At 40.5% G+C, this 72,089-nt stretch overlaps 1 protein-coding gene across 1 annotated transcript; it reads right to left on the bottom strand.

Moving 5' to 3' along the window:
* Nucleotides 1–11,691: 11,691 nt before the first annotated feature.
* LANCL2 (LanC like 2) lies at nt 11,692–71,124 on the bottom strand. The gene is made up of 9 exons (XM_007094799.2): nt 70,831–71,124; nt 46,345–46,462; nt 32,443–32,650; nt 31,238–31,385; nt 30,079–30,225; nt 26,086–26,268; nt 18,106–18,282; nt 17,756–17,828; nt 11,692–14,317 (listed from the first exon to the last, which is right to left on the bottom strand). The coding sequence occupies exons 1-9, from the start codon at nt 71,032–71,034 to the stop codon at nt 14,211–14,213; spliced, it is 1,365 nt and encodes a 454-aa protein (XP_007094861.2). The 5' UTR covers nt 71,035–71,124; the 3' UTR covers nt 11,692–14,210.
* Between the last annotated feature and the right edge of the window lie 965 nt (nt 71,125–72,089).

Genomic DNA, 72,089 nt, shown 5'->3' with positions numbered 1-72,089 from the left:
TTAATCCCCCGCTAACAACCCCATAAGGAAGTACTGAATGTGGTAGAGCCCAGACTGGAACCCAGAGAGTCTGATGTCAGAGACCATTCTTGTCTCAGTGTCTATAAATGTTGATGAGCTACTGTATAAAATGTACCTTCATCTCCCCAAAGCACTTTAATTTTACAACTCTCTGGATGTGGAATGCAGGGATTTCAGGTGTCAGCATATGCTGAATGCTTTTCGAGGCAGGGGAGGTTAAGTGGGACAGGAGAGTGGCTTGCTTTGCAGCTGCCCTGCAGGCCCACTGTGGCTCCCAATTCCCTTCCCTTTCCCCCTGCTCCAGCCAACAACAGAGAAACTATGGTGTTTTGCAAACTCTTGACATATTTCATTTACAAATTTTCCCATTTGACAAAAATAGCAGGGTTTCCATATGGGATAAAATCAGAAAATTAAGATGTTAGCAAGACAATTCAATGTAGGAAAACTTCAGAAAACCGGAGTGTTTTGGGGTGTTCAGTGTGGCAAACAGCGCCCACCCTTCACTAGTCCCTGTTTGAACACACACCAGTGATGATGACAATTGAGTAAAGGGATGTCTGAACTCTTTTCAGTCTGTGGTGATTATGGCGGCTGGTGGCTTAGTACAGTTTAGGAAGAGTCCCGGGAATATTGTGGAGATAAAAACCTTCATGGGCTCTAAAATATTGGGAGCCTCAGGAGAGTGAAACTGCAGGGTTGGGGAGCACACTCTCAAGGTCTGCTGGAGTGCAGCCTTGCCACCCCCCTCCCAGGTATATTCCCACAAAGAGCATGACCTCCAAAGGGTAGGAAATACCCACACTTCTGGGGAAGCCAAAACACAGGTGGATAGGTGATTAAGGACTGAACAGAAGAAGGCAGCACCCCAGCAGGAGGAACGCAGAGCAAAGTGAGCCCAGAGTCCCCAGCAAGGAGAGCAAGAGACACCCGGCCAGTTACTCAGACCCCACCCAAAGTTGTGGGACTGACAGCTCCAGAGCCTCTGGGTGGCAGAAAGGAGCTTGAGTCTGTTTGATTTATATACCAGTCAGTTCTCCCGATGTCCCCTTACCTATCTAATAGCATCATGACCATCTCCCCAACCCCAGCAAAACACTGGAAGCTTCTTTTCTGAAAAGAGTTCTAGTCTTTGGCCCAGAAGACACTAGATCTAATTGAAGGTTGAAGTGCCATCTGGTGAAGGTAGCCACCCAGCTCACTGCCCCCACTTCCTTCTGCCACCTGCAGGCAGAAGGCTGGGGGTCAGCCTAGTAGGGACTGAGGGGCCCCAGAAACTGACTCCACCAGTGCGCCAACTGAGGGATCAAATGAGATCATACCACATGGACCAGAATTTCTATCAGCTTCAGTCCCTCAACATAATTCTGGGCAGTTCTTGAGTAGTAGTAGGGAGACCCTCTGCCTGCCTTGTCCCTTGAACACAGCTAGATAAGTTTCAAATCATTATGAACACCCAAGAAGTCAATCTGAATGCTGAGAGGACAAATTGCACAACTAGAGGGAGAAAAAAAAAGGCCACATTGTGGAAGGTAGGAGGTGCAGAGAAAAGATTTGGGGAGAAAAGAATCACGGATGCTGTGGAGGGGAGGGAGACCTCATTAGAGACAGAGGAGAGAGAGGAGAGACAGAGAGAGAGAGGGAAGGAGAGAGGGAGGGAGAGTGAGAGAGCAATGTGCAGGGGATTGTACAAGAAAAACCATTGGCTAGGAAGGAGAGGGGCTGATTATCATGAGTTTTTAATAACCAGTGGAGCTCGAAGACTAAAGTTTTAGAAGCGGAGCCAGAATGGAGCCCAGTGTGTGTAGCAGGGCTCCTATGGAGAAGGAGGGCAGAGGCCCGGGAGTAGAGAGGGTGGGCTGAGGAGCCCTTGGGTCATACTGGGAAAGACAGTTTCCGTTCTTGGAGTGCATTGGGGAGAGGTAACGCTGCCTCTCCAGGGACAAAAGAGCTGGTGGACACAATTACATTCATTAACATAGGAACTGAGACACCTGCTGAGGGCAGTTAACCTGGACACTGGCTTTTTGCTGCACCTTAAATTCCAAGCCCCTGCACGTCGGTGCAACTGCCCTTCTGAGACAAACTGGCACCAGCACCAGCATGGTGAGATCCTACCCAGAGGATCAGTGTGGGTTGTACCATTCCAGGTCCCTAAAATTTGGAGTTTTGAAACTCAGCTGGTGTACCTGAGATAAAACACAGGTGAACTGTGCTGCCAGGCAGGTAGACACAGACACGGTGAAGGCAAGGCTCTGAGGGATGCCTGGGATACATGACGGGAGATTGTTTGCTCTTCTGTGAGGGCTTCCTGGAAAGTGGTGGACGTGAACTCCCCTCTCCAGGGATGAGGGAGCTGAATGATGCCATAGTTACCTCTACCCACCAGCACAGACCAACTTTAGTGAGCAGCACAGCACCCACAGTGGAGGCTTGAGCCTCTTATAACAAGCCCTCCTCCCCTGCCCCGCACTCTGCAGGTGCTTCTTTACTAGGGAAAGTATGCCTGAAAACCAGAGCAGTGGGCCCCTTCCCAAGAAGACCAGCACAACTCCCCCAACCCCCACACAAGTCTACTGATCATAGAGTGCACTATGTTCTCATATGTGCTCATGGTTCTGCTCTAGTGGAAGTAGGATCTAGCCTCTTTTAATAAGCAGATCAAAGCACGACTAGTGAAAAATTCACCACACATGGGATAAAGCCCAAAAAATCCCCATTGCAGGCAAGAAGAAATTCTACAGAGGACTGACCTGTGGGAAAGAGCAGCCAAAATGCAACACCAGAGTGCACACAGTATATACCAGAACACTTCCTGAAGCAACAGGCCTTGGACAGTATATGACCTCTTCTTCATAAAGCCATTACTCTGAGAAGTAAGAAACACAACAGGCTTTCCTAACACATGGAAGAATACAGAAACCTAGACAAAATGCCAAGATGGAGGAATTCATCCCAAAAGAACAAGTAAAGGTCATGGCCAGGGATCTAATCAAAACAGATATAAGTAATATGCCTGATCCAGAATTTAAAACAACAATCATAAGGATACTATCTGGGCTTGAGAAAAGCACAGAAGATGCCAGAGAGTCCCTTACCACAGGGATAAAAGGACTAAAAACTAGTCGGGCCAAAATAAAAATAAATGGTACAACTGAGGCACAAACCTGATGGATGTAATGACCACAAGGAGGGAAGAAGCAGAGGAGTGAATAAGTGATATAGAAGATAAAATTATGGAAAACAGTGAACTTGAAAAGAAGAGGGAAAGAAAAATCTTGGGTCGTGAATTCAGACTTGGGGAACTCAATGACTTCATAAAGTGTAATAACATTCATATCATAAGAGTGCCAGAAGAAGAAGAGAGGGGAAAAGGGGCAGAAGGCTTATTTGAGCAAATTATAGCTGAAAACTTCCCTAATCTGGGGAAGGAAATAGACATCCAAATCCAGGAGGTACAGAGAACTTCCATCAAAATAAAGAAAAACAGGCCAACACCAAGACATGTTGTAGTAAAATTTGCAAAATACAGAGATAAGAGAAAAATCCTAAAAGCAGCAAGGGAAAAGAAATCCCTAATTTACAAGAAAAGACAACTAAGGTTAGCAGTAGAAATCTCCACAAAAACTTGGCAGGCCAGAAAGGAGTGGCATGATATATTCAATGTGCTGAATGAGAAAAATACGCAGCCAAGATTACTCTATCCAGCAAGGCTGTCATTCAGAATAGAAGGAGAGATAGAGTTTCCCAGGCAAACAAAAACTAAAGGAGTTTGTGAACACTAAACCAGCCCTATAAAAAATATTAAAGGGGACTCTTTGAGTAGGAAAGATAGACCAAAAGTGACAAAGACTAGAAAGAAACAGAGAAAATCTCCAGCAACATGCCTTTACAGGTAATACAATGACACTAAATTCATATCTATCAATAATCATTCTGAACATAAATGGACTAAATGCTAATCAAGAGATATAGAGTATCATAATGAATAAAAAAAACAATACTCGGGGTATCTGGGTGGCTTAGTCAGTTAAGCTTCAGACTTCAGCTCAGGTCATGATCTCACGGTTCATGATTTTGAGCCCCACAGTGGGCTCTGTGCTGACAGCTTGGAGCCTGGAGCTTGCTTTGGATACTGTGTCTCCCTCTCTCTCTGCCCCTCACCCACTCTCTCTCTCTTTCTCTCACTCTCTCTCTTTCTCTCTCTCTCTCAAAAATAAACATTATAAATTTTTTTAATGTTAGAAAAAACAATACCCATCTATATACTGCCTTCATGAGACTCATTTCAGACCTAAAGACACCTGAACCATTTATCATGCTAATGGACATCAAAAGACAGCTGGAGTAGCCACACTTAATATTAGACAAACTAGCCTTTAAAACAGAGGCTGTAACAAGAGTTGAAGAAGGGCACTATGCCATAATAAGGGGTCTACTCAACAAGATCTAATAATTGTAAATATTTATGCCTCAACTTGGGAATAGCCAAATATATAAATTAATAACAAGCTTAAAGAAACTCATTGATAATAATACAATAATAATAGGGGACTTTAACACTCCACATACATGAATGGACAGATCACCTAAGCAGAAAATCAACAAGTAAACAATGGCTTTGAATGACACACTGGACTAGAATGGACTTAACAGATATATTCAGAACATTTCATCCTAAAGCAGCAGAATACACATTCTTGAGTGCACATTGAACATTCTCCAGAATAGATCACATACTGGGTCACAAATCAGGCCTCAGCAAAAAGACTGGGATCATACTATGCATATTTTAAGACCACAATGCTATGATACAGGAAGTCAACCACAAGAAAAAATTTGGAAAGACCACAAATACATGGGGGTTAAAGAACATCCTACTAAATAATGAATGGGTTAACCAGGAAAGTAAGGAAAAAAAAAATACAAGGAAGGAAAGAAAAACAAAAACGTGACAGTCCAAAACCTTTGGGATGCAGAAAATGCAGTCATGAGAGAGAAGTATATTGCAATATAGGTCTACTCCAAGGGGAAAGAAAAATCTCAAAAATGGGACCTAACCTTACACCTAAAGGAGCTAGAAAAAGAACAACAAATGAAGCCTAAAGCCAGAAGAAGGGAAATGATAAAAATTAAGGCAGAAGTAAATGATACAGAAACAAATAAACAAAACCCCAGTAGAACAAGTCAATGAAACTAGGAGTTGGTTCTTTGAAAGAATTAATAAAATTGATAAACACTTGGTCAGACTTATCAAAAATAGAAAGGGCCCAAATAAATAAAATCATAATGAGAATGAATCAATCAATCATTCAACCAACACCAAAGAAATACAAACAGAATATTATAAAAAAATTCTATGGCAAAACATTGGGCAATCTGGAAGAAATGGATAAATTCCTTGAAACATATAAACCACCAAAACTGAAACAGGAAGAAATAGAAAATTTCAACAGACCGGTAACCAGCAAAGAAACTGAATCAGTAATCAAAAATCTCCCGACAACTCTGGGCAGTTTTTTGCAGCACACACCAGGGAACCCTAAAATAGGAAAGGTAAAAACTAAAGCCAACAAATAGGAAAAAGCAATTCAGATAGACTAAACTAAAAAGCCAGCTGAACAGGGCTAGAGAAAAATTCCCAGCCCACTGACCGGACTCACCTATGTTCATGAGCCTGTGGACTGGTGATGCCATCAGGGCATATTTGCACACGGTGAGTCAGGACCTGAGGAACCAGCAGAAGGAGCCAGAGGATGTGTCTTGAAGTGTGGGGTCCCCAGAGCAGTAGCATCGGTGTCGCCCTGGGACTTGTCAGAAAACAAACTCTCAGGCCCCTCCCCAGACCTAGTGAATCAGACACTAGCCCAGCAGTCTGTGTCTGAACCGGTCCTCCAAGCGTTTTCTGAGCATGTCGAAGTTTGGGAACCACTCATTCCTTCTGCCACCCTCCGGGGAAATAATTCCTTTTCTTTTCTCTCCTCAAATCCCAACACTGCCGCCTCCTCCATATTCACTAAGCAGATGTTGCCTGGCTTCCTACTTCACCGAGAAAACTGAAGAAATCAGAAGAGAATTTGCACAGCTGCCACCACCCCCCATTCGCCCACCAGCGTCTGTGCTGTCTGTTGACCACAGCGCGGGGTCTGAGCCACTGTCCACAGCTGACCCACACTCAGGCACTGCCTCCCACCTCCTCTGCCTCTTAAAGACATCACTCTAGTGCTGCCTCTTGTCTGTTGTAGGTCTCTTTTTATTGTGTGTGTGTGTGTTTTTTTAACCTGTCCACAGGTTCACACCCATCAATTTACAAACATGCTATTATTTTTTTGAACTTAAAAAAAAAAGTTTTAGGGACACCTCGGTGGCTCAGTTGGTTGAGCGTCTGACTCCTATTTTTGGCTCAGGTCATGATCTCAGGATCATGGGAGTGAGCCCCGCATCAGGTTCCGTGCTGAGCGTGGAGCCTGCTTAAGATTCTCTTTCTCTCCTTCTGCCCCACTCCCCTGCTTGTGTGGACTTTCTCTCAAAAACATAAAAAAATAAATAAAAAGTTTTTTCTTGATCTTCTCTCTCTCATCAACTATGGCTCCATTTCTTTCCTCTCTTTTGCAACAAAACTGCTTTAAAGGATTGCCTATATTCTTGACATATTCACCAATGACCTCTCAGCTACTGAATCTAATGGTCAATTCTTGGTCTTTTACTTATCAGAAGTATCTGGGTCAGCTATTCACATCCTTCTGCATACATATCCGTTCTCCTCCCCAGCTTCCCGGAAAACATGCTCCCTACCCCAGTGACTGCTTCTCTCCCTCTTTGGCTGGTTCTTTCTCTTCTCCCAACTTCTTAGTGCTGGTGTGGCTCAAAGCTCTGTCTTTGGCTGCTTCTCTCTTCTCTTTATCCTCACTTCTTGGGTGAGCTCATCCAGCCCCATGACTTTCAGTAATATTGATATGTCTCAAAGTGACAGTTCCACCCTAGATTTCTCTCTCAACTCCAGATGTTCCATGTTTGTCATCTCAAACTCAATAGGACTGAGCCCTCATCTTCCTGCCTGACATCCTCCACATTTCAGCTTCTAGCAACTCCCCCCTTCCGGTTGCTTGGGACAAACACTTTGGAGCTATCTTTGTCTAGTCTTTTCTACTCTTCACCTGATTATAGGAATTTTTTTTAATGTTTATTTTTGAAAGAGGGGGAGAGAGCGTGAGTAGGAAAGGAGCACAGAAAGAGGGAGACAGAGGACCCAAAGTGGGCTCTGCACTGACAGCAGGGAGCCCAATGAGGGGCCCAAACTCATGAACCGTGAGATCATGACCTGAGCTGAAGTCAGACGCTCAACAGACTGAGCCACCCAGGCGCTCCTGACGATAGGGAATTCTATTGACCCTTCAAGGTACATTTAGATTCTGACCATTTCTCACCAACCCCACTGCTCTTAACTGTACCAGGGTGAGCTACCACCATCATTTCTTTCCTGGGCTAGTCTTCTGGTTTCCGTGCTATGCTGCATTCTCCCAGAATGATCCCTTTAAAACATAAACCAGATAATGTCCTTCCTTTGCTCAAAACTCTCCAATGGCTCTCTACATCAACCAGAATGAGAGCTGAACTCCTAAGAATGCCTTTCCAGGCCTAGCCTTCCTCTGTCCTCTCATTCACTCCATTCCAACCAGGCTTTTCTGCCTCTCCATGAATGTGAGTGGCATGCACCCATGTGAGGGCCTTTGCACCAGTAGGACTTCTGTCTGGGTGCTCTGCCACAGTCATCTGGCCAACTTCCTTACTTTCTTCATGTCTTGGCTTAAATGTCACTGTCTCCAGTCTTACTCTGATCATCCTGTTTAAAACAGTAATGTCTTCTCTCAGCCACCATCAGTCCCTCTTATTCTGTTTTCTTTTTTCTGTATTATTACCTTCATATGTGAGATGATTTGCCTATTTATGTTCATTGCTTATCTCTCTCTGCTGAACTGCAAACCCTAGAAGGTAAGCATCTTTGTTCACTGTTGGATTCCAGGTGCCTAGAATAGTGTGTGTGGTGTTGAAGAAGCTCTTAATGACTATTTGTGGAATAAATTAACATCCTCAGAGAGATAAGATATTGTGGCCAAGAAATAGGAAGACAATATATATAAAATATACCGTAAGAATGAGACAAACTCATGGACATAAAGAAATGAAAGACTCAATAGAAGAATTGGAAAACAGAGTTGAAATCTCTTGGGAAGTAAGACAACAATACAAAGGGGTATGAAATAGAAAAACAGTTAGGGATCATCATCGGAGGTTTAATACCCAAATAACAGGTATTCAAGAAAAAGACAAGTACATGAGAGGGGGAAAAACATTAAGAAATAACGCAAGAAAAGTTCCTAGAATTGAAAGACATGAGTTTCCAGACCGGAAGGGCCCATCAAGAACCCAGGACTGGCTCATCATGCCAGAGAGGAAAAAAAAAAAAAAACACAAAAAACAAAAAAACCTGTAACTTGAAAAATTATTACATACAAAACACAAAATTAAGTATAAAGGAACACGGATCACAATGGCTACAAAATTCTCAGACACAACACTGGAAGCTAGAAGACAGTGCAGCCATGCCTTGAAATTTCAGCAGGAAAGTGATTTTTAGTCCAGAATTCTATAAGAATCTGTAATTTTTTTAAACTTTTTTAACGTTTATTTATTTTTGAGACAGAGAGAGACAAAGCATGAATGGGGGAGGGTCAGAGAGATAGGGAGACACAGAATCTGAAACAGGCTCCAGGCTCTGAGCTGTCAGCACAGAGCCCGACGCGGGGCTTGAACTCACAAACTGTGAGATCATGACCTGAGCCGAAGTCGGAAGCTTACCCGACTGAGCCACCCAGGGGCCCCGTAAGAATCTGTAATTTAAGTGTCAGTGCAGAACAAAGGCAACTTTCAGGCACGTGAGGTCCCAGAACATTTGGCCCAATTGCCAAGAAGGAATGTGGCCCTCCTTCCTGCTACTGGAGAGACTCAGGGCTCCTTGGGCCCTTATCCCCGTTAGTTCCCAATAGCTGATAGGGCATTGATAACTTCTCTTATGGCCTCTGTAAAGAAATGGTTTGCAAAGCTGGCCTCATCAGTTCTTGGAACTGTTGGGAGTATTTACATGATTATGGGAGGAAGTGTGATTATGTTACTTGGTACATGTTTTATTCCTGGGCAATACTTGAAAGAGTGGGGTGAGGTCCCTACTGACATGTGACTGGCATTGCTTCTGGTGGATGATCCTAGGAAGGCCACACGAGTCTACCTAGTATAGAACCGGAAGATCTCTGTGGGTCACTAAATAAAGAATAGACCAGAGACATGGAGAACACAACCTCTCTAAACGTTCAGACTTTTCATAAGTCTGAAATTGTGGCTTCATTCCTTCTTGCTCCTATGGTTCTTCCTCCCCTTCCTCCACAAACCTTGGGCAGTGAGGTTTGTGCACGCGCGCGCGCGCACACACACACACACACACACACACACACACGCACACGCACACACATACAGCTGGCTGGAAGCTCCAGATTGCCAGGCACAGCAGTGACACTGAGCTGTCATGAGGCATGGAATTTTGGAACTGGACAGATCTGGGTTTTCATTCTGTTACTTAGGAGGTGAGCCTATGTCCTCACATAACAGCACTGCACCAATACCTTCACTTTCCCCAACAGAGCACATACATGAGCTAGACACCTTCTCCACTTATTTCATTTTAATCCTCCCACCAACAAAATGAGGCTGTCCTGATTATTGTCCTGGATTTCTGGGAAAACAAAACAAAACAAAGAAACAAAAAAACCCTTGAGCCTCAGGCAAGTTCTCGTTCAAGTTCACAAGTGGTTGAGCTCAGAGCTAAACACAGGCATTCAGATTCTTAATCTCCACTACATATGCCCCTTGATGGCACAGATCAGCCTCATCTTCATGCCAGAGGGTGTCACATTGCAAGGCAGGGTTGCTCATCTACCTGTGGTCCCCTCCTGCCATTTCCTGGAAAATGCACACGGGATTCTTCACCCAGGAGGCTTATTGCCCCCACCCCCCACTGCAGAGGAACTGTCTGACATCTGCTAAGGGAGGGCCTCCCGAGTCTGAGCTCAAGGCTACTCCCTCCCAATAGGTGTTCATCAAGCAGGACTGTGAACCTCATGAGGACAGGACCCATGACTGTTTGTCAGTTCACACTCAGCACTTAGCACAACACCTGGCACACTGCAGGTGTATAATAAACACGTGCTGAAAGAAGGACTCAAGCCTCCCGTCTCCCAAGTGGATAAGGAAATGGGTGCGGTAATATTTGTGAAGCAGACTGGACCTCATTATAGCCCGAGCCATCTGGGATCACTGGTGCTTCTAGCGATCTAACTCTAGGAAGCCAGTCTTGGTAAAATGGGTCCTTGAAGGAGGCTGTAACTTCACGCTGATCAGGAGGCAATGATTCAACACAGCCTTCCAGGGCCATGGTCCAGTTCAACAGCAGGCTGACAGGCATCAGGAGGTGACAGCCATTTCGAAAATTGACATCCAGCTCTCCTTATGACATATGGAAAAATTGAGACTGGAGGTGGCATCACCCGCTGCGACAGGGGTCTTCCTAACTGGATGGGGTAGCTCCTGATTCCAGACACCCCTGCCACGCCAGTCTTCCACAGCATCCCTGCTCCCTACTTGAAGCCCAGCTTGCTAGCACGCATTCTTTAATCCAGAACCTGACACCATTACCTTTTGGGGTGAAAGACCACCTTGAAAGCCTGGTGAAAACTAGCAGCTGCCTCTCCAGATATTCATAGGCGTACGCACAGGAAATTCTGCACACAATTTAATGGGCTCCTAGATACCTCAAAACCACCACAGTCCCATCCCCACAACAAGCCTGGCCTCATGCCTGACTTGAGGCCCTTGGAAGGAAGGGCCTCTCCAAGCTGCAGCAAAGAGCCTGGGAGGGCCTAAGGACAGTCCGTAAAAATGTTTAGGGAACCTGGGCTTTAAACCTGGATCACTGCTTTTATGAATTCGGCAAATGAAGTAACAGACGTTAAAAGCAGTACGCAGGAGGCAGGGTCAGAGTTCCCCACGCGGCCCAGAAGGTGGTGAGGGAGAAGCAGATGATGAGGACGGACGGAGGAGGCCCGGCTGCTCCATTTCCCAGTCACATGCTCCTGACCAAGGCCTCTCCCCCCAGGTGTCAATTTCCTCCTTTCTGCCTGGGGCACTTAGGGGAAGGGACGTTGAGTGCAAGTCAGAGTGTGACCACTGGTGACAACCATCTGCCCGTCATCCATTCTGACTGTTACCCTGGGCAAGGCTGTCGGCTTTCTCACCTGTGAAACAGTCATAGTAATAGTGCCCCCCTCCTGCAGTGTTGTCGCCATTAAGGACGTGAGTGCAAAGGCCTGTCACACTATGCCAGCCACACAGATGCTGCTCTTACCATCACTGCCCGGGTTTCAGAGGGCCTTGGGATAGGAAAAGAACGCATGTGTAGAGACCTTCAGCAATCATCCCAGTGAATTATTCAGCACATCGTAAGGTGGGCACCCGCCACATTTTTAAGTGAACAATGAAATCTTCAGACTGGTGACCAATGCTCGTAACCGTCACCCTTAAATGCAGAGAAGAGGTGAAAACAAACGAAGATCCCACCAGTCATCATCACAAAACTGTCTTTACTAACAAAACCAAAGAACCCCACACACTTTTTCCAACATCAACTATTTTTTCTTCCAAATTTTAAAATGGTATTGTGCATACACGTAGTTGTTTCAACTCAGACACATTTTGAAGGACACAAAGAAATCAAGAAATCATTGTGAGATGTTTTGAGATCTAAATTCAGACCTACATCTATTAAACTGACTTCTGTGAGTCCTCTGCTCCTTGGCGTGGATGCCATCACTCTTCCACCTTCAGGGACCAAGAGCTGGAACTGTCCTCATGCAGCAGCTACGTGCCAGACGCCAGGAAGTGGGCTGACGTGGAGTCACAGAGCTGCACATCTGTGAACATCTAGTGGGTAAGTAGGAAGGTGTCAACCCAGCTGGGTTAAAAAAGAAAAAACCGTAAATAAAATCTCCGTTTATTCCACAAGTATTTTATCTTTCCCTCAGTACATTAGTCAGAAAGAAGCCTCGTGCTTATTTTTCAGACCTGGTGGGATGCCCAGGTGAGTCACCCTTGCTGTTTCTGGTCTGGAGACACGTGGCCAGAACCAGGACTTCCATGCGCTCCCTCTGGCTGAGACAGGCACAGCCCCTGTGCGGTCCCGCTGGCTTCCCCTGACAGAGCTTACAGCCGAAGCCCTGAGTGCCGCCATGAACGAGGCAGGCCAGACCTCGTAAGCTCTGTGTGTGCGGTTTGGGTGAGGTGGGTGGGAGGGAGGGTTGTTTGGCTGGGCTGTGATACCCGGTGGTGAGCTCTCCTACCAGATAGTCCCCCTCAACTCATTCAGGACAGCATACTGTGCCTGAGAAGTTCCTGAGCAGGCCCAAGAAGTTGGTGAAAATAGAACCATGAGCGTTTATACCCATGGAAGCCATCCACCTAGTTTGAGAGAAAATAGTCATGGGTTAGAAACAAGTATCTGCAATGAAGGGACCAATGAGGCATCATCTAGAAACTGAAGGTCATGTTAGGGTGCCGGCCCCACAAACAAGGCTCAGCAACATTCCAAGAATTGCATATGCATGAAGGAGATTTGTCTTCTACGTGGATATTCATGCTCCTTTATGAAAGGAGTGGACATGAGGGCTGATAAATGATTGGACGGCCCCTTACAGACCGGGGCCAGATGACCAGAGAAACCTGCTTTTAGTCTTTTACAATCCATGCCTCAGCTCACAAGACGAGAAGTATGTAGAAGTCCTAGGCTACTCGTATTGTGATGACAAAAGTCTTCCAAAAACTGAAATCCACATGATAGAATTATTGAGGGTACAGTAATCGAAATGAATGCCCATTTTTTTTTTTTTTAGATAAAACATGTCAGACAAATACCGTCATTTTCTTGGTTAGAACATTATGTCTCCCATATGCATAAATGCAGACTAGGCTTTTTATGCTTAATATATTTCATCAAATGTGAGATTTCAATCACCCAAAAGTGTGCAAAAAATGACTACTCCTTCCAAATTTACACTGTGATAAGTTACCGAATTTTGAAATAAGTTTAATTGCAGGGACATGGGAACAGCTGAGTATCTTTCCACTTATCACCATCTGGAATTGTATCCACGGAACTTATAGTAAGTTATAATGCTGATAAAATTGAGGTGCAGTCTGTTTTAATAATATAAACCAAATCTAGAATTGCCAATGCTTAGTCATTGCTGTTTGATTTACAACATGGTCACGAAAAGGCTTCCCTTGAATGTTCTCTGATTATCATGAAGTCCACTCCCCAGGCGTCCGCTGCTTGGGATTGTAAGGAGCCTCTGGAACTTCACGTGGGAGCCGGAAACCGCTGCTGGGAATAGGGAGCCCCAGCTGGCCAGCAATGCATGCCCTCTGGCCTCTTAAAAGCACAAAGGGTGAACACAAAACACAAAGAGGGAGCGTTCAAGCACCTTGCGCAAAGGCTCAACCCCTGCCCCCAACCATTCCAGCAAAACCTCTTTTATTTGGTTGCTTTTCAATTTTTGGAGTGGTCTTTCCTTCATGCTTGTCTGAAAGGTTCTCATGGAAAATGCTGAAGAAGTAGCACTAGGATGTCACCTTAGAGATTCTTTCTGATAGATGAGAGACGCACTACCTGACTATTGCCTGTCAGTACACAAGACACCTCACTTTAAATATTATATACAGAGAAGTGGCCGCTGCCGTACCCTCGTGTACGGTCAGCTCCGGGCTCACGGAAAGAGAAGGGCTTTCTGTTTAGAACAACTTACATTTGCAGACAACAAACACCAGAAACATGCAAATGCTACACAAGGCTGGACGCGAAGAATTCATATTTGACACCAGTGAGGGAAACACTGTTACAAAACGCCAAAGGGATGGTTTCTGTCATTCATGCTCTAACTTGAGGGTCTCTGCAACGAAGCGGGTGCCTGTGAAGGTGTTTGCTTCTCTTTTTTTTTGTTTTGCCTTCTTCAGGATTCACAGTTGGCTCTGTGTCAGGCACTAAGCAATCTGGCTTTTGGTCCAAACAGGTAGGTGTCTTAGCGGTCTCACTGCATCTTTTTATCCCTCTGCGAAGGGGCAAGTTCAAATGCTGGAAACCGTGATGTCTCTGGTACCAGGATGTCGGAGAGAAAGTGAATCGCCCCAGCCATGCCTGCAATGTAAAATGTAGATCCTTTTAGGAAAGGGCATGAGGGTAGAGTCTGAAAGAAAGTGGCTCTTAATCATTTCCTTTACCAGGGGCTGGAGGGATGTCGGAAAAGGTGCTGAGGATTTTACAGAGGACTTCATAAAAAAACCAGAAAACAGTTTACCTCAAAAATCCTTATATCAGTACCCAGCAGGCAATGATACCAGTTTTCTTCCCTGCCTTACCTTTCCTAAAAATTGGGTTCTGGGTTTTAATCCTGTATCTTGAAACTTTACGATGAGCGCACAGAACAAATCAAAAAAGTTATGGGTGCTGCCGGTGTGCTATTTTAACCATAAAACTCCCTCTCTCACAGCTTTATTCTTATTTCAAACAAAAGGCTGCATTTCATATCTTCTTGAAGTTTTAAGAATGTTAATTTTTTTAAGTTTTTAATTTTAATTCCAGTGTAGTTAACATACAGTGTTATATTAGTTTTAGGGTACAATACAGTGATTCAACAACTCTACACATTTCTGTGTTCATCAAAGTAAAGTGTATTCTTAACCCTTTCACCTACTTCACCCCCTGCCACGGACTCAGCTCTGCTCTGGTAACCATCTGTTTATTCTCTATAGTTGAAGATTTGTTTCTTGGTTTCTCTCTTTTTCTTTTTGTTTTGTTTCTCAAATTCCACATATGAAATCATACAGTATTTGCCTTTCTCAGACTTATTTTGCTTAGCATAATACTCTCTAGCTCCATCCTTGTCATTGAAAAGATTTCATTCTTTTTGATGGCTGAGTAATATCCCTGTGTGTGTGTGTGTGTGTGTGTGTGTGTACTACTTTAAAATGTATGCTACTTGAAAATGAACTTTATTTTCATCAAAATCCACACTCCAAATCATCACTGCAGTCTGCACCAGCATTGGGCTTTCAACTGACCTATGGAGGGTGGGTGAGGAAGCCTGCTAGCTGGCTCCAGTCTCCAGACCCCTCAGGTCCCTTTTCAATAGAAAAATTCCTCCCTTAATTGGATTATTGTTTGCTTATAGTTCTTCTTTTGATGTAAAATGTACATGCAATGAAACACACAAGTCTTCAGTGGACTCACTCTGAATTTTGACAAATGTGCATACACTCGTGTAAACTAAACTCCTATCAAGAGATGTGGAAATTTCCATTACCACCCTCAGAAGTGCCTGTCCCTACCATCAACCCTAATGTGGACTGGTTTGGCCTGTTTCAGAATGTCCTGTGAATGGAGTCACATAGTACACAGCCTGTTGTGTCTGGCTTCTTGCCTCAATGATTTTGCAATTCATTCATGCTTTGTGTGTGTCATTGGCTGTTTTCCTACATTTTGGTTGTTCCCAGACTTCCCTGTAAGTTTTTGTTTGAAGGAAGGGTTCTAGGAAACCACTGACTTATTAGAACCCTCAGGAGGGGTCCTAGAGTGGCCAGGCTGAGATGACCTTTGTTCTCTTGTTTTGGTGAGGGGGAGCAGCAGACTCACCTAGATGGAACACTTGGGATGGAGAAAGTTCCAGAAGGGGTCATGGATGTCAGCATCCCTTTCAGCCTAGTAGTCTCCACACACGTATTCACTGTTACTATTTACCACCCATCCAACAAGAATCTATGCAGAGCCTATAGCCAGGCACTTGTGAGACACAGGGGAACAGATGAATCAGAGACCTTCCCAGCCTTTACGGAATTGTACACTCAGACTTCGACCTCCTGGGGTTTTAGCTGCCATTAATAAACTTGAATGAACTCCATTTAGAGTTCAGGTATCAACTCTATTGTATCTGATGCAAATACACTGCCATTTTATGATGTAAAAGACTAAAATTTTTTTCTGAGAATTATTTTTTTATTATGATTTCTTTGAATATTAAAAGGATATTATCCTGTGAAAGATAAGAGCAAATGCTCTACTTTCTGCTCATATTTCTTTCTTTCTTTCTTTTTTTTTTTTCTGCTCATATTTCTAATATGTGATTAAAAAATACTGCCAATAGCAGAAATAGAACAGGGCATTTCACTACAGACAATTCAGACGTAAGAGGATAATAAAGAAGTACTATCACAGCTTTACACACATAGACTTAATGCCCTAGGTAAAGTGGAGCAGTGTCTCAAAAGCACAAACTGCTGAAACTTACCAAATATGAAATTGATAACTTGAACAGCCCTATAAACTACTGAATGAACTGGACTTAGAGTTTAAAAACTCCCCAAACAAAAAATCTTTACGCCATGATTTCATTGGAGATTCTACCAAACATTTAAGTTAGAATTAACACCAATTCTTCCACGAATTAATACACTGTCTTTTCCAGAAAACAGAAAAGGATATTTCTCAAACCAGTTTATTAGGAATTAACTCTGATACAAAAACCAGACAAAGATGGTGCAAAAAAGGAAAAGTCTAAGCCAATATCTCTCACGAATATAGATGTGAAAATCCTCAACAAAATATTAGCAAATGCAATTCCGCAATATATAAAAAGACCAAGTGAAGTTTATCCCAGAGATGCAAAACTAGCTTAATATTTAATAATCCATGATGTTAATAAGCTAAAGAAGGGAAAAAAAATCACATAATCGTATCAAATGATGCAGAAAAAGCATTTGACAAAATTCAACACCAATTATTTGATTTAAAAAAATATTCAATCATTTATACCTTCTGAAGTTTACTTTGGAATTAATATAAGATGTACCTTCTAGAGCGACAAGTTATTAAAAGTTATCATCAATTTATCCTTTGCCCTTTGATTTCTGTGGCTTAAATGATAAATTATCCAATTCTCACACACACACACACACACACACACACACACACACACACACACAATATAAATGTAAAAACTGTAGGAGTCCTCTTAGTAGGATTTCTATTTTGTTTTCCTGAATTATATTCTCTATATTGTGCTTGTAGCAGAATTATTGTATTTGATTTCCTGTCATTGCTCATTCTTCAGAACTGTCTTCTGTACGCTTTTTACCAACTACTTCTAACTGCTCATACTGTCGAGTTACTAATATCAATTATTCATACTTATTTATATATCTAAAATAGTTAAATGTATTTAAATACTAAACATGTTTCCTGTGAGTAGATCAATATTATACGTACACAATATAACAGATGAAATGCAGAGGAGCAAACTTATTATTTCTTCTATTACTGACTAGCAAACATCCCATGTTCTGTCTGCATGTAGTCTTGACAAAAGATCAAGAAATATTTGAAGGACATTCGCAGGTACACAAAATAGGTAAGGCAAAGAGACTCATAATTTTCAGCAACAAACTACTTGGCTCAGGTTATTTTATGGTTGTGGAGGTATAATTCAAGTAAGAATAAATGGACTAGAACCAGTGCACAGGGACAGGGGGACCAAATTCACCCACCCACATATTTAAACCTAGCTTTTTTGCTCGCTCTTACCTTCAAAGAGAGAATAAGGTCTGTCAGGAATGCGGCACCCATGTGCTCCATACTCTAGACACCACTCTGCAAACTAAGAGGAAGCATATTTAAGAGCGGAGATTTCACTTGGTGAAAAGGCAACAAACAAGACATTGCAATGATTCGCCAGGAATCTAATAAAGAAGATTCCCAGGCAACCAGAGAGGGGTCAACAGGGCACAGACAGGCTAGGGCATGGCTATGCCAGGAGAAGCAGGGGAGATCGTGGAGTTGGGAGAAACAGGTTAAGAAAGGAGAGGAACTGTATTTTTGGATTTTGTGTACGCTTTCCCGAGTGTTCAAATGTTGTTTACATAAAGACTCCTTACTTTGCAAGCTCGGTAGAGATACTTTTTGTCCTGTGTGAGATGGTACAGGGACAGGAAAGAATAGCCGTTCCCAGCCGTCCCATGGCAGATACCATAGCCCTTGCGAAGCAAACCTCGCTGCCAAATCACATCACTACACTCCATGGCTTCTTTCAGGTATTTCTCCTCCTTAAAGACCTGGGCAATGAAAAGTAAAGCAGTGTTAAAAAGATGTTTTGAGGGGCGCCTGGGTGGCTCAGTGGGTTAAGCGTTTGACTTTGGCTCAGGTCATGATCTCACGGTCTGTGGGTTTGAGCCCTGTGTTGGGCTCTGTGCTGATAGCTCCAAGCTTGGAGCCTGCTTTGGATTCTGTGTCTCCCTCCCTCTCTGCCCCTCCCCCGCTTGTGCTCCTCTCTCTCTCTCAAAAATAAACATTAAAAAAATTAAAAAAAAAAAAGATGTTTTGAATGTAAGTTAGTAAAATAGTTTCCCTTTCTGGTTAGTAAATTACACAACATTAGGAAACCTGAAGTGGCTCCTGGGGTAAAATGAGCACCCCCAGCAACACCATGGTGCAGCACCTCACAATCTACCCATCTCTTCCCCTTGTCCTCCTAGTTCAGGCTTCTGCAAAAGTAATTCTAAAATTTAGTTTAAAAAATCAGAATAAAAGATGTCAGAAAAAAAAATGGGGCACCTGGGTGTCTCAGTTGGTTAAGTGCCTGGCTCTTGATCTCAGCTCAGGTCACAGTCTCGTGGTTTGTGGGTTTGAGCCCCCTATCGGGCTCTGTGCAGACCATGTGGAATTTGCTTAGGATTCTCTCTCTCCCTCTCTCTGCCCCTTCCCCACTCTCTCTGTCTCTCTCTCAAAATAAATAAACTTAAAAAAAAAAAAAAGCAACCAGAAACTCTTTGGTAAGATGTTTTGACACACATCGCCCATTCTGTACTGCCTAGAGCAAGGTACACCACCTACAGTGTTGAAACTTACGCTTATGTTGAAGGCACCTGAGGGGCTGAGGATCTACAATGTTCTGCAGTGAAGAATACTCAACATCCTGGGCCAGCCACATTATCAGTAAGACCCTGATGGCCTGGCACTATCAGGGCGGGCGAGATCTGTCATGATCTATCACAGGGAAACCCGCACACAGCTTCCTGCTGGAGCAGACATGCCTGGGTTGCAGAACTTAATGGCACTGATTCCACTTAGTGGTTTATATGGACAGACACAAATGAGCTCAGCAAGGCAAATGCCTGGTAGGAGGAAGCTGTTTTTTTTTGCCTCCTCATATTCCCTTTTAAACTGTCTTCTCTTTCTCCTCACATTTCATTAATTTTGTTTCTATAGTCCTTCCCTCGGAATCTGCTGTCTGTAATTTCCACTTGCTTATCACCTCATTCCATTCTACTGCAAATGAGTTTTGGGCAATGAATTAGAGGCAAGGGGGGGCATTAGAGCTGATCTTTTTAGGGGTAGCAAATAGGATTCATCTACTTGTCAGTGATTAGTAGTGACCTCAAAAAAAAAAGGGTGAACTGTGTGAATCAGGGTCTGTAGAGGGTAGGAGGAGGGAAAAGCGAGGGTCATTTGCATGTTACTCACTATTCCTGATCAAGAGTCTGTTCACCAGAGTCAGATGCAAGACTAACCCATGAAAGCCATTTGAGATGTGGGCTCTGGGGTCAGACTGCCTGAGTTGGAATCTCAGCTCTGTGTGGCCTTGGACAAATCACTGAACTTCTTAGGTCTGTTTTCTCAACTATAAAAGGATACTATTTCCTCACCTCAGTGGCTTCTTATGCGTATTAATGACACCAATTCAATCAGATGGAGGGGAAAAAGTCTTTTCAATAAACAGTGTAGAAAGAATCAGATTTCCTGATGCTTAACAAACAAAGAACCTCTCTTGGGCTGCCTGGGTGCGTCAGTCGCTTAAGTGTCTGCATTCGGCTCAGGTCATGATCTTGGGTTCGTGAGTTCAAGCCCCGCATTGGGCTCTGTGCTGACAGTTCAGAGCCTGGAGCCTGCTTCAGATTCTTTGTCTCCCTCTCTCTCTGCCTCTCCCCCGCTCACACTGTCTCTGTCTCTCTCTCAAAACTAAACACTAAAAAAATTAAAAGCAAAAGCAAAGACCCACTCTTTTTACCTCACATGCACAATCCTAATATACAAAATATACACGTAACATACAAAAGTTAACTGGAGATAGTTCATAGTTCTAAATGTAAAATCTAAATCTATGCAGTTTGTAGGAGAATATTCTCTGTATAATCTGGGGGTAAGTAAAATTTTGTGACAACTGATAAAGGGAAATCTCACTAAAGTGGAGTTGGGAGGTTAGAAGGGAAAGCCTCAGCACTAGAGTCCCTTCCAGGAAGGCTTGTCAATTCCAGACCCCACCAGAAGAGGAAACAGAAAAGAATCATTACAGGCCCCAACAGAGAATAAGGTTCATTGCATCTTCTACAAGAAATCGACTACCCCTGCAACGCAGCCAATGAGAAACTGTCATCACACTGAACTCTTGCTTTTTCCTAATGGACTTACATTCAAAACAAGTCCTCCCCCTTCCTCCTTCTCCATAACACGGTTCTCTCCTTTGTTGGACTTGCCTGTGGTTTTGCCATAGCCTGCACATGCCAGGATGTAATTCTCTGCTGTTCTTGAATAAGCCCATTTTGCTGGTAAAATAACTGGCTGTTTTATTTTTTAGCTTAACAATTTCTTAGACAAGACACAAAAAGAAATTACCATTAAAAACACTTGATAAAACACAGACTTTATCAGAATCGAAAACTCCCTTCATCAAGAGATACCATAAAGATGATGATTAGGTCAACTATAAAATTATTTCCAAACCATATAACCTGACAAAGACTTGTAACAGAAGATATGGAGAATTCTTACAGCCCAATAATAAAAAGATAAAAGAATAAAACAACATGGGAAAAAGAAACGAAGAGATAATTTAACAAAGGAAGATATACAAATGACCCATGAACAGGCAAATCTGCTCATCATTAATCTTCAGGAAGATGCAAATTACAACTACAATGAAATAGCCACCAGAATAAAATCAAAATGACTTAGAATACCAACTGTTGCCAAAGATGAGGAGAACCCTCTTACACTGCTGATGGGACTATAAAAGGCACAACTATTACTCTGTGCAAAGCTTTGGCAGTTTCTTACAAAACTGCAGCTACTTTCTGATCAGCAATTCTACTCCCAGGTATTGGCCCCAAAGACCTGTACAAGTGTTCATAGCAGCTTATTCATTAAAATAAGTGAAACTGGAAAACAATTAATAAACTGTGCTATGTTTATGGAAGTGATTTTTAAACTTAGGAAGGTATCATGATCTTGAGGAAGGAGGAAAGAAAGTAGAGTTTGAAAGAATCTCTCCAGGTGAGTCTGATATGCACCCCTAAGTATTCCATATTTCAAATAATCGACTTACAAAGGAGCCTCTGGAACACAGTTTATATGAAAACATTTTCTGATGCATGGTCAACAGCTGACCATCAGGGAGCATTTCTGCTAGAATTCTATTCTGGGGTTTTCGGTGCCAGCACGTAGGTGCAGGAGCAGGAAAGGCACAGTGGTTTCACACTTAAGCGTGAAATCGAAACATTATGTTGATACCACTTTGGTATGATTTACGTGGTTTTTGTGGGCATCATATTTGTAAATACCTTTCCAAATATAATTTTCATCTGACCAATGTTGGCATTTGTTTATAGTGGCTGAATCCATACAAACTGCTAATACCAGAGGGTCCATATGTGTAGTTAGAAGAAGGTAGAATTTGTTATCATTACCCGTAATTTACTGTCAGATAATCAAGAACTGATTATAACTATTCAGCAAAATAGCTTCCAGCTATAGGGTCCACAAACATAATTTGTTAGAAAGTCATTTGCAATTAATAAAATTCCTAATACAGCATATTGTTAAGACCCTGACATTTTTTTCAAGGATCATCTAAACTACTATAGAATTTTAAATTAACAAATAATACATGTTCATACAAAGTGGAGTACACTCAACTACCCACTGCAACTTGATTAGCATCTATAGGAAGGGAAAACAAATTAAGTGAGCCTCCACTCAATTTATAGTTTTTTTTTAAGTTTATTTATTTATTTTGAGGGGGTGGGTAGGGAAGGAGGGGACAAAGAAAGAGAGACAGAGAGAGAGAGAGAGAGAGAGAGAGAAAAGGTGAGCAGGGCAGGGACAGAAAGAGAGAGGGAAAGAGAGAGAATCTCACTGTCAGCGCTGACACTGATGCTGGGCTTGAACTCAGAAACTATGAGATCATGACCTGAGCCGAAATCAAGAGTTGGACATAGAACCAACTGAACCACCCAGGCGCTCCTATAGTTTTATGTGTGAAGGATAGTAATAAATTTTCAAATACTTGAAAGCCTTACGCTTTCATAAGCATTCTTGAAGAACTTATGAGTTGACATGCCAGCATGAGAAACTGTTGAAAACTTATTACACAAAATGTAAGCACTTCCTAATTCTGAGACCCCTTCAATGAACGCAGATCCTCTTGAGTTAACAAAAACCTGAGAGAAAATGGAGCCTAGAGCTGTGTTTCTCTAGCTTTGCACTTCCAACCCCGCTCCTGCCCACACCACCCTCTGCCTCGGCCAAACAAAAATCTCACCCTCTACTCTCTGACTCTGAAAATATATTTTTACCCCTAATTGTAAAACTATGTTCTAGAAGCCTTTTCAAATTGCCATTGATGCCCTCTCTTCCCCAAAAGATTCTGGTGTTTCTCGCCCTCCTCATGTTTGACTGGCGATGTAAATGGACAAAATTAAGTTTCAGTGATGAAGAATGGGATCTTAACGGGTTTTGCTCCACACTTTCTAGAAGACAGGAATTTCTGTGTTGGAATAAGCAGGGCAAGGACAGGCGTTCAAATGATATTCTGAGTGAAAGCCGCACAGGCAGCAGGGGGTCTGCGCCACCTGTGGCACAACCAGGAGCAGAGCTCTGCTACGTGTGACCAGCACAGGTGCAAACGGATGGTGGTGACAAAGGATGGTGGTGACGGTCAGCAGGGCTAATAGACATGGACCTCCCCAGGATGACGGCCCCGCTGGAAGCCCTGACGCCTCATTACTGCTTCCCACTGGCTCAGGGGTGGGGATGGGGGAGACCCTCAGAAGCCAAGACTATGGGCCACCAGGAGTGCCCCCCTCTACAGTTTATCCCCTTTAATGTGAAAGAGAAAAGGGAGTCTGGCAAACAAAAGCTTTCATATTTTAACAAAGTCCTACATCTGTTTTGAATATCAGAGTGCCTTTGTTTGTCAACAATATACTTAGATATTATGGTTGGATATTTATAATATTATAAACTTAGCTCTATGTCACTGAAGTTCCAACGATTGCTCTAGAGCTCCAATAAAGGGAGGCAGTGACTTGAACAAAATTCTGTTTTAATTTAAAGGCTGAGGTATTAACAGTTAAGAAGACGAATCATTAAATTCGTCTGATTTCCAAAGTGTATTTCATTGTGCCTTGCTCTTACCAAATATCCTAACTTTCTATTTTCTTGAATGCTCATACCTGAATTTTATATTATTTGAATATTTTAGCTATTACTATTGTAGGGAGACTAAAAGATTCTGAAAAATTTGCCTAAATTATGAGAGATACATAGTTAGTCACAAGGGGAAAATAAAACTGATTCAGAGACCAGTTCTCTTGTTATTTTCAGGTAGAAATGTGAATTCTGCTTCATTAATTCCATCTACTTCCTCAAAACTAAGGGATTTTGCCAAAACACTAATCAATCTTTGTGATTATTGTCATATACTTTGATATATGAGCAACAACCTCCAACATCAAATATTATAAATAAAAATGTATTTAAAAAATAAAATTATGAAAAAAGCATTGGTTACAATCCAATTAAAAAACGCACAGAGGGCGTAACTGGGTGGCTCAGTCAGTTATGATCTCATGGTTTGTAAGATTGAGTCCTGTGTTGGGCTCTGCTGCTGACAGCACAGAGCCTGCTTGGGATTCCTTCTCTCCCTCTGTCTCTGCCTCTTCCTTGCTTGTGCTCTCTCTCTCAAAATCAACAAATAAACTTATTAAAAAAAGGGCAGAGGATCTGAATAGACATTCTTCCAAAGAAGACACACAGATTACCAATACACAAATGAAAAGATGCTCAACATCCACAAATCATCAGGGAAACAGAAATCAAAACCACAACGAAATATCACCTCACACCAGTGAGAATGGCTAAAATCAAAAAGACAAGAAATAACAAATGTTGGAGAGGATGTAGAGAAGAAAAAACCTTGTACACTACTGATGGGAATGTAAATTGGTTTAGCCACTACGGAAAACAGTATGGTGGTTCCTCAAAAATTTTAAAATAGAGATACCATATGATCCAATAATTCTACTATTAAATATTTATCCAAAGAAAACAAAAACACTAATTCAAAAAGGTATGTGTACTCTATGTCTATTGCAGCTTTATTTATAATAGCTAAGAGGGTGTGCACGGAGACTACTTCAAACAAACAAACAAAATCAAACATGAATCTAAGACAAAAGATAAATCCATCTGAAACTTAAAGTTACACAGAAAAAAAAATTAAAAATAAAAAAAAAAGAGTGATTAGGGGTGCCTGGTTAAGTCGGTTAAGCGTCCGACTCCGGCTCAGGTCATGATCTTGTGGTCCGTGAGTTCGAGCCCCACATCGGGCTCTGTGCTGACAGCTCAGAGCCTGGAGCCTGTTTCAGATTCTGTGTGTGTGTGTGTCTCTCTCTCTGCTCCTGCTCATGCTCTGTCTCTGTCTCAAAAATAAATAAAAACATTTAAAAAAATTTATAATAGCTAAGATATGGAAGCAATGTTTGTGTTTATATATACATATAAAATATATATAATGGAATATTACTCAGCCATATAAAAGGATGAAATCATGCCATCTGGGACAACATGGATGGACCAACAAGGTATTGTGCTAAGTGAAATAAGTCAAGACTGAGAAAGGCAAATACCATATGATTTCACTTGTATGTGGACTCCAAACAGAAAAATGAATAAAATAAAGAGCAGAATCAGACCTGCAAATACAGAGAACTGATGGTTGCCCAGGGGGAGGAGGTGGGGCGACGGGCAACATGGGTGAAAGAGAGTAGGAGATACGGGCTTCCAGTTGGGGGGTAAGTCACAGGAATAAAAGGCACAGCCTAAGGAATAGAGTCCAAGATACTATTAAAGTGTTGTATGGTGACAGATGGTAGCGCACTTGTGGTGAGCCTGGGAGAACATATAGACTTGTGGAATCACTATGTTGTACACCTGAAACGAATACAACATTGTGTGTCGACTATGTTCAAATAAAAAATTAAAAAAATAATAAAATGTGTTAAGTCTCCTAAAAAACGTGCTTGGAAACATTTTTTCTCTGAGAACATCCATTATTTTTTCCAAGAAAGGACAAAACACTTAAGGGTTATAGAATATAGTAAGCTGTTTGTAATTTCAACTTCTATGTAATAAAATATTAAGAAAACACATTTAAAAAACACCGGAAAACAAAGCAGCAGCACTGTTTGCTTTCAACTTAGAAGATAATTCTTAGTCCAGGAGAGAAATCTGAAACAGGCTTCAGGCTCTGAGCTGTCAGCACAGAGCCCGAGGCGGGGCTCGAACTCATGGACCGTGAGATCATGACCTGAGCCGAAGTCGGATGCCTAACGACTGAGCCACCCAGGTGCCCCTAGATTTTCTTTTACAAGTGAATATAATCGCTGTCAACACACACACACTTGGAGCTCCGACCATAGGAGTGACCAAGTGAAACAGGGAGACTATATTTTCTAAAAACATTAATTCTAAAAAGCTTTTAGTTTGCAATCAAATGTGCTGGCCAAAATCTAACTGAGAACCTGGTGGAAAAACTGAAGCTCTGAACAGTAAATGCTTGTGGTACACATGGCAGTACTGACCTTGTAAGCCTGCGTAAGCATGTGGATGACGCCCGGGGCACCGTGGCACCAGTGGACCAAGCGATCGGTCTCATTGCTTAACGACGAAGGGTAATTCCCAGATCGGAATCTCTTGTGGCGCACGTAATCAATACTAGGTTTCACCATTTCTGTCAAGGTCTCTTGGTCCACTTTTGCTGCTGGCTTTAAACAAATAAAAACAAAACATTTAATTTCTTTTTCCTTATGTGTTTTTTAAGCCTTTGTACTGTAGCTAGGATAATAAAGCATCGATTACCTGGAATACTGAGGAGCATCTAAAATTAAAATTAATTCAATTATCTGGTTATTTAAGACTTGGATAGACCTTTTGTTTCAAATTTTTTTGATGTTGAAGACAGTCCGAAGGCCATCTGCTGGAGAATTCCCTCTCGCTCAGGGTAGGCCTTCACCTGACCGAATGAGGCCCACCCACACTGCGGAGGGCAAACTGCTTTACTAGAAGAAGTCCATGCATTCGTAGGAGTGCCAACAACACCGACTCCATCTTGTTCACATTTGCTCAGGGACCTCTCTTGTGGCCATGTATTCTGGGCCACTTGGAGATTAATATACATTCCTTAGAAATAACTGCTGCGGCAAGGATGGGGGAAGCCTGTTTTGGCCTCCCAGGAGTCTGTCAGAGATAACACAGTCTTTCCCCTTCCTGATGCACAGGTGGGGCCCTGAGATCTCACTAAAGAGTAGCTGCCCAGGGGCGCCTGGGTGGCGCAGTCGGTTAAGCGTCCGACTTCAGCCAGGTCACGATCTCACGGTCCGTGAGTTCCAGCCCCGCGTCAGGCTCTGGGCTGATGGCTCAGAGCCTGGAGCCTGTTTCCGATTCTGTGTCTCCCTCTCTCTCTGTCCCTCCCCCGTTCATGCTCTGTCTCTCTCTGTCCCAAAAATAAATAAACGTTGAAAAAAAAAAAATTAAAAAAAAAAAAAAAAAAAAAAAAAAGAGTAGCTGCCCATTAGGTGTGTGCAAGCCCTTTGAGGTGTGTGCAAACCCTCTGATCTCACTGCAACACTCTTCTGCACGTCCCCTCCCTCCACAAAATCTACGGACTAAGGTCTGGACTTTGCAGAAAATAATTATGCAGGTGCCATGGATCATCCCCTACTGACACTCCCCCCCACCCACCCCGACCCTCGTCAGTAAGGTACCCTGAAGAAAAGTCTGTGTAAACTCCATGGAGTGTCCTACTTTGTTTTCTGCCTTCTCAGTTGGGGGATACTTTACCATCCCTCCCCTTACGTTCTAACACCATTCAATTTTTTTTAACGTTTATTTATTTTTGAGAGACAGAGAGAGAGAGAGAGAGAGAGAGAGAGAGAGAGAGAGTGAGTGAGTGGGAGAGGGGCAGAGAGAGAGGGAGACACAGAATTTGAGCCAGATGTGGGGCTCGAACTCATAAACGGTGAGATCATGACCCGAACCGAAGTGGATGCTTAACCAACTGAGCCACCCAGGCGCCCCTACACCATTTAAATGTAAATCTCACCCCAAATACCCTCATAGAAACATCCAGAAGAATGTCTGACCACATACCTGGACACTTTGGCCCAGCCAAACTGAAACACAGTATTAACCATCAGAGACAGCTATCTAACATTTTTAGTGGGCACTTTGAAACACCTGTATCTGTAGACCTTTACCTGAGCGGTTTCTCCAAAAACAACCAAAACATCCCACTTCAACCCCCCTCGTGAGGTGAAGGCAGTGATGCCAACGGGTAAGAGAGGCGGCAGTGCGTGATGCTGGTCGTGGGGACAGGGAGGTCTCCCCTCACACCCTGAAGACATCCAGCCAAGCCCCCTGTGTTCAGTTCTACGCTTCACTTCAACTGTCCTCTACACTGGCTTTCTTGAATTGAAAGATCTGGTTCGGTTTCTCCAGGACATTTCCTTTTGTCTCCAGTAGGAGTTAGGGGAGGGCCAGTCACTGTGCAGGGTGATCTTATTGGCAGAAGTCCAACTGCTCTGTATAAAGTTTTCAAAGAAGCCCCCTCGCTGCCCAAACACCATGCCCCACACGCACGCATCTCTCGGTCTTTGATAGTAACGGCACATTAAGTTCCTGAGTGCTGGGTTTTACAGGACAAACCAGCTTGCTTCTTGCTGGCATCCTCTTTTTCAGACACCTATGTGTGATCTTGCTCTGTCCTGCCTGGTCACCTGCCATTCTTTCATCTACTCTCAGTCTACACATTTGTAGTCTGGGGCTCCAGATGTGTCCTAGTCTCATCAAGAAGTTAGGTTTCTGGTTTATTGTTGTCCTTGCTGTTTTGGGATGATTTTCAAGAGGAGAAATGTGTTTATTCTGCCATCTAGAAAGTGGAGTTTCAGTCATGTTTTAAAAGTTTTTTGTGTGTACTGTTGTGACAGCCTTCCAAATGAAACTGCATGGGAGAACCGTCCACCGCCACACTGACCCACGGCTGCACGGTAGACTGGCACTAAACGCAGGGGTGGTGGGGGAAGAGCCGCGTGTACCTGGCCCTTGTGAGCGAGCTTTGGCACACAGCTGCTTAAGAGATTGCTACAAGAAAACCGACGCTGATTTCCATACAGAATTCTGGGTAAATAATGGTGCCATGTTCTTCACTTTAAAAGCAGACAAGGGGACAATTTTGTGACCTGTGTTTCTCTCAAGGAAACCCTTATTATCTAACAAAATTAACCTAGACACCTCAATCTAAACTAAGTGATGTCTTATTGGTGTGGTTTTCATATGGTTATGATTCCCATAAGGGTGTCACTTAAGAAGAAAAGTTTCAAAAGCTAGTGTCAAAACATTTTTCTGGGGAAACAGAAAACACACACAAATCACCAACTTCCCAGAATAGCAGTGCTATTTTTAAATGAAATGCAATTCTAGTTACTTTGGAAACATGTGTCTGCACTATAAAGAAAATCCACAAATTGGAGTATATGTTTTATTTTTCTAGAATAAACAACGACAACTAGTTACCAGAAAATGGGGGTTTAGCCCTGTTTAAATATGAATTTCCTTTAGTGATAGAGTAAGTTTTTGAAAAAAAATTTTTTAAATTTTGAGAAAGAGAATAGTGTCAGTGGGGGAGGGGCAAAGGGAGAGGGAAACACAGAATCCGAAGCAGGGCTCCAGGCTCCAAGCTGTCAGCATAGAGCCCGACATGGGGCTCGAACTCACAAACTGTGTGATCATGACCTGAGCCGAAGTTGGACGCTTAACCGACTGAGCCACCAGGTGACCCATGGTAGAGGAGGCTTTCAAAAAGGATGTGAAGTAAAATTTTTAAAAAGAAGTATAAAGGTTTTTGGTTAAAAAGATCTAAATTCTAATAACCCACACTCCTTGACTTACCAGCTTCGCGATTTTCAGCATTAATTAACTACTCTTTTATGGGTGTGGCAGATAAAGAAAGGTTTAATTAAAGAAAAAAAAGTAGGCTGTGCCTACAGTGGGGAAGGGAGGTCCAGGCCATGGGGCTGGAAGCAGGTTGAAGCAATATTTGGGGTGGGGTCTCTGCCTGCCTGATGGAAGTGAGTATTTAATTCAGCAGATGTCACGGATGATTGAGAGACCAGATCATCACGACAACAGTAAACTAGTTGAAAATTTAGAACACAACTCACAGCAAGTTGGGGGTATCTGAACATGAGAAAGTCTCTACCCAGTCTGGATGCTGGAGGCTCTTTCTGCTTCCCTCCATTCAAAGAGTTCCTACTACAATGAGCAGAAAGACATAGAAGAAAAATGCAGGCAGCAGGCACCTCACTAACCCAGTACAAAAGTGCATGCAGGATGCACACTCTTGGACTTCACTGCTTGGGGTTCATGAAGCAGAGCATAAATATCCATGATTCAGTGTAGGATCCTTATTTAATTTCAGTCTGCTGGATTTACACTAACATTTCAGGCCCCATTTCCCATCCGATCAAATATTTTATACTGTAGTCACTGTATTGGTATTCCAGAGTATTCCTATTTACCTGCATTAACATGTAGTAGATTCCAGCCATGCCGTGGGCTGCTCCAACGTACTGCTTCCTGTGCCACTGATACAACAGCGGACAGCGGTCAGCCTTCCTTTCTTCCCTTGACAGGGTCTTGCCTGATTCAATAATGGCATTGACTACCTATGGAGATTATGAAGACAGCGTTAAGTACCTTGTTTTTGTCTAATTAACAACATGTCTTTACATAGATTACTTAATCCAAAAATCTGTAAGCAGTGAATAGCACCACTGTTATCTTTACTTTATAAATTAATAAATAGAGGCAGAGAGAAATCAGAAGACAATCTCAGAGTAGAAAAAGACATCAGGGAGTCAAACCAAGAAATTAAAAGTTCTTTGCATGAACAGTTCACTGGAATCTAGAAAAACTTCCTAAAGAACTTTCCCAGACTGCTTAGTTGCCTTGTAACTGCAATGTTTGCTCCAAAAGACCGGCCCTACATCTTCCAGGAAAGGCTGGAGGAACTGGCCTTATTTATGAACGGCTAATGAAATGCCCGCAGCATGCAGGGTTTTAGTTAAATCCAAAGAATATCATACCTGTAATGACTACATGGCAAAGACACAAACCATTTCCTCATATCCTCTCTCCCCTCATACTTTTGGTAACAGTGCTCCAAGTTTTCGCTGGGCACCTGGGCTCTGAGCTACAGACAGACACGGTCCTCTGAACAAGTTCTGGCAGTGAAGTGTGAGCAGGAGTGAAGCAGACAACCTCTAGATTGTGGCCTTAAAAAACAAGCTGCTTTGCTGCTCAAGTAGCTTGGGTCTTGCAGATAAGGGCATGCCCCTGGGACATAGCAGAACAGAAGAACCTGGATCCTTAGCCATATTCCCAGGACTGCCTAACCAGTTCAGATACCTTATGACCAGAAATAAACATCCTATCTTTTGAGAGATGCTGTTGTTTGGTTCTAGTAAAAACAGGTGAATTAATAGTGGCCTAAGAGGACAGATTTTTACAAAACGTACCTAGAAAGGAAAAAGAGGAGCTATTCAGTGATTTTATGACATCCCTTAAGAAATTACTGCTACCCAGAAGCAGAGTCCAGCCACTAATGCTGCTCTGTGCTGACAGGCTGGGATGGTAGACAGGAGCGTGCACCCACTGTTGCCGGCAGCCCCACTGTACCTCTTTAATAGCTGACTCACACACGGTGCCCGGGCCGATCTCCGTGTTCAGGTAGAGTAAGGCATACAGATAACCTGCCCGTCCATAGAGCAGCTCATCGGGAAGGTCCGAATCTCGGCACACAATCGTCTTCTGGAGCTGCAGAAGTCTACCCAACAAGAAAAATTCTGTTTTCCTGGACAGTGTCTGAGATACCTCTTCCTGAAACTGTCAATAACCCCATCACTTTAGGAATTACCTGTTACTTTAAATTTAAAACCGATTTTACAACATACTGAAAAAAAAAAAAAAAAAAAAAACAAACCCACCCTACCCAAACAACCAAAACTTTTCCACTACACTAATTTCTCTCTCAGATATCAAATTAATAACAAAACACCCTTCGGTTCAAAATATCTACCTTTAGGGACGCCTGGGGGGGGGGCTCAGTCAGTTAAGCGCCCGACTTTGGCCCAGGTCACGATATCACAGTTCCTGAGTTCAACCCCGCATCAGGCTCTGTGCTAACCCTGCAGACCATGCTTGGGACTCTCTCTCCCCCTGTCTCTCTGCCCTTCTCCTGCTCTCTCTCAGAATAAATAAAATAAAAAAAAAAAATCTACCTTTACATCTAGTCTAAACGATATAAGAGATGATATTCAATTTTGAAATCCAGAATGATTTAAAATTTAAAAGAAAAGAGTACTAAAATGTAGTCAATGCTTGGGAACTAGCTTGAGTCATTCTGTCTTTCAAAAAACATCAACCAACTAGCATGTGCCACACACTCCACCAGACCACGGGCGTGAGCCCTGATTTCTCCCTCTTCAAAAGAGAATATAAACCAGTTATTTTAGGTGCAATAAAAGTTTTACACTAATTGTTCCAAAACAATTGAACCTAAAAATAACTTAGTTATGATAGTGAACCTAAGGCATAGACGCTAATTTTCATGCAATGAAGGCAACCAATTACTTAGGAAAAGATTAAAGTAACATGAAGGAACATGTTTATTGCTCCCCAAATGAAGGCAGACACAGGCTTGGATAGAAAGGAGACATGTGATCTTATCGTTATGTTCCAATTAATATATAACCTCTTCACTTCTTGGAAAGGCCTGTTTGCAACGAGATGAATTAAAAAATAATTTCCTTTTTGAATATCTTTCTACAGCAACACCTTGAATTGAGAATTTAGAGAAAATACTTCCAGTTTTAAAAACTCACTTTGTGATGCATTCCTGGGACTCACAATCACTTTTGAGTTTATGATACACCACAGCTCCTACTGCAAGGGGTCCAGCATCTCCACACAGGAAAGTGACCCTGCGGCCATTTAGATTCCGAAGTGTTCTCTTTACATAATCCAGGGATCGGAGCAGGTAGGTCTGGTCACAGGTGACCCGGTACAGCTGCAGGTATAAAAGGGCTATGCCTAGAATAATGCCCCACCCCCAAAGAAAAGCATTATTACCTTTCTTTTTCACCTTCAGGATGTTATTTTATGATTACACGAAAAACTACATAAAACCTGTTTCTGAAGGAGCCTCGTCCAACAAATTACACATGATACATCTTTTAAAAACAGAAAGATGGGGTGCTGGGTGGCTCAGTCAGTTGTGTGTCCGACGCAGGATTTCAGCTCAGGCCATCATCTCATGGTTCGTGGGATCGAGCCCCACATTGGGCTCCACGTTGACAGAGTGGAGCCTGCTTGGGATTCTCTCTCTCTTTCTCTCTCTACCTGCCCCTCCTCCACTCATGCTTTCTCTCTCGTTCTCTCTCTCAAGTTTAAAAAAAAAAAAAGGAAAATAAAAACAGAAAAAAAACCCTCAGGGTAGAAAAGGCTAAACCAAGTTTAAATCCATTATCCTACTAATTGCTCTGATAGTGATTCAATACCTCCTAGACAAGGTAAAATGTATGACTTCCCACGCATTCCCATTTTCTGTACATTCATTTTAAGATCTTATCCCTTCTCCTCTGTATTTTAAGCTAACTTGGATCCTTTTTACTTCTCATATAATCGTTTCCTCCTATCCCATCCTAAATTAAATTATCACTTTCTAAATTTTACACCCTCCTTTCCAATTTTCCTATTTCTCACAATTTTTCAATTTCTTTAGTGACCAACATATCCAAATGACCAACCAACCAGTGATCAACTCACTGTTTACGGACTAGCTATCTGATGCAGAGTAAGGTAACGAACACAGAAGACAGAGTTTATCACGTATGTAACCTTCCTATTTAAAAAAATATTTTTTAATGTTTTTATTTTTGAGAGAGACAGAGGTGAGCGGGGGGGAGGGGCAGAGAGAGAAGGGAACACAGAATCCAAAGAAGGCTCCAGGCTCTGCGCTGTCAGCACAGAGCTCCACGCGGGGCTTGAACCCACGAACCGTGAGATCATGATCTGTGCTGAGGTCAGATGTTCAACCAACTGAGCCACCCAGGTGCCCCAACAACCTTCCTATTTTAGATTAAGGAACAAATCCAGGCACTCAAGTGAACCAGAGAGGGGCCTTTTTCTGGAAACCTATAGAGGATGACCTGTTCGGCTTCTGAAAGCCTGCTATTATTCCTGGACCCCAGTCACTATGACAGCTAAGTAAAAGAAATGAATCTGTATAAATATATACTTACTGAAATATATTGCAGAAAAAGTATTGATAGAAATGATATGATGGTGAAAAGGACACAATAAATATTTATTCATGTTTCAACTGGGATTCTCTAATATTATGTTCTTTGTCTAATATCCACTCTCATTTCTATTATTTTTCATTTTGCTTTAATTTTTTCACTTGAGTATAGCTGGCACACAATGTCACAGCAGTTTCACGTGCACGACACAGCATGGTCATTCAACATCTCTGTATGGTACACTATGCATTTTGCTTTTTACATTTCTCTAAATAGGTAGTTTCTTTTTTCTTTAACTCTCCATTTCAGGGTATCCTACTTCCCTTTCAAATTCTTAACATCTCTCTCTCTACATATATTTGAAAAGACCTTTTCTCATTACTCATTTCTTTAAAGCTTTTAAGTCGAACAGCTATAAAAGTACCATATTTGTAAGCCTAGAAAAAATAGCCTTCCATATGAATTGCTTATAAACTCCTAGAGTTAAGGGTTTTTTGTATTCAAAAAATTGACATTATAAACATAGAAAGCAAGTTAAAAGTTACAAATTTCAAACATAATCACTATAGAAGGTTTACAAATAAGTACTTCATGATTGACTGAGAAATCCATAAAAATAGAATGATGATGTGGTCAGCTTGTGACCCTAAAAACCTATAGTTATGTGTATTCAATGCTTAAATATTTTATTTATTTGTTTATTTATTTATTTATTTATTTATTTATTTATTTAGTTAGTTAGTTAGTTAGTTATGAGCAAGAACAAGCAAGCAGGGGAACGTGGCAGATGGAGAGAGGGAGAGAGTGAGAGAGGGAGGGAGGGAGGGAGAAGGAGAGGGAGAATCTTAAGCAGGCTCCATGCTCAGCACGGAGCCCGACACAGGGCTCAATCTCACAACCCTGAGATCGTGACCTGAGCCAAAATCAAGAGTTGGCCACTCAGTTGACTGACACACCAAGGCACTCCACTGCTTAAACATTTTAAAGTAAATGACAGGCAAACTATTTTTTTTTAAAAGACATCCTAACTTTCTGCCCTTGAAAACTTCAGTATAAATATCTAAAATATATAAACCTATTTTATAAGCCAAAGTAGCATTATAACTATCAAATTAATAATTAGTAAGGGAGACTGAGCTGTGGTTATTTTTTTGGTAAATATTTATGTCAGTTTTGGTACCAGTATTATCCTTGCTTCATAAAATAACAGGAAGTATTCCTTATTTTCCTATCTTTTGAAACATTTAAAAGGAGCAAAGGAAAAAAAAAAAAGGAACACTGAGACTTCCTGTTCTTTTTTTATTATTTTAATTTATTTTTAATTCCAGTACAGTTAAGGTACAGTGTTATATTAGATTCAGGTGTACAATATAGTGATTCAACAATTCCATACATTACTCACTGCTCATCACAAATGCACTCCTTAATCTCCATTACCTATTTCATGCCCCTCCCCCACCACCTCCCCTCTGGTAACCATCTCCATCTCTGTAGTTAAGAGTCTGGTTCTTTTTCTTTTTCTTCTTTTTTTTTTTTTTTTTTTTTTTGGTTTGTCTTGATTTCCTTTGTTTAGTTTCTTAAATTGCACATATGAATGAAATCATATGGTATTTGTCTTTCTCTGATTTATTTCACTTAGCATTATACCTTCTAGATCTATCCATGTTGTTGCAAATGGCAAGATCTCATTCTGTTTTATGGCTAATATTCCATTGTACGTATGTGTACATGTATATATACAAATATATATATGTGTACACACACATATATATATACAAATATATATATGTGTATACACACACACACATATATATACAAATATATATATGTGTACACACACACACACACACACACACACACATATATATATATATACACCACATCTTCTTTATCCACTCATCTATTGATGGACACTTGGGCTGCTTCATAATTTGACTATTGTAAATGGTGCTGCAATAAACATAGGCATGCATGTTATCTTTTCAAATTAGTGTTTCTGTTTTCTTTGGATAATACTCAAGCAGTGAAATTTTTGCATCATACGGTAATTCTATTTTTAATTTTTTGAGGAAACTTCATACCATTTTCCAGAGTGGCTGCACCAGTTTGTACTATCAACAGTGCAAGAGGGTTCCTTTTTCTCCACATCTTTGCCAACTCTAGTTTCTTGTGTTTTTGATTTTAGCCATTCTGACAGGTGTGAGGTGATGTCTCTTTGCTGTTAAGATTTGCATTTCCCTGATAATTAGTGATGTTGAGCATTTTTTCATGTGTCTGTTGATCATCTGACCATCTGGATGTCTTCTTTGGAGAAATGTCTGTTCCTGTCTTCTGCCCATTTTTAATTGGATTATTTGTTTATTTGGTGTTGAGCTGTTTAAGTTCTTGATATACTTCTGATAGTAACCCTTTATCAGATATGTCATTTGTAAATATCTCCTCCCATTCAATAGGCTGTCTTTTAGTTTTGTTGACTGTTTCCTTTGCTATGCAAAAGCTTTTTGTTTTGATGTAGTCCCACAAAAAAAGTAGCACTGGGATTTCCTGTTCTTTTAAGGAAATTGTCTTTTTTTGTTTGTTGTTTGTTTTCCCCTAGTTTTACTAAGATAAAACTGACAAAATTGTGTATATGTAAGTGTACAACAGAGTGATTTGATATACTTATGCATTGTGAAAATATTACCACAACCAGGTTAGTACATCTACCACCTCGCATACCATTTATTTAAAGTGTGTGATGAGAACACTTATGATCTACTCTTAGCAAATTACAATTATATAATACGGTATTATGAACTATAGTTACAATGCTGTACATTACATCTAAAGAACTGATGTGTCTTATAACTGAAGGTTTGTAGTCTTTGACCACCACCTCTCCCATTTTCCCCACCCCAGCCCTGGTAATCACCACTGAACTCTGTCTCTATGAGCTCAATTTCTTTTTTTTTTTAGAATTTACATATATGTGAGATCACTGAATTTTTTTCTTTCTATCTCGTTTATTTCACTTCATATAATGTCCTCTAGGACCACCCATGTTGCCACAAATGATGGGATTTCGTTCTTTCTCATGACTTAATAATGTTCCATTACATCCATGCAGATGTAGGTATAGATGTAGATGTAGATATAGGTAGGTATCACAACTTCTTTACCCATTTAACCATCGATATGTACTAAGGTTGTTTCCATCTTGTGGCTATTGTGAATAATGCTGCAATGACTATAGGGGTACATACATCTTTTTAAGTTTTTCCTTTGGAAAATACCCAGAAGTGGAATTGCTGGATCATCTGGTAGTTCTATTTTTAATTTTTTGAGGAACCTCCATCCTGCGTTTTTCATGACGGCACCGATTTACATTCTCACCAACAGTGTACTAGGGTTCCCCTTACACCACGTCCTTGGCAACATTTGTCATCTCTTCTATTTTTGATAAAAGCCATCTTAATAGGTGTGAGGTGATATCTTATTAAGGTCTTGATTTGCATTTCCTGATAATTAGTGAAGTTGAATACTTTTTTGGGTATGTGTCGGCCAGTTGTATAAGCCTTCTTTGAGAAACTATCCACCCAGGTCCTTGGCCCATTTTAATTAAATCATTACTATTATCATCATCATCACCATCATTATTGTTATTATTTATTACCATTATAATTTTTGCTGTTGAGTTGTATAAGTTTCTTATATATTCTGGATACTCACACCTTAGCATAAACATGGTTTGCAAATATTTTCTCCCTATCTGTGAGTTATGTTTTTGTTGACTGCTTCCCTTGCTGTGCAGAAGCCTTTTAGTTTGATGTAGTACCACCTGTTTATTTTTTCTTTTGTTGCCTATGCTTTTGGTGTCATATACAAATAATCATTGTTAAGATCCACGTCAAGGAGCTTTTCCCCTACATATTTTTCTAGGAGTTTTCAGGCATTATATTTAAAGCCTTTAATCCATTGTGAGCTAATTTTTGAGAGTGGTGAAAGACAGGGGTCCAGTTTCATTCTGTTGCATGTGGCTCTCCAGTTTTCCCAATACAATTTATTGAAGAGATGATTTTCTTGTTGCCTTTGTCAAGGATTATCAGCCATTTACGCATAGGTTTATTTCTGTCTTCTCGATTCTGTTCCATTCAGCTATTGTGTCTGTTTTCATGCCAGTATTATATTGCTTTGATTACTATAGCGTTGCAATATATTATGAAATCAGAATGATACCTCTGGCTTAATTCCTTGCTGCTAATTCCTTGCTCTAATGCATACACTGTTTCACCTGATGATATCCCATAATTCACAGAGGCTTTCTCACTCTTTTTTCATTCTTTTTACTTTTTTCTCCTCTGACTGGATAAGTATAAATGATCCTGCCTTTAAGTTCACAGATTCTTTTGTTCCACTTGCCTCATTCTGCTGTTGGTGCTTTCAATTGCATTTTTCCATTTCACTCATTGTATTCTTCAGCTCCCCAATTCCTCTTTGATTTTTTTTTTTATGGTTTCTATCTCTCTGTTAAACTTTTTATGTATTGTTTACCTGATTTCATTCTGTGTTTTCTGGCAGCTTATTGAGCATCTTCAAAACAATTAATTTGAATTCCTTATCAAGCAAGCAATGTGTCTCAAATTTTTGTTTGGAAGTTGTCTTTTTAGATGTTCTACCTCTTCTAAGCTGAGATTTAGTAGATTATATATTCATGAGAATTATCCATTTCACACAGATTGTGAAATAAATTTATAGACAGTGAAAAGAAACGTGGTTTCTAAAATTTCCTTGGTTTCAATTGTTTCCCCATTTCATTTATCATGTTTCTGTGTCTTCTTTCCCCATCTGTAACTTGTTTGAATCTTAAGTCTATAATTATAAGTAATCAACGTTACTATAAGCTTATGCCTGTGTTTCCTCAATATTTTAGCTAGTTCTCCACTATAGGGTTGGGACCTTTTTTTTTTTTTTTTTTTTTAAATGGCCAGATAGCAACTTTATGTTAGGCTTAGAGTTGCTTATTCAGTCTCTGATGCATATTCTTCTGTTTATTTCAAAATTCTTTTTTTTCTTTTTTTTTAAATTTAAATTCAAATTAGTTAACATAAAGTGTAGTCTTGGCTTTAGGAATAGAACCTGGCGATTCATCTCTTATATATGACACCCAGTGCTCATCCCAAAGAGTGCCCTCCTTAATGCCTATCACCTGTTTTACCCATTCCCCCACCAACCATCCCTCCAGCAACCCTCAGTTTGTTCTTTCTCTGACTGACTTATTTCGCCTAGCATATTTTCTAGTTCTACCCATGTTGTTGCAAATGGCAAGATTTCGTTCTTTTTCATCACCAAGTAGTATTCCATTGTGTGTGTGTGTGTGTGTGTGTGTGTGTGTGTGTGTATACATATATATATGTACACACACACACACACACACACATCTTCTTTATCCATTCATCAGTCGATGGACACTTGGGCTCTTTCCATAATTTGGCTATTGTTGATAGTGCTACTATAAACATTGGGGTGCATATGCCCCTTCAAATCAGCATTTTGTATCCTTTGGGTAAATACGTAGTAGTGTAATTGCTGGGTAATAGGGTAGTTCTATTTTTAATTTTTTGAGAAACGTCCATACTGTTTTCCAGAGTGGCTGCACCAGTTTGCATTCCCACCAAGCTGCAGCAACTTCTTACTTGGCAGGTCTCCGGAGGCAAGAAAAATAAAAGCAAAAATGAACTATTGGGACCTCATCAAGATAAAAAGCTTCTGCACACTGAAGGAAACAATCAACAAAACTAAAAGGCAACTGACAGAATGTGAGAAGATATGTGCAAACGACATATCAGATAAAGGGTTAGTATCCAAAATCTATGAAGAATTTATCAAACTCAACACTCAACAAATAACCCGGTGAAGAAATGGGCAGAAGACATGAACAAACATTTTTCCAAAGAAGACATCCAGATGGCCAACAGACACATGAAAAGATGCTCATCATTACTCATCATCAGGGAAATACAAATCAAAACCACAATGAGATACCACCTCACACCTGTCAGAATGGCTATGATTAACAACTCAGGAAACAAACAGATGTTGGAGAGGATGTGGAGAAAGGGGAACTAAATATATACTAGCAATAAGATTTCTGTTCCACATTATGACCAGGAATTGGTCCCGTCAGCGTTTTGGATTTTGACACTTAATAACATAAGATGTTAAACATCTTTTCATATACTTATTTCCCATCTGTATTATCTTCTTTGGTGAGGTCCTTTCAGTTTTTTTGCACATTTTGTAATAGGGTTGTTTCTTTGTTTCTTATTGAGTAGTAAGAGCTCTTTGTATATATTCCATAAAAATCCAAAAATGTCTTTTGCAAATACTTTCTCCTTGTCTGTGGCTTGTCTTCCCATTCTCTTGACATTATCTTTCTCAGAGCAGTTTTTAATTTTAACAAAGGCCAGTTTATCATTTATTTCTTTCATGAATCATGCCTTTGGCGTCATATATAAAAAGGCCATCTAGGTGTTCATCTATGTTATCATCTAGCTTTATCATTTTCCATTTTCCATCTAGGCCTATGATCCATTTTGAGTGAATTCTGTTTTTTGAAAGGTGTCTAAAGTAATTTGTTGCATGTGCATGCCCAATTGTGCCAGCATCACTGGTTAAAATGACTATCTTTGCTCCACTGTATTACTTTTACCTCTTTGTCAAAGACCAGTGGACTATATTTGCTAAACTACACTTAAGCAAGTCCATTTCTAGGCTCTCTATTCTACTCTATCCATCTACTTGTCTATTGTTCTTAAAAAAAAAAAAAGTTTATTTTATGAAAGAGCATGAGCAGAGTACAGGGACAGAGGGAGAGAGAGAGAGAAAAAATCCCAAGCAGGCTCCACACTCAGCATGGAGCCTGTGACATGTGGGGCTCGATTTCACGACCCTGAGGTCAAAATCGAGAGTCAGACGCTTAACTGACTGAGCCACCCAAACAGACACCCCTGTTTGTCTGTTCTTGCACCAGTCCCACACTGTTTTAATCATTGTAGCTTTATAGCAAGTCCTGCTTTCAGGTAGTAACACTCCTCCAACTTTGTTCTTTTAATACTGAGTTGGCTATTCTGGATATTTTGCCTTTCCATATAAACATTAGAATCAGCTTGTCAATATCCACAAAATAACTTGCTCCAATTTTAACTGGCATTGCATTGAATCTATATATCAAGGTGAAAAAAAATGACAATATTGAGTCTTCCTATCCATGAACATGGACTATCTTTCTATTTATTTAGTTCTCCTTTGATATCATCCATAGAACACTTATAGTTTACCTCATGTAGGCTTTGTACATACTTTGTTAAATTTATACCTATTTCATTTGGGGGGGTGTGTTAATATATATGATATTGGGTTTTAATTTCAAATTCCACTTATTCATTGTTGTTATATAGTAAAGTGAACTCGTTTTTGTATATTAACCTCATATCCTGCAACTTTGCAATAAGTGCTTATTGATTTTTTGTTATTTTTTTATTTTATTATTATTTTTTTAGAGAGAGCAAGAGAGTGAAAGTAGGTGAGGGAAAGACAGAGAGGGAGAGAGAAGAGCAACTCAAGCAGGCTCCATGCCCAGCACAGAGCCTGATGTGGGGCTTGATCTCATGACCCTGGGCCTGGGATCATAACATGAGCCAAAATCAAGAGTTGACCAACTGATCCACCCAGGAGCCCCTGGGTTATTTCTAATTTTCTATATAGAATGATAATGCCATCTGCAGGGACAGATTTATTTCTTCCTTCCCAATCTGTATACTTTTTTATTTCCTTTTATTGTTTCATTGCATTAGTTAGGACTTCTGGTAACAGGAATTTACATAAGAACTTAAAAAAAAAGAATTTCCATCTCTCTACTTACATTATTATTCTTTCATGTTTACTTTTTTCACTAAAATCCTTAACATATTAATCATAGTATTTGAAAATTCCTGGTTTGATAATTCTAACATTCCTGCTATATCTGATTTTAGGTCTGATATTTATTTACTCACTTCAAAATGTTTTATTTTTTTGCCTTTTAGTATTCCTGGTAATTTTTTTTAAGTTTATTCTTCTATTTTGATAGAGAGAGAGAGTGTACAAGTGGGGAAGGAGCAGTGAGGGGGGGGAGAGAGAATCCCAAGCAGGTTCCACACTGTCAGCATGGAGCCTGATGTTGGGCTTTAACTCACAAACCATGAGATCATGACCTGAGCCAAATTCAAGAGTCTGATGCTTAACCCACTGAGCCACCCAAGTGCCCCATTCCTTATCATTTTTTATGCAAGGTAGATATAATGTACTGGGTAAAAAAACTGCAGTATCTAGTCCTTTAGTGATGTGGTAGTAAGGAATAGGGGAGTGGGAGCTTTCTATGGTTCTATGATTAGGTCTTAGTCTTTTTGTGCATCTATGCCCCTGGACTATGAACTTCACTAGAGCTTCTCGGTGTTTTCTTCTCTGTAGGCTGGACAGGATAGTTATAAGGGGGCTGGAGTTGGGTATTTCCCTTCCCCCAGGGAAGTCTGGGTTCAATAAAACTCCAGTGGGTAAGGCTCTGGTAAAAACTTTTCTCCTGAGGGCTGGTCTTGTTATGAAAAAGATTGCTCTGGCATATTTCAGAATGGTTCCTTTTCCCTCCCCTTTCCAGAAGCACAAAGGGATTGTTCTCCAGTATCCACAGTGAGGACCTGAGAGGTCTCCCGGAGTTGACCTAACAAAAAAGTGTGGAAGCCTCCTCATAACTGGGTCTACCTAGAGGCTTTTGTACTCTCATATTCGTTCAGACTCGACCTCTAGAAATTCATCAGTTAAAGTTTAAATTTCTTTTCCCCACACAGCTTCTCATGGAGGTTTCTTCTTGTGGATCTGTTCTCCGGTAAACTGTGATTTTTCTCTCTCTCCCTGTTTATCTCTTCTATTTTTGGTGTAGCCATTTGTTCTATGACCTCACCTCATTGACGGCTGTAAGAACTGTTACTCTCAGTTTGTTCAGATTTTTACTTGTTAGGGTGCAGTGGCAACTTCTAAAGTCATTGCATCCCAGACCAGAAACTAGAACTCTCTCTTCATTTTATGGTTTTTTTTTTTCATTTTTATGGTATTGCTGTGCTTTCTGTAGTATCACTATTCAGCCTCACATTATTTTATTGTCTTTCCATCTCTTTTTTGAGTTCCCTTGGTTCTGCTTTGTGACCCAATTGCTTAAGTAAGTTCCAAAATCAATGTTGAAAATGCTGCAAATTTTCTCCACATTGTAATGGTATCTTCCCGATGTTTTGTCTTCTATTAACAACATGTGATATTCCTGCTTTTTCTAATATTATGTATACAATTGAATTTTTTCCTTAAGTTTGAATTAGATGAATTTTTCTCAATCAACTATTAACAGGAAGATTCTCTAAAAGAGGGAAAGGATGAGGATATCTTTCCCAGCTAAAAAAGTCTTCATCTCAAGGGCATCCTCTTCTTATTAAGTGACAAACTTTATTCGTATATGGTGACTTGGGGTGACCACATTTCCTTTGATTCGCATACCCACTCTGGTTTCACAAGGGCTCCTATCACTGATGTTTCCTTCCTTACCTACACAATTAGCAGTGCCACCAGGGATGCAGTTCCTGTCTTATACAACAATCCCCCTTTTTGGAATGGTTTTTAAAAAATTCTGTAACCTTGGGACACCTGGGTGACTCAGTTGGTTAAGCGTCCAACTTTGGCTCAGGTCACGATCTTGTGGTTCATGGGTTTGAGCCCCGCGCCGGGCTCTGTGCTGACAGCTCAGGGCCTGGAGCCTGCTTCAGATTCTGTGTCTCCTTCTCTCTCTTCCCCTCCCCCGCTCACAATCTGTCTCTCTCTTACAAATAAACATTAAAAATTATTTTAAATTCTATAACCTCTGTTCCCTATATACTCTCCATACCTTTTTTTTTTTTTTTTTTTTTGCCTCTCTTCCTTGCCCACTTCATACTCAGATATGCCTGCAAAAACTCCCTCTCTGGGTGTCTCATCCTTCTGAGAATATTTCTTGATTTGGGAGACGGGGAATTGCAGAATACAACTTGCCACCCATGGGTCCTTTGGCTTTCTTCACCTGGACACCATTGTGGTTTTCCACAGTCATTTTGGGTTCGATTTATTTTTCATCCATTATTATTTGGTGTATTCTCTATCTCACAATTTTGCCTAAAAATTAAATTGTGGGTACTTCATTCATTCTTCTTGATTATACAGTTTTAGGAGACAAGATAGGAGAAGCATGGGTATAAATACATTCCATAGTGCTACCTGAATCCCAGAGTCCTAAATATTACTTTTAATCATTCACACCAAATACTTCTATCATAGCTCTATCAGTGATTCTAAAAGATGGCAATAAATGAGGATTTTTAAGAAATATTGATTCTTGGACTCCTCCACCTAAGAGCCTCATTTTGTCATTTTGGGATGAAGGCTCATAATATTTTGTTTATTAAAAAGCCCTCTGAGTGTTTCTGATGCATAGCATTTTAGGACCTAATAAAATTAGGACCTAAAATTGGATGTTAAAATTAGCATTTAGGACCTAATAAAATTAAAACTCTTATTTCAACAAGAGGAAATATTTTAAGTAAAAGATTTATTACTTATATGTGGAATTTAAGAAACAAAACAGATGAACATAGGGGAAAGAGAAAATAAAAAGGGAGAGGGAAACAAACCATAAGGGACTCAACTATAAAGAACAAACTGAGGGTTTGCTGGAGGGGAGGTGGGTGGGGAAATGGGTTAAATGGGTGATGGGTATTAAGGAAGGCATCTCATGTTGGGATGAGCACTGGGTGTTATATGTAAGTGATGAACCACTAAATTCTACTCTTAAAACCAATATTATATTATATGTTAACTAACTAGAATTTAAATAAAATTTTGAACTAAACAACAAAAACTACTTCAAAACATATGTTTAAAACAAAAAAAAAAGATGTGATACATACACACACACACACACACACACACACAATGGGACATTAGCCTAAAAAGAATGAAATCTTGCCATTTGCAATGAGATGGATGGAGCTAGAATGTATTATGCTAAGCAAAATAAGTCAGAGAAAGATTAAATACTGTATGATTTCACTCATATGTGGGATTTAAGAAATAATACAGATGAACATAGGGGAAAGAGAAAAAAAAAGAGAGAGTAAAGGAAACCATAAGAGACTCTTAACTATAGAGAATAAACTGAGGGTTGATGGGCAGGGGGGTTGGGGTGGGTACGGTAAATGGGTGATGGGCATTAAGGAGAGCACTTGTGATAAGCACTGGGTGTTATATGTAAGTGATGAATCACTAAATTATACTTCTGAAACCATTATTACACTATATGTTAACTAAGTAAAATTTAAATAAAACTTTGAAATAAAAGAAAAGAAAAAAGAAAAAGGGGTTTTAGGGAATATCTGTGCTAAGAGTAACTATGTTGTTTTTCCTTTCAAAATATCCTTCTTTGAATTTATTTCAAGTTAGCCAAAATTATCTAAAGTTGTATTAAGATAAATTTCTTTGGCTGTGTAAGTTGAACTAACTCCATGTCTTCCTGGGTTTAAAAGTTTGAAAAATTTAATTGTAATGTCATTTATGTAAATGTTGTATTCATAATAGGCAAATATAAATAAAGCACCACAGAAATAAATATAAAAATAAACACAAATAAAAAAAATTAGGGCCTTTTCGGTTGTGTATTGCAAAAGCAGGTATCGTATCGGTTCTCAGTATTCTAACATGTATACTTATGTCTATGCTGTTCATTGACTAAAGTATAAAAGTTTAGCAAAGGCTATAAATCAATATGAAAATTATTATTGGCACTAATCATACTGTAGTCTAATCCCTCAGAAGAAGGTCTTTATTTCCTTATACTCCCTAAGTAGTTATCATAATGTTCTGGCTACACGATAAAATAATAAGAATATAAAGATTAGTTAAGGCAAGCTAATTTTGAAATTAAGTTTTTGGATGTAAAGTGTATTACTGGTTGCTTATTCAATTATTATCACTAAATTCAAAAGCAAAATCTTTATGTGTCCAAATGAGTCAAATGGGTACAAGCAATAGGTTAGTTTAGGTACAATGGAGAAATCACATACCACAGCTTGTCACAAAGATCAAAGTGTAAAGGCAAATAAAAAACTGAACCTACAGCAAGTTATCTCTTATTATACATTTTCATAGATACCCATATATTAGGTCAAATAAATAATGCTATAAAAATATGACATACTACATATCAAAGTTCAAATTTCAGGCAGAAAAGATTTCTTTAGAAATAAAATTCCAAAGTATCTCATCACTGAAGAAGTTCAAGATTTTGTTTAAAGGGTATAAAACTTTGCCACTTTAAAAGAAGAAAAATTTTAAATTCAAGTGTTACAATTGTAATCCCCAAACAGAACATCAATTAACTACACCCTATATTCTCACCTGTCCAACCAGTATAAGCAGAGCAATCATGTGGATCAGCTGTCTTGAGCCCCTCTTCCATTTGCTGTAGAAGATCTTTGATTTTGGTCTGGATTCGCCTTGTGAAATTATGAATGATCTGAGAACCAAAAAGAAGACATAAATTTAAATTGCATAAGAGTAGGGTAATATTGTAATAAATACTTTAGTAGTCTAACTTGTCAGAACATGAGACAGTAATCATATTACTTGGCCCATTTCAATGTTTCATTGGTTATAGGGTCTCTACTTTGATTTTATAAGGAAAATTGTTAAATGAGATAATGCCCTATATGGACTATAAGTCATTGGTAAAATTATAAAAAATAAGTTATAGAAACCAAAGGAAAAACTATTTCTTAAAAAAGACGGATTTGGGGCACCTGGGGGACTCAGTCGGTTGAGCATCCAACTCTTGATTTTGGCTCAGGTCATGATCCCGGAGTCGTGGGATTAAGTCTTGCATCCAGTCCATACTGAACATGGAGCCTATTTAAGATTCTTTCTCTCTCTCTCTCTCTCTCTACCCCTCTCCCCTGCTTGCGCTCTCTCTCTAAAATAAAAATTTTTAAAAAGATGGATTAGACTAAACAAAAAAAGATGGATTCGACTAAATGTTAACTTCTACAAGTTAAAGAATATAAGAAAAAGATGATTCAAAAATTAATGACCAGGGGGAAATAACTGTAATAGAAAACAATATAATAAAAAAAGACTACAATAATACAGAAATAGATATAAAATTATTGATGTACTTTTTAAAAAGAAAAAATCAAAAATATTCAATCACTTAGAAATTATCGAAAAGAAAATAAATACAAGTACCATGGTTTGCCTTATCAGATTAACAAATAATAACACTGAAAAATATGAAGTCCCCATGCTGCTAGGAGCTACAGAAACAAGTATCCTTTTTCACTGCTGGTAGTCTTTCTCAAGAGAAACAGCAATATTCTTCTTTTTTTTTCAAAGATTTTTTAACATTTATTTTTGAGAGAGCAAGCACGAGTGGGGGAGGGGAGAGAGAGAGGGAGACACAGAATCTGAAGCAGGCTGCAGGCTCTGAGCTGTTCACACAGAGCCCGACATGGGGCCTGAACCCACGGACTAAGAGATCATGACAGAGATCAGGACCGAGCCGAAGTCTGATGCCCAATGGGCTGAGCCACCCGGGAGCCCCAGAAATATTCTTAAATAGGTAGCTGATAGTGTTCAGATTTTTATGTCTCTGATGATTTTTGAAAAATCTACTGCTACACAAATTGCTGAGGTATATTAAGATACGTGATTATGGTCATGGGGTGTTCTATTTATTCCTTTATTTATTTATTGCTTTCATGTATTTTGTAGTTCTGTTGTTAGACATAGACAAATTTATGACTGTATGTCCTCCTGACAGAGTGACTTGTCATCCTAATGAAATGTCCCTCTCTGGGACTATAGAGAAAATGTTTTTGTGTTATTGCACAGTTAGGGCTTTCAGGGCAAATTTTACTGAAATTTGGGGTTCTGAACCGAAAGTAAACTTTAGGAATTAAGTTACAATTGAATACATTGTGAGGACTCCAGAGAGGTTTACTTAATCCCAGAGGTATGTGTTTACATTTCTGGGGGCTGTATGTATTTCTGAGTAGTAAAACTGAAGACCAGTGGGCTTATCTTTTCATTGAGAGATTTATTTACACCCCCCCCAAAGACTTAGATATTTGCAATGAAACTCTCTCAGAAGAAGGGAAGAAGTTTCCTCTATTCCATTTGTAAAAAGCAGAGAAAAATTATTTCTTTTTTAAATATTTGCCTACAATACATAGACTGTGTGTGGAGGATATCTGACCTGGCTTCATTGTGTTGTCCCATAGGCAAGACCTGAGACACGTGGAACCACTCACTGGCTATAGTCTGTCTGATAAATAATAAATCTCTGATCCAGAAACCTCTTGTGTACATTGAGGAAAAAATTAATTGATAAATAGTAAAAATCTAAATGAGGGTGAGATAGGCATCACTGCAGCATTGGGCATACCTTATTTCTGTCCTGCAATAATAAAAATAAAACCACAAACATAAGCGCTTCTGTGTGAGTTGTAGAACCCAGCGCCTTGCACCAAGGGACCCACGGTGGGTTTAGCTCACCGGTCTACCAGATATCAGTACTGGCTGTAGAACCTACATGAGACTGTGAATTGGTTCCCACCCCTCTCAGATGTGATCTGGGAGTGCATGCAGAACAGTGAGTTAAGCAATCACTTTCAGATCATAAAGCCTTTGGGGGAAGTCCTGATTTCCAGAGGAAAAGTTCCAACATCCACTAGAGGAAAAAAAACAAGTTTGTAGGCACTAGATTGGGTAAGACACCCCTTCTCGAAGGTGGTATAGCACAGGGCTAAATAGATGGCCTGTATTTTCTCCCACAGGGAAAAGGGAGAGCCTGGGCATGAATGAATGCCCAGTTTTCAAATTTGTGCAGGACTCTGCTGAAGAGACTCATTTTTCTCTCACGGCATCCAGAGCATCACTTAGAGAGCTCCATGAATGGGGAGAAGAGGCAAATCAGGGCTGTAGTATATAAGATTCTCAGACAGCATAAAAGGGATATAGTTCCTGCTGATGTATGTGTTCCAGATTCCATCAGGTTCATGAAAAATCAAGGAAACATGACATACCCAAAAGATCACAATCATCTTCCAAAAACCAAACTCAAACAAAGACATGAAAATGTATGATTTACCCGATAAAGAATTCAAAAAAGCTGTTTAAATGAAACTCAATGAGTACAAGAAAATACAGAAAGAAAATTTAAGGAAATCAGGAAAAGAACACATGACCAAAATGAGAAATTTAACAAAGAGATAGAAATCATAGAAAAGAATCAATGATAAACTCTGGAGTTGAAGAATTTAATGGAATAGAATCACAACAGAGAGAATCAAAAGCAGAGTAGACCAAACAGAAGATAGAATGAGTTAGAGGACAGGCACTTTGAAACACCCAGTCTGAAGACAAAAAAGAAAAACAAATTAGAGAGTGAAGAAAGCCTATGTGATCTATAGGACACTTATAAAACAAAACAAAACAAAAACAAATTTCTGAATCAGTTCCACAAAGAGAAGAGATGAGGGAACAGAAAGCTTAAAGAAATGATGGCAGAGAACTTCCAGATTCTGGGAAAAGATTTAAACATAATAAATAGATCACCCCATTATTTTCATTCAAAATGTCCTGTCTAAGACACATCACAATAGAAACATCAAAAATCAAACTGTAGAGTGCTGACAACACTGACTCCATCTTTGACCCTCCATCTTGTTCATATTCACTTGATGACCTCTCTTGGGGGCTACATATCTAGACCCCTTGAAGATTAATATGCATACCTTAGAAAAGACCACCAAGGCCAGGATGGGGAGAGGCTTGCTTTGGCCTCCCATGAATCTGTTAGAGATAACATAGTCTTGCCCCTTCCTGGTGGCACAGGGGGTGCCATAATATCTAATTAAAGATTATCTGCAAATTAGATACATGCAAACCCCTTTGAGATGCATGTAAACCCTTCAATCTCACTACAATGCCCTCTTGTGTGTCCTCTCATTCTATAAAATCTGTGGATTAATGTCTTGACTTTGCACAGAATAACTACAAAGCAACTGGATCATCTACTGCCTGATCCCCCCATCAGTAAGTTCCCCTGAATAAAACACTGTGTAAACCAAAAGAAGTTGCCTTCTTTGTTTCTCAGTCTCAAAGTGCCTTCTCCATTTGGAGGATACTTTATTGTCCCTCTCCCACCTTCTAACACAACAACAAAAAAAGAGAGAAACCTAAAGGTAGCAAGAGTAGAGATTATATATAACCTACAAAGGAACTTCAATGGGTGTATCAGTGAATTTCTCAGCAGAAATTGTACAGGCTAAGACTAGGATGATATATTCAAAGGGCCAAAAGAAAAAATAACTGCAAACCAAAACCAAAAAAACAAACAAACAAACCCCCCCCCCCCAAAAAAAAAACTTTCTGGCAAAATTATCCTTCAAGAATGAAGGAAAATAAAGACTTTCCCAAACAAACAAAAGCTGAGGGAATTCATCACCACTAGACCTGCCTAATGAGAAGGGCTGAAAGGAGTTCATCCAGCTGGAATGAAGGGAAGCTAACTAGTAACATGAAAATATAGGGCTGCCTGGGTGGCTCAGTCGGTTAAGTGTCCAATTCTTGATTTTGGCTCAGGTCATGATCTCACAGTTTGTGATTCGGGCCCCACGTTAGACTCTGCACTGACCTCATGGAGCCTGCTTTGGATTCTCTGTCTCCCTCTCTCTCTGCTCCTCCCCCACTTGCTCTCTCTCTCAATTAAATATTTAAAAACCAAAAATAAAAAAAAATACGAAAATATAAAACACACTGATAAAGGCAGACATGCAGTCAAATTCAGAAAACTGTAATACTATAATATGATAGTGTGTTACCCATTTTACTATAAAGGTCAGAACAAGAGTAGCAAAAATAAGTATTACTATTAAAATTTGCTAATGAATACACAATATAAAAAGAGACAAATCATCACTAAAAAGCATAAAAGGAGGAGAGTAAAAGGGTGGTGATTTCATGTGAGATTGAGGTTAAGCTGTTATCAGTGTAAAAGAGACTATTAGATCTATAAGATGTTTTAGGTAAGTCTCATAGTAACCACAAAACAAAAAATTATAGTGGATTCACAAAAGTTAAAGACGAAGGAATCAGAGCATACAACAGTGACAAATCACAAACCGACAAAGGAATGCAGCAAGAGAGGCAAAAAGGAAAAAGACAACTACAAAACAGGCAGAAAGCTATTAAAAAGATGGTGCCAGTAAGTCCTTATGTGTCAATAATTACTGTACATGTAAGTGGACTGAACTTTTTAAACCAAAAGGCAAAGAGTATCTTGATGGGTAAAAAAAACAAACAAACCAAACAACAAGACCAAACCTGAAAGAGACTCACTTCAGCATTAAGGACACACATAGGCTCAAAGTGAAGGGATGGAAAAAGATATTCCATGCAAGTGGAAACCAAAGGACAAGGGTGGCTATATCAGAAAAAAATAAGAAAAGAACAGACTAAGTAAAAAACAGTAACATGAAACAAAGGTCATTGTATAAAGATAAAGGGACCAGTTCTTCAAGGAGACATAATAATTGAAAATATATACACACTCAACATGAGAGCACCTAATACATTAAGCAAATATAATCAGATCCGCAGGGAGAAGTAAACAATACAAGAAAAAAGTGGAGTTTAATATACACTTTTTAAGAATGAATAGATCATCCCAACAGAAAATCAACAAGCAAACATTGGATTTAGACAATATGTTAAACCAAATGGACCTGACATATAGAAGACATTCCATTAGACAATAACCAAATACACATTCTTCTCAAGTGCACACATATCATTCTTCAAGGACAGATCATATCTTCATACAATCACAAACAAGTGTTACCAAATCTAGAAGACTGAAATCATACCAATTATCTTTACTGGCAAAGTTATAAAAGTGGAAATCAATAAGAAGAAACTGGAAAATCTACATATATGTGAAAATTAAACAATGCACCCCTCAATAATCAAAGGGTCAAAGAAGAAATCGAAAGGACATTAAAAAAGTAACTTGAAACAAATGAAAATGGAAACACACATACTTAAATTATGGGATGCTGCAAAAGCAATTCTAAAAGGGAGGTTTATATGGACAATATTTATATAGATAATTTCTATATTAAGAAAAAAATGATTTTTTAGAAAGTTTATTTATTTATGTTGAGAAAGAGCATGAGCAGGGTAGGAGAAGAGAGAGAGAGGATCCAAGCAGACTCCGCGATGTCAGTGTGGAGCCCAGTGGGGTGTTTGAACTCACCAACTGTGAGAGCCATGACCTGAGCCTAAATCAAGAGTCAAGTACTTTACCGACTGAGCCACCCAGGCATCCCAGAAAAAATTAAGATCTTAAATAAATAACCTAACTCTACATCTCAAGAACCAGAAAAAGAATAAACCAAGCCCAACATTAGCAGAAGGAGAAAAATAATAAATATCAAAGCAAAAGTACATGAAATAGAGACCAGAGGAAAAGTAGAAAAAAATTAACAAAACTAAGACCTCGTATTGCAGAAAGAAGAAAAAATTGACAAACCTTTAGCCAGTCTGAAAAAAAAGGAAGACTCAAATAAATAAAAACAAAATGAGGGGCACCTGGGTGGTTCAGTCGGTTAAGCATCCAACTCTTGATTTTGGCTCAGGTCATGATCTCACAGTTCCTGGGTTCAAGCCATGCATTGGCATTTGTGCCGACAGTGCAGAGCCTGCTTGGGATTCTCTCTCTCTCTCTGCCCCTCTCTCACACACGTGTGTGCTCCCTCCCTCTCTCTCTCTCTCTCTCAAAATAAGTAAACTTAAAAAAAATAAACTAAAAACAGGAATGAAAGAGGAGACATTACAAGTGATACCAAAGAATGTAAAGAATCATGGGAGACTTCTATGAACAGTTATATGCCAACAGAATTGATAACCTAGAAGCAACGGATAAATTCCTAGAAACATACAGCTAAGGCCAAATCAGAAAGAAATGGAAAATATGAACAGAGCAATACAGGGGCAAGGAGATTCAATGTGCAATCAAAAGCCTTCCCAAGAAGAATTCCTCAAATGAGATGATGAATTCTACCAAACACTTCAAGCAAAATTAACCATTCTTTTTTTTTTTCAAAATCTTCTAAAATTAAAGAGGAGGGAATATTCCAAATGCATTGTACAAGACCAACACTGCCAAAGCCAGATAAGGAACACTGTAAGAAAACTACACATCAATATCCCTGATGAACATGGATGCAAAACTTTTCAGTAAAATATTAGCAAACTGAATTCAAAAACACATTAAAAGGACACTATACCAGGATCAGGTGAGCTTTATTCCTGGGATGAAGGATGATTCATCAATAAATGTGATACACCACATTAATAGAACAAAAGATAAAAAACTATATGATTCCCTCAACAGATTTAAAAAAATACAATTGACCCTTCCTTGATTTCATGATTAAACTCTCAACAAATTGGAAATAGAAGGAACACACCTTAACATAATAAAGGTGTATACAACAAGGCTATAGCTAACATCACACTTAAAGATGAAAGGTTGAAAGCTTTTCCTCTAAGATCAGGACCAAGACAAGGGTGCACACTCTAACCACTCTTAATCAAGATAGTACTGGAAGTCCTAGCTAGGGCAGTTAGGGCAAGATAAAGAATTAAAAGGCATCCAAATCAGAAAGGAGAAAGTAAAACTGTCTACATTTCCAGACGACATCATCTTATATACAGAAAATCCTAAAAACATAGCCAAAAAATTGAGGGAAGTAATCAACAAATTCAGTAAAGTTGCAGGATATAAAACCAACATACAGCAATCAACTGTGCTTATATATACTAACAAAATAGCTTAAAAAGAAGCAAAGAAAGCAATTCTATCACAATAGCACCAAATACAATAAAATACTTAGGAATAAATTTTGCTAAGGAGGTGGACTATAAGACTATGAGACTATATGACTCTGAAATGAAAGAAACTGAAGACAAACAAATGCAAAGAAATCCTGTGTTCATGAACCAGAAGAATTAATATGTTACTGCTGTTAATGAATATGCCAACAAGAATGGCTGATTATCCATCTAACTGTCTGAAGACCTGTGACTACAAGTTATTAGCTTGAACTTCCTGAGACTTGTGCTTTGGCTTTTACTGTGAATCAAAGGGATACAGAATAATTTGCATGACAAGAAAAAGACTGGAGAAGCACCTGTTTGATACCCGGTACGGCACTACCCATAAGATGGTACCCAGTCCATGTCTATTTCCCATACTCTTCTTCCCTACCATCAGAATTCTGATTATATTCAGGGCAGCGATGCATCCAGCCCCAGAAGAGCTACTTGCTTTTCCAGGCTGCCTTAGGACCAGGGGCAGACATATGACACAGTTCTGACCAATGAGGCATAAGTACAAGTCTTCTAGGACCTCTTAGAAGGTTCTTCTCTTTCCTGATGAAAGAGAAGGATACAGCTGGCACTCCCTTCTTTTTTTTTTCCCTTTTCCCTGCTATAAAATTAGACATGCAGTCTGGAGCTGTAGCAGCCATCTTCTACTAAACACAAAGAAGATGAAAGAAACACCAAAATGATCTCATAAATCCAGGCCCTGATCTTGTCGAAATAAGTCAACACCAATAGTTGTGTACTTCCAGACTTGCTATATGGGAAAAATAAGCTGATTAAGATACTTCCAAAATTGAGACTTCTGTTTATTGTAGCTGAATGCAGGCCGAACTCATATTTATATACAGTGTTGGCTCTGCTATAATAACCTTATCCCAAAGTATACGCTTTATTCCTCATAAATGCCACTGGAATGTAGCTCTAAGACTTATGATTATTTAATCCCTACTAATACTTGCCAAAATTTCACTGTAAAAATTTGTCTGCCTCTGCTTTGAGGTGGCTTTTCTAGTTCTTTATTTTCTCTCCCTCATAAAAGAAACTTCTAATTTGTTTATATGAGAACCACACTCTTATAAACAAAGAAGAAAATTTATTATGCCAGAATTCTGTTTGCATGTGATAAAGATTACCATACCAGGAGAATTTCTAACTGGCTCATCTCAGTTAATAGCAGTATTATATAAAGATAATTAACAATTACTGAGCACTTATAACATGACTGGCACTAAGTGCTTTACATGATATTTCAATTACTCTTCACATCACCAAATGCTTTTCTGTTTTTAGGTGAGAAAACTGAGGCTTACCCAAAGTCACAAGACTCTTGGGGCTCTGACTCTACGGTCTAATTTCAAAGTTCCTGGGCTTCCCCATGCTGTGTAATTATTGTGAAATCTTTGATTCTATATTTACAGTTTACCATTAGATTTTCAAAAGACTTAACGGCCTTCACTCAAACACACCATATAAATACAATACGTATCGGCCACATAATACAGAAAAAGCAGGAGTAATTGAAGAATTTTGGAGGTTTTACCTCTGATCAGAGACTGCTTTTTAGTAATTGCATTGCAATTGCATTGCAATCAGAAGAAAATGTTCTTTTCCTACATAATAGGCAATGTTCCCCAACAAGGATGCTCCAAAATGTTATAAAGCAAAACTATATTGGAAGAGGTATTAATCACTGGCTATAACAGAACTTGTCAGGTGTCACTGCACCCGTGTGCAATGCATGTTATAATGAAATTTATTTTTCTTCTTCACAATGTTTTTCATGGTAATAAATCTTGGAATTAGGATAAGAGAGCTCTATTCAGAGAAAGAAAAGAATAAGACAGGTAAACATAAAGACACTGTGTGGTATTTCAGCATGCAAATTACCCCAGATACAGGCTTGATAAAAGTTTAAGGAAATTAAACTCCTTTTTAGGCATGATATTTTTTACATTACCTCACAAGAATTAAGGGGAATAATTTCTGTTCTATTATGTCATTCCCTAAAACATGAACATATGCACATATTCTGCACCTCTCTGTCTCTACTCTAGATTTTACACAACCTGTGGGTTCAGTTCAGAAAGTTCATAAGCTATGTTCTGTGTTGAATTTGGGGGAAAAAAAGTAGATATAAATTTTACAAATATTATAGGTGATTAGAATGGATTAACATTAAAAAAAAAAAACCTCTTACTGAAGATAAAGGCCCAGATTTTCTTGAATCTTGGTATAAAGCATAACTGATGTGTTAACTAAACATATGATAAAATACCCAACATTGTGTCTCTTTCTGTAATCGTCAGATACCTATAAAACATTTGAGGGAGCAGTTAAAATGGAGTAGTAAGGGTCCCTGGGTTTGTCTGGTCCCTTGAACACAGCTAGATCAACATCAGACCATTCTGAACACCTAGGAATTCAATCTGAGGATTAACAGACCAATCTGCATAATTTGAGGGAGAGAACATGGCAGGTACATGATGTGGAGAGGTAAACTGGGGGACAGAAGAGCCAAGGTACCACAGAAGGGAGGGAGCCGCTGTCATAAAGAAGAGAAAGACAGAGGGGGAGAGAGAGCAGCACATTGGGTTGGTGCAAGAAAGCACACCCCCTGAAAGCAGCTAGAAAGAGTGAAGACACACAGGGGATTGCACAAGAAAACTGTTCCCCAAAACTATGGATAGGGGAAAAAGGAGAGAGTTTCAGTCCTGCCAGCATTTTATACACAGCGGAGCGCAGAGTCTGAAGTTTCAGAGGTCAGCCCCTGGTGGTGCTCCATCGAGGAATGAGGGCAGAGCCCTTGGAGCAAACAGCGTGGTCTAAGGATTCCCAGGGTTGCCAGGAAGAAGTGATTCACCTATTCGGAGTGCAGTTGGTACAGGTGACCCAGCCCTTCCATGGGCAAAAGACGTGGTGGGCACCATCAAGCCACCACACTCAACTCTATAGGAATAGAGAGATGCCAGCTGAAGGCAACAAACACTGGCACCAACTGTGTGTTGTGATTTCCCATAAACTCTGAGCTGCTGCCACTGCGTGGTGGCGCAACCCTTTCTTGAGAACAATCTGGCCCTGGCCAGGGCAAGATGCTCCCCCCAGAAGATCAGTGTGCATTCCTACCTCGGGGGGGGGGTGGGTCTCTGAAGTGTGGGGTTTTGAAACACAGCTGTGCCTGATATAAAACTCCGGAGAGAGGCGCCACATGGTAGGCAGATAGCTCACAGAGAGGGAGAGGCAGGGAGCTGATGGAAGTAAGGGACACAGGGGAGTAATTGGTCACGTGCCTGTGACAGCAAGAACTTCCCACTCTGGAGACTACACAGTGGGTTGAAACCATTTTCACCATTGGCCCACCGACACTGATCAACCCCAGGGAGCTAAACAGCACCATCAAGTGGAGAATGGAACCATTCCACCAAGCCCTGCCCCTTGTGCCTTCAAAACACACCTCCACTAGGGCAAGTTGGTCTGAGAATCAGAGCAGCAGATTCTCCCAGAGAATCTCTCCTCTCCCAGAAATCAGCACAAATCCCTTCCATGTGCTTAGTCTACTGATAATAGACTAGACTGCTGCAAAGTTTCTGCTCTAGGAGAAACTGGATCTAGCTTCATTTGGATCTTTTCCTTTGTTCGGTTTTTTTTGTGGTTGTTGCCTCTGTTTTTGTTTTTGTTGTTTTTCTTTTGTTTCTTGAATTCAGAAAGAGCAAGATTTTTTACTTAATTTTCTTTTTATATTATTTTATTGCTTTTTATTTTTATATCGTAATTGTTAAATTTTTCTATTTTCTATCAAGCTTCTCCTAATTAACAAGCAGACAAAAACACACCTAGGATCTAGCTTCCTTTATTTGATTTTTTTCAACATTTTAATTTTTATTTCATTCTATTATTAATACTATTATTCTTGTTTTTTCTTCTTCTAAAATGACAAGACAGAGGAATTTGCCTCAAAAGAAAGAACAGAAGAAATGGTGGTGAGAGATTTCATAAATAAGACATTTGAACTAGAATTTAAAACAACAATTATAAGGATACTAGCTGGGCATGAAAAAAAGCATAGAAGACACCAGGGAATCCCTTTCTGCACAGATAAAAGAACTAAAATCTAGTCAGGGCAGAATTAACAATGCTATAAATGAGATGTAAACCCAAATGGAGTCCATAAAAATAAGAATGCACAAGGCAGAGGAGCAAATTAGTGACAGAGAAGATAAAATGATGGAAAGCAATGAAGCTGAAGAGAAGAGAGAAACAAAGGTCAGGAATCATGAAGACAGACTTAGGGAACTCGGCAATTATTAAAATGTATTAATATTCATATCATTAAAGCCCCAAAGTATGAAGAAAGAGAAAAAAGGGCAGAATGTTTATGTGAGCAAATTATAGCTTAAAATGGGGAAAGACACAGACATCAAAATCCCAGAAGCACAGAGAACTCCCGTTAAATTATACAAAAATTGGCCATAACGAAGACATATCATAATTAAATTCACAAAATGCAAAAAGAATCATGAAAGCAGCAAAGGGAACCCAAAAGTTCCCCATTCCAAGAACCCATTGTTAACCCATAAGGGAAAACAATCAGGTTCTCAGCAGGTCTGTCCACAGAAACTTGGCAGGCCAGAAAGGAGTGGCAACATATATTCAAAGTGCTGAATGGGAAAAATATGCAGCAAAGAATACTCTATCCAGCAATGTTGTCATTCAAAACAGAAGGAGACGTAAAGACTTCCCCCAGCCTCCCCCCCACACACATACACAAAAACTAAAAGAGTTTCTGACCACTAAGCCAGTGCTGCAAGAAATTTTAAGTGGGACTCTTAAGTAGAGGAAAAAACAAAAGCAAAAAGAAAAAAACAAAACCAGAAGTAACAAAAGCGAGAAAGGACCAGAGAGCAGCACCACCAGAGACACCAACTCTACAGGTAACAAAATACAATGGCACTAAACTTCTATCTTTCAATAATCACTCTGAAGGTAAATGGACTAAATGCTCCAATCAAAAGACATTGGGTATCAGAAAGGATAAAAAAAAAAAAAATCCATCTATATATTGCCTACAAGAGACTCATTTTAGACCAAAATATACCTACAGATGGAAAATGAAGGGATGAAGAACCATCTATCATGCTAATGGAAACCAAAAGAAAGCTGGGGTGGCAATGCTTACATCAGACAAACTAGATTTTATTTTATTTTTAATTTTTTTTAACGTTTATTCATTTTTGAGAGACAGACTGTGAGTGGGCGAGGGGCAGAGAGAGAGGGAGACACAGAATCCAAAGCAGGCTACAGGCAGGCTCTGAGCGTTCAGCACAGAGACCAACATGGGGCTTGAACCCACAAACCATGAGATTATGACCTGAGCCAAAGTTGGACGCTTAAGCTACTGAGCCACCCAGGCGCCCCCAGACAAACTAGATTTTAAAACAAACACTGAAATAAGAGATGAAGAAGGGCATTATATCATAATTAAGGGGTCTATTCAAAGGGAAGAACTGAAAATTGTAAGCATTTATGACCCAACTTGGAAGCACCCAAATATATATATCAATTAATCCCAAACATAAAGAAATTCATTGATAACAATACCATAATAGTAGGACACTTCAATACCCCTCTTATAGTGATGGAAAGGTCATCTGAGCAGAAGAAAAACAAGGAAACAATGGCTTTAAATGACACAGTAGACCAGATGGACTTAACAGATATATTCAGAACATTTCATCTTAAAGCAGAATACACATTATCTTGAGTGCACATGGAACATTCTCCACAACTGATCACATAATGGGTCACAAATCAGCCATCAACAAGTACAAAAAGATTCAGATCATAATATGCATATTTTCAGACCACAATGCTATGAAACTTGAAGTCAACCATAGGAAAAATTTTGGAAATCCTCAAATACATGGAGGTTAGAGCGCTACCTACTAAAGAATGAATGGGCTATGCAGGAAATTAAAGAAGAAATTAAAAAATACATGAAGGAAAGGAAATGAAAACACGACAGTCCAAAACCTTTGGGATGCAGCAAAGGCAGTCCTAAGAGGAAAGTACATTGCAATTCGGGCCTATCTCAAGAAGCAAGATACATCCCAAATAAGCAACCTAACCTTAAAGCTAAAGGATCTAGAAAAGGAGCAGCAAATAAAGACTAAAGCCAGCAGAAGTGGGGAAATAATAAAGAATACAGAATTAAATGATAAAGAAACAACAACAACAAAATGCTAGAACAGACCATAGAATCTAGACCTGGTTCTTCGAAAGAATTAAAAAAATCTATAAACCCCCAGCCAGACTTATTAAAAAAAAAAAAAAAAAAAAAAAAAAAGAGCGAGAGAAAGGACCCAAATAGATAAAATTACAAATGAAAGAAGAGAGATCACAACTAATACCAGAGAAATGCGAACACTTAGAGAATACTATGAAAATTATATGTCAAAAAACTGGGAAATCTGGAAGAAATGGACAAATTCCTAGAAATTCCCTAACTCCCAAAACTCAAACAGGAAGAAAAAGAAAATTTGAACAGACCCATAACCAGTATAGAAATTAAATCAATAACCAAAAATCTCCCAAAAAACAAGACTCTTGGGCCAGATGGCTTCCCAGGGGGGGATTCCACCAGGCATTTAAAGAAGAGTTAATTCCTATACTTCTCAAACTGTTCCAAAGAATAGAAATGGAAGGAAAACTTCTAAACTCATTCTACGAAGCCAGCATTATTACCTTAATTCCAAAACCAGACAAAGACCCCACTAAAATGGAGAAATACAGGCCAATATCCATGATAAACCTAGATGCAAAAATTCTCAACAAGATACTAGAAAACAGAATTCAACAGTACTTTAAAGGAATTCTTCACCATAATCAAGTGAGATTTATTCCTGGGCTGCATGGCTGGTTCAGTATTCACAAATCAATCAAGGTGATACACCACTTTAATAAAAGAAATGGTAAGAACCATATGAACCTCTCAATAGATGCAGATAAAGTATTTGACAAAATACAGAATCCTTTCTTGATAAAAACCCTCAAGAAAGTAGGGACAGAAGTAACGTACCTCAACATCATAAAAGCCATATATGAAAGGCCCACAGCTAATGTCATCTTCAATGGGGAATAAGTGAGAGCTTTCTCCTAAGGTGAGGAACACAATAGAGATGTCCACTCTCAGCACTGTGATTCAACACACTACTGGAAATCCTAGCCTCAGCAATGAGACAATAAAAAAGAAATAAAAGGCATACAAATCAGCAAGGAAAAGTCAAACTTTCCCCATTCACAGACGACATGGAAAACCCCCAAAACTCCACCAAGGACTTCAGCAAAGTCGCAGGATATAAAATCAACGTACAAAAATTGGTTGCATTTCTACACACCAATAATGAAGCAGCAGAAAAGAGTAATCAAGGAATCAATCCCATTCACAATTGCACCAAAAACATAAGATACCTAGGAATAAAAGTAACCAAAGAGGTAAACAATCTACACACTGAAAACTACAGAAAGCTTATGAAGCAAACTGAAGAGGACACAAAGAAATGGAAAAACATTCCATGCTCATGTTTTAGAAGAACAAACATTGTTAAAATGTCTATACTACCCAAAGCAATTGACACACTCAATGCAATCACCATCAAAATAACACCAGCATCCTTCACGGTGCTACAAAAACAATCCTAAAATTTGTATGGAACCAGAAAAGACCCCAAATTGACAAAGTAATTTTGAAAAAGAAAACCAAAACTCAAAGCTTCACAACGCAAGACTTCAAGGTATATTACAAAGCTGTAATCATCAAGATATATGATACTGACACAAAAACAGACACATAGATCAATGGAACACAACAGAGTTCGATGAATGGACCCACAAATGTATGGCCAACTAATCTTCAACAAGTTGGATGCAGGAAAGAGCATCCAATGAAAAAAGGCAGACTTCAACAATGGTGCTGTGAAAACTAGATGGCAATATGCAGAAGAACGAAACTGGACCACTTTCTTACACCATACCCAAAAATAAATTCAAAATGGATGAAAGACCTAAATGTGAGACAGGAAACCATCAAAGTCCTAGAGGAGAACACAGGCAGCAACCTCTTTGACTCTGGCCAGAGCAACTTCTTACTAGACACATCCCCAAAGGCAAGGGAAATCAAAGCAAACATGAACTATTGGGGCCTCATCAAGATAAAAACCTTCTGCACAGCAAAGGAAACAATCAATAAAACTAAAAGGCAACTGATGGAATTGGAGAAGATATTTGCAAATGACAATTCTGATAAAGGATAGTATCCAAAATCTATAAAGAACTTATCGAACTCAACACACAAAAACCAAATAACCCGGTGAAGAAATGGGCAAAAGATATGAATAGACACTTTTCCAAAGAAGACATCCAGATGGCCAACAAACACATGAAAAGATACTCAACATCACTCATCATCCAGGAAATACAAATCAAAACCATGATCAGATACCACCTCACACCTGTCAGAATGGCTAAAATAATAACTCAAGAAACAACAGATGTTGGTAAGGATGCAGAGAAAGAGGAACCTTTTTGCACTGTTGGTGGGAATGCAAACTGGTGTAGCCACTCTAGGAAACATTATAGAGGTTCCATAAGAAAATAGAAATCCCCCTACAATCCAGCAATTGCACTATTAGGTATTTACCAAAGGACACAAAAATACAGATTCAAAGAGGTAGATGCACCCTAATGTTCATAGCAGCATTATCAACAATAGCCAAACTATGGAGAGAGCCCTAATGTCCATCGACTGATGAACGGATAAGGAAGATGTGGTATACACAATGGAACATTACTCAGCCATCAAAAAGAATGAAGTCTTGCCACTTGTAATGATGTGGATGGAGCTGGAATGTATTATGCTAAGTGAAGTAAGTCAATAAGAGAAAGATCAATACCATGATTTTACTCACATGTGGTATTTCAGAAACGAACCAGATGCACATATGGGAAGGGGGAACAAAAGAGAAGAGAGGGAAATAAACCACAAAAGACTCTTAACTATAGACAACAAACTATGGGTTGACGGAGGGAGGTGGGTAGAAGATGGGGGGGTTGATGGGGGATGGGTACTCAGGAGGGCACTTGTGATGAGCACTGCGTGCGTGATGAGAATTCTACTCCTAAAACCAATATTGCAATGCATGTTAACTAAAATTTAAATAAAAAGTAAAGTTGAGAAAAAGAAGCAGAAACACGATATGGATTATTAGCAAATATTGAGCTTAGTATTATTCAGTTATTCTTCTGAAAAATAAATAATCATTGTTTTCCATGTGCCAGGCACTGTTACTGGGCCAAAAGGTGAATAAGACTGGGTTCCTACTCTCCAGAGCTCTTGGTCTAACGAGACAGACACAAAGATAATTATGATGCTACATAATAAATGTCTGTGTGTGTGTGTGTGTGTGTGCGTGTGTGTGTATGTGTGTGTGTGGAGAGACAGAGACAAAGAGAGAGAGAGAGAGAGGAAGAGAGATTTCATACATGGTTACAGCCTGGAGCTTCTAGGAAAATGATACATCTTAGAAAACCATCTTCAACACACCCTTCAGGAATTCACTATGGCTATTCTTAAATCCTTGCTTCTGAAGGTGGGCAAGTGTATAGCCAGAGTGTTCAGAAGGGTGAAGAGGAGATGGAAAGGCATTAACAACTCCTGTGAGACTGGAGGAGACCTTTCTTTGGTTAGGGGGTATCATCAGTGGGGCACTTTGTAGGGTAGAAGCCCATGAAAGCTTGTTCCTCCAATGGAAAACAACAACAAAAACCACTGCTGAGCCTCCTTTGCATAGCTGTGTGCAGAAAGTTTCCTAAGCTCCATTAAAAGAATGTACGTCCTCTAAGTCCGTTAGTACCCTTTCATCAGTCATTGTCACTGTCATCGACATAACCCTACAGGTAAGATATAATTATTACCCCTACTTTGCAGATGACAAATATGAGGCACAGGGAGAGAGGTAAAGTAATTTGCCAAAAGTGATACAAACAATAAGTGGTAGAATCGGAATCTGAACCCAGGTAGCCAGCTCTAGATTCCAAACTTTTAACCAATATGCTAAGGACTTTTATGGTAGGCAAAACAGCCCCAAAGACATCTATGCCCCAATCCCTGGAACCTGAAACAAGTCAAAGACTTTAGGGAGAGTATCCAGGTAGAGCCAGTCTAATCACACAAACCTCTAAAAGCCAGAACTTTTGGGGCGCTTGGGTGGCTCAGTCGGTTAAGCGGCCGACTTCGGCTCAGGTCGTGATCTCGCGGTCCGTGAGTTCGAGCCCCGTGTCAGGCTCTGTGCTGACCGCTCAGAGCCTGGAGCCTGTTTCAGATTCTGTGTCTCCCTCTCTCTCTGACCCTCCCCCGTTCATGCTCTGTCTCTGTCTCAAAAATAAATAAACGTTTAAAAGCAAGAACTTTCTCTGTGTAGAGTCGGAAGGATGTGGGAGAAGGTGAAGAAGACAGGGGAGACCTGACATGTGAGAGGTGACAAGGGGCCACAAGGAGAGCATGAGAAAGAATCAGGCAGCATCAAGGAGCAAGGAGCAGCCCCTGGAAGGCAAGAGCAGGGAAATAGGGACCAGAGTGCTACCCCCACAAGTTCTTCATTTGGGCTCACAGCCTGAACGAGACCAGAAGCATTTCATCCCCAGAGCTGCCGGAAAGGGAGGCGGCCGTGCTGACACCTTGATTTTGGCCTCGTGAAACTCGAAGCAGGTAACCAGCTGAGCCACACTGTTCCCAGTTCTGCCTCACAACTGTGAGCAAATAAATAGGTGGTGTTTTAAGCTGCTAAACTTGCAATAATTTATGGCAGCAATAGAGAAATAACACAACTTACTTAGTTAACCCTTTGAATGGCTTGGGTGTGGCCAAGTAACAAAGATTCCTATGACAAATGAAATAAAGCTTCACAGAGAGGGTAGCATCTACCATGAGTCTTCTAGAAGGATGAGTTTGCCATGTGAAAAGTACAGGGGAAGGCACTCTATGCTGCAGTACAAAGAGGAAACAAAAAAGATGTTTAGGTGAAAGACACGGTATTTTCTGAAAAAAACAAGTAGTCCTGTATGAAAAGTAAGGAATATGCAATAATTTTCTTTCTAAAATATTTGTTTTTTCTATATTTTTTTAAAAAGTTTATTTATTTTGAGAGCAAGACAAGGCAAGTGAGGGAGGGGTGGAGAGAAAGGGAGAGAGAGAGAATCCCAAGCAGTCTCCACACTGTCAGCACAGAGCCCAATGTGGGGCTTGAACCCAGGAGCCCCGAGATCATGACCTGAGCTGAAGTCAGACACTCAACTGCCTGAGCCACCCACGCGGCCCTTTTCTGTACTTTCTGATGAAAGTTGTGTTTGAGGAAATAACAGAAATCTGTAAAGCAATCATGATCTTTAAATAGAAAAGTGAAATGTAAATAGGTGTTTAAATGGGGCACTTGGGTGGCTCAGTTGGTAAAATGTCTTGATTTCACATCAGATCATGATCCCAGGGTCCTGGGATTGAGCTCCGGATTGAACTCTTGGAATGTGCTTGAGAGTATCTTCTCTCTCTGCCTCTCCCCAGCTCTGCATGCTCTCTCTCTCTAAAACAAACAAACAAACAAACAAACAAACAAACAAACACCATGCACATATAAAGGAATCCTAAAAACATAAGGTAAGCTTTCAAGTTATGCATGAACCAAACTGCTGAATATGAATAAGGCTTTAAATACAGCAGGAGTGGGGTGCCTGGCAGTTGGCTAAGCATCCGACTTTTTTTATTAAATTTTTTTTTAATGTTTGTTTATTTTTGAGAGAGAGCACAAGCAGGGGACGGGTAGAGAGAGAGGGTGGGACAGAGGATCCAAAGTGGGCTCTGTGCTGAGAACAGGAACCATGAGATCATGACCTGTGCAGAAGTCGGATGCCTAACTGACTGAGCCACCCAGGTGCCCCAAGTTCATATTCTAAAAAATTCAACAAAACTGTAGGGCAGTGCTCCTCCCAAGCAAAAGGCATACTAATGCTCTAGCCTGGGGACCTGTTACATGCAGTTTCTGGATCATTGGATGGCAACCTGAATGATAGATATCAAGAGACTGACCTAGCCATCCAACTATATTATCTTCAGTTTGCTTCTTTATATCAGGGAGAAGATTATCAACTAAGATGGAAATCAGAAGAGTCTTATGTTCTAGATTTAGAATATAAGAGTCTTATGTTCCAGATTTAGAACTTTGGAATGTTTAGTAAATTCTTCCACAGTGGCTCCAAAATATTTTTCTTTCCCTCTGGGTACATAGTTTCATTTTAGCTCAGGGGAGGTCTCAAAAAAAAAAAAAGTTTCAGGTTCTGAATATCAGCTTCCATTTGGCCAACTGCTGACCATAGAGCCACTTAAAAAAAAAAAAATCCTTTCAGATATCTTGTCAGGTTTCAGTCGGATTCTGAAAGTAAATATCTGATTGTATTGAGAAACCCCTTGGATGCAAGAAGCATCCCAAATTGGGTGCAAAGGACACTAACCTCCCAAGATCTGGAGCCACTCCCAAAGATAGCCCAAGGAAGAACTCAGACAACTTCTCTGAAAGCCAGCAACACGTGGTGGGACCCCAGCCACAAATGGAGTTCAGCACACATTTCTGTGCAGCCGTATTTTTGGAGCACCCCACCTGACAGCTGAACCGCCTACACACACAAGGACATGTGTGCTCCAGGCAGGCAGATACCCAAGCCAAGTTCTCAGGACACAAAAAGAGAAAAATAAGAAGGCAATAGCTGTCCCTTGGAGAGAAAGGATCAATAGCCAGTGGGTACCTGAAAGCCAATTCATGACTCACATTCAGGGATACAATTTTGACAAATGTTTTTTCCTGCCAACTTGAATTGGGAAAGGAAGGGACAACATAAAATTGACCTTCCTCTCCGGACCCGGAACCACAGGTAGAGATCTGGGAGAGCTGACTAGTAAGAATCTCACGCTTTGCCAGCTTCTGACGGTTTTCTCAGGATCTGTAGGCTCTGGAGAGGATATCCTAGTGGGTCTCATCCTAGTCCTCAAACTTTGGAGGAGAAATAATTTTCCCTGTACTCTCTAAGGCATGTGCTTGGCTGACACCCTTTTTCTCTATGGCAACTTATAAATGGATAAGCTTATCTAGGATGGTTAAAAGTTCTCGATTGTGGCCACTGTAATTCAAGATTGTTTTTGATAAGGTTAAGGTTTTAAGCCTGAGCCTTAAAACAAAATTTTACTCACCTGAACTCTCACATGGGAACCAGTTCAGTTTTAAGTCAGACCCCACCCAACCCCAGACCCAGTCTGGTTGTTGAATTGGATTGAGTCTGGAAAAAGAAATGTTTAAGTAAAGTCAGAAGCTTCATAATGCAAAAGCTGCAGAGCTAGGATCCAAGGAGGGACTCAGCGGCGACCTCCAGAGGCAATGAGAAAGCGGCCAAAGGGGCTCAACAGGTACTTTTGCCTGGTTGGTGGTTCACTGCACCTGGGACCCATGGGTGGGGGGGAGGGACCTTTAGGTCCCTCTTCTGACACCAGAACTCATAAAAAGATAAACTGAGGCATATTAAAAATTTATTTAAGGACAAATCAGTTTGAATTGGACAGCACCAAACCGGAAGTGGTTAGGAGCTCTCTGCTGACAGGAGCCAGGGGAGAGACAGAAGCAAAGGATGGAAATTATTCGACTGGCTGTAGCTTAAGCCGTTTGCTGTCTGTGATTGGTTATCCTTAGCGTTTTGATTTTGTAACTGTGGGGTATTTATTGACTTAGATCTTGGTTTGCTTATGTAGACCACCAGGGCATGAGAGCCACCCCAGTGTGTAATGGCCTCCTTGTTTAATTAATTTAACAGCACAGATTTGACAGATTAAGGAGAGAGCTGCATGCACAGGGACTTACAAGAAACTACGTTAAGAGACTGGCGAGGGGTAAAATATGACTAGAGAGGAGGGAGCCTGAAAAACCCTGGGTGGTAATGAGGCTGAAGAGGTAGACTGGAGCCAATTCTGAAGGATTTGACAGATCCTAAGAATTTGAAAGCTTTCTCAGCAGAGAAAAAAGGAAGATAAAGAACACTCTTATATGGTATCTATAATTTGGCATAATCTTGAGCTGTTGGAAATGCTTTATTTTATAATTCTTTATACAATTTTCTGTTTTTGTTTTAAAGTGTATGCTTTTTTACTTCCGAAATTTGTTTAACCTCATAGCGTATTAGGGAAAAATAAGGAAATCAGCACTTCTCAATTGTCCAGAGAAATACAATGCTTTTTTCTTGATTCTAAATAGACTAAAGTGGGGGTTAGGGAGGGAGTATACTCTAGAGCTTTTCTCCTCAAAGTGGGATCTGTGAACCCGAACATCTGCATTCCCTAGAAGCTTGTTAAAAATGCAGATTCTACCCTCTACCTAGTGAACCAGAAGAAGCAAACTGAAGATAATATAGCTGGATGGCTAGGTCAGCCTCTTGATATCATTCAGGTTGCAATCCAATTCTTTGGGGAATTAAAAACGACTGTACTTCTCTTACAAAATAAGGCTTTACAGAAAAGTAATGTAGCTCTCGAACCCATTCAAAGTCCATCTATCCTTTTTACCAATCCCAGAACTCACCTTATTCATCTCAAAAGTCTTGCAGATACAGTAAAAGATCTGGACTTAGGAAACATATGCCCTTTGCAGACATTTATATCCTTTCTCTGTGCCTTTGAGATGTAAATGTTCTACAAGATCTTTAGGAACCCCGAACCGTAAGATCTGTTTTGCCTTTCTGTATTTTTATGTATGTCTATACATGTATGTTAACGATGGGGTGTTTTGTTTTTTTTTTAAGCTACAAATGGTACAGCCAAAACTAATTTGAAAAGAGCTATATTTAATTAGCGTAACGAAAAATAAGTGCTTACATAAAGTAAGTATGCTCTCAGAAACACAGAAATGAATCCAAATGGTTTTCAAGTTCACATGATCTATGATAGTCTTCGGTGAACAGAAGCCAGTTAAACTTTGTTGGTTTAATTAAAATAGGCATGTCTTAAGGGTTACTGAAACCAGTTAAAAGCATAAAGTTGAACAAAAATCAAAATGGCTGCACTCATGCTTCAGTAAAGCTCGATTTTAAAGTAACCTTTTTCGTCTCTTCTGCAAAGCTCCCTTCCTCCATTCTTAAAGACTTTTGTTTCCGGAACCTGGTACCACCCTAAAGGCAAGAGGTAGGAGGCTGGCAGCACCCAATTCCAGTCAAAACCTGCTAGATCCTGTATTTTCCTATAAACCTCCCCCACCCCAGCCCTTTTCTGTGGGGGGCTTGCAGTTTTTAAAGGCCTTAGCCTGTTGCAGCCTCATTTGCCCAGCAATGTAACAAACTATTTTCCTTCTTTATTCTCCAATTCTGTCTTCGTGTTATATATTACGGCTCCACAGCACAGAGGTCAGTTCTCGACATTCTCAGCATTAAATATAATGCAGACATAAAGCTTTTATTCTATCTGGGTGCACTAGTCATAAGGTCATGTTATCTCTTATAAAATTTGTCAGCCAGAAAAACAACTTCATATGAAGGTTACCTATTTAATGTCTCATGAAATTCTCATGAATAAGTTACACATAATTATTAACAACAGGTAAATTAAAGTCTCTGATGTGGTTTGGAGTGTTGGGATTCGGAGCTGACAGCTAAGAAAGAATTCTTAGATGCCTTCAGTACAAAGAGGTGGTTTTACTGAAGCAGAGGGACAGGACCCTTGGGCAGAAAGAGCTGCACTGTGCTTGTGAGGGGTGACTGATTATATGCTTGGGAGTTGGGGGAGGTAAAGCAAGTTTCCAAAAGGACTTTCACCTGCTAAAGAAGAATCACAGGATCCTGGAGGCCTAGCTATTGTCAAGCTAAAGTTGTTTTTCTCTCTACCTAGCATTAAGACAGGTGGAGTTCCTGGAAGAATGTCAGACTCTGCCTTTCTCAAGTATCTGTCAATGGGCTGCAGGTTATCTGGAAATTTAATTTTATCTACAGTTCCTTTGCCTTTAGTTTCCCACATCATGTCTAGATCATTTCTAAATAAGATAAAATTCTGAGGCACTGATTACTGAACATACGTTCAGCTACTTTTGGCTTCTTATTAAAGGACCTAAAGCTATTTAAGTTCATTGGTAAACAGGTGTGCCACACTGAAAAATTTACTGTAAGGATGAATATACTTCTAGAAATCGTGAAATTCATAGAATAGCCAATTCACAGAATGCCTGTGGAACAGGCAATCCGTAATTGTTTACTTCTTAGTTTTTACTAGAAATTAAGGTTTCCAAGGATTAAGAATTCTAGTCAATACATGTCCTTAAAACTAATAGAAATAACAAGGTTAAAAGGAAACAACAGCGTATTAAAAGTGGGCTAAGAAAAAACACAATGTATTTCTTTGGATAAGGAAAAATATGAAGAACATGTCTTTTGTTAAAGAAAAAAAAAGTGCAACTGTGTCCTCAAGTAAAAGGACTGGTTGTTCCAGAATAAGAGATAAAAGCTGAGTGGACAGAAAGTTGTGAAAAAGTATTCTTGGTTTTCTGTGTGGGCAAGCTGGCTAAGGCTGGCAAGACTTTTCAGTTTTGAAGCATGAGTCTTAATATCAAAAGTGGTGCCTATCAAAGGGAACGTGGCTAACAAAACAAAACGCACAGCCCTCCCTCCCGGAAGCAGCGCAGCTTCGTAACACAGAAAGCGCCCACGAGACAGTCGCCTCCGATCTCTGCGCCCTCCCAGGTTGAGACTCTCGCACGGGCGCGGACCGGTGACGTCACAAGGGGGCGGGGAGGGGCGGATGGACTCTACCATCGGCGGGATTCCCCCCCTACCTGGCGCGGCCCAAGGCCCGGGCGAGGCCAGCTGCCGACTCACCTTTCCATCGTTGTGAAAAGGGAGGCCGAGCTCGTCGGTGGTGGGCTGGGGGCGAGCGCAGCCTGTGTCCTCGGCCGCTCCGGCGGCGAACACCGCCGAGGCCGCGGCCTCGTAGTCCGGGAAGGGGTTGGTGAACGCCCGCTCCTCCATCTCCGCTTCCCCGCCCAGATGGAACTTCAGTCTCTTTGACATGGTCTCGCCCATCTCCGCCGCGCGCCCGGTGCCCCACCACTGGGGCCGCGCGGCACGGCGTGCGGGCGGGGACAAACCTCCTGGCGAGGCGCTTCGCTTCGAGCCGCGCTCTGGGAGCCGGGAGTGCTCGCGCCGCCGCCTCTCCCCGGGACCTTGCGCGGCGGAAGGCGAGGGCTTTCTTTACGAAGGCCGCCAGCTGCGAGCACCGGCGGGGCTTCGGGGCGGGCTGGAGCCTCTCCGAGGGGCCTGCCTCGGAGCGGGTGGCTGGCACATCTGGCGGCAGCCGGTGTGCTCCACGTGGTGCCCCCGCCCCGCCTGGACGCCGACCGGGCCGCCGAGCCCCGGCGGCGCGGGCTCCGGTGAAAGTTGCCCGGCGGGGAGCACTAAAGCCGGGCCCTCCGCTGCGCCAGGCGGCCGAGTCCGCTCACGTCTGACCGCGCGGTCCCTTCGCCGCCGCCGTCCGCTCCCAGCCCGCGGCCCGCACAGCCGGTCCGAGGAGACGCTCGCGGCAGAGGCCGGAGCCCCCGGGCTCTCTGGAAGCGCTCCCGGGATCGCCGCTCCGGCTCCTCTTCTGCGGCCGAGCCCGTCTCACGATTTTCTAGAGAAAGCCGAACGGCCGCGCGGGGTACTTTCCCGCAGGAAAAACCTGTAGAGAATAATTCGCTGTCATTCAAGGTGTGTGCGGGTTGCAGAACAGGGAAGGCGCGTCCCTGGACGCGCCATCATCAATCTGCATTTTCACCAGCCGAGCGGTGCCTCTGGTGTTTTCGGCCCCTGGTGCGCCAGCCAGCCTCGCGAGCAGCAGCAGCTCTTTGATATTAAGGGGGAAAAAATTGTTCCAAAGAAAAGAATTTCAAAACAGCCTAAAACACTGCAAGGATAGTGTCTCCCAGGGGCAGGGGGGGAAACAGTCCCTCCTATTCATCACAGTTGGGAGGGGGGTGTCTGGAGGAGGAGCCACAGGCCTTTTTTTTTTTTTTTTTTTTCCTTTTCACGTTTTATTTCAGTCCCACTGTTTTGAATAAACATATCTTTGGTAACAAGAAGTAATGTGGAAGCATACTTAA

Source organism: Panthera tigris, chromosome A2 (genome assembly GCF_018350195.1).
Source record: "Panthera tigris isolate Pti1 chromosome A2, P.tigris_Pti1_mat1.1, whole genome shotgun sequence".
In the NCBI taxonomy this organism is placed as follows: Eukaryota; Metazoa; Chordata; class Mammalia; order Carnivora; family Felidae; genus Panthera; species Panthera tigris.
This window is presented reverse-complemented; position numbering and strand designations above follow the sequence as displayed.

Coding starts and splice junctions, on each gene's coding strand:
- LANCL2 (XM_007094799.2), bottom strand. CDS start 71,034: ATGGGCGAGACCATGTCAAAGAGACTGAAGTTCCATCTGGGCGGGGAA. Junction 46,463..70,830: donor CTTTTCACAACGATGGAAAG/GTGAGTCGGCAG, acceptor TTTGGTTCTCAG/ATCATTCATAATTTCACAAG. Junction 14,318..17,755: donor ACCTTATTCTCTCTTTGAAG/GTAAGAGCGAGC, acceptor TTTACATTGCAG/GCATGGCTGGGGCGATTCAC.